Source organism: Prunus avium, chromosome 6 (assembly GCF_965620075.1).
Source record: "Prunus avium chromosome 6, drPruAviu1.hap1.1, whole genome shotgun sequence".
In the NCBI taxonomy this organism is placed as follows: domain Eukaryota; kingdom Viridiplantae; phylum Streptophyta; class Magnoliopsida; order Rosales; family Rosaceae; genus Prunus; species Prunus avium.
Genome location: NC_142289.1, coordinates 21,622,622 through 21,694,710, shown reverse-complemented (window position 1 = coordinate 21,694,710; position 72,089 = coordinate 21,622,622). Strand labels below are relative to the sequence as shown.

The 72,089-nt window shown below is 38.4% G+C and overlaps 1 protein-coding gene and 1 non-coding gene across 2 annotated transcripts; one reads left to right on the top strand and one right to left on the bottom strand.

Annotated features, from left to right (window-relative positions):
• The first annotated feature begins 22,374 nt into the window (after positions 1–22,374).
• On the top strand, positions 22,375–37,324 carry LOC148293818 (uncharacterized). The gene is made up of 6 exons (XM_088254610.1): positions 22,375–22,630; positions 22,712–23,055; positions 32,464–33,325; positions 34,241–35,801; positions 36,294–36,846; positions 37,292–37,324. The coding sequence occupies exons 1-6, from the start codon at positions 22,375–22,377 to the stop codon at positions 37,322–37,324; spliced, it is 3,609 nt and encodes a 1,202-aa protein (XP_088110736.1).
• A 12,739-nt stretch (positions 37,325–50,063) lies between these two features.
• LOC148293817 (small nucleolar RNA R71) lies at positions 50,064–50,170 on the bottom strand. Its single transcript, XR_015836872.1, has one exon. It is a non-coding gene; the product is annotated as a small nucleolar RNA R71 (small nucleolar RNA).
• Positions 50,171–72,089: the final 21,919 nt, after the last annotated feature.

Below are 72,089 nucleotides of genomic sequence, written 5' to 3'. Positions count from 1 at the left end.
TCTAGAACTACCCAAAACACCAACCACTCCAATTAGTAATGAACTGCCTTCGAACTTGAATTGTCCAATTTCTTATACCTATTGATTTCGGATCGAGCCCAAAACTGGGGCAACATCACAATATGGTGGGAAGAGTCATTTGGTTAAGTTTGAGTGAAATCCGATCTCTAGACCTACCCAAAACACCAACCACTCCAATTAGGAACGAACTGCTTTTAAACTTGAATTGTCCAATTTCTTACACCTACTGATTTCGGATTGAGCCCAAAACTTGGGCAACATCATAATATGGTGGGAGGAGTAATTTTGTTAGTTTTGAGGGAAATCCGATCGCTAGAACTGTGGAATACACCAACCACTCCGATTAGGAACGAACTGCGTTTGAACATAAATTGTCCAATTTCTTACACCTATTGATTTTGGATCGAGCCCAAAACCTGGGCAACATCATAATATGGTGGGAGGAGTCATTTGGTTAAGTTTGAGTGAAATCCGATCTCTAGAACTACCCAAAACACCACCCACTCCAATTAGGAACAAACTGCCTTTGAACTTGAATTGTACAATTTCTTACACCTATTGTTTTCGGATCGATCCCAAAACTCACTACTACAAAAAAGGCAAAAGACGACGGGAATTCACCGTCGTGAATTTGGTTTTCAAACCGTCGTAAAATCGATCGACGTCTTTTGCAAAGTAAAACCACGACGCGAAATCACCGTCGTTGTTATAACAAACAACGTCATTAACAACCAAACAACCGACGTCTGTATACTGAAAAATGAACCAAAAAATTGTCCTGGAGAAGAATAGACGACCTATTTTATACAACCTCCATCGTGTAAAAGAATACAATACGTCTTTAAATAAATAAAATATGACGTTATTAAATCATACGACGTCCAATGTATTTATATAACCGTCGTGCAATAGTAATGCCACTTCGTTTTTTACATTAATATTGACGTGGAAATAGCGGTTAGGGTAAATCACCGTCGTTGTTATAACAAATAACGTCATTTACAAAAAAAAACCGACGTCTGTACTCTGAAAAATGAACCAAAAAATTGTCATGGAGAAGAATAGACGACTTATTTTATACAACATTCGTCGTGTAAAAGAAAACACTACGTCTTTAAATAAATAAAATATGACGTTATTAAATCATACGACATCGAATATATTTATATAACCGTCGTGAAATAGTATTGTTACTTCACTTTTTCCATTAATATTGACGTGGAAATAGTGGTTAAGGTAAATCACCGTCGTTGTTATAATAAACAACGTCATTTACAAAAACAACCGACGTCTGTATACTGAAAAATGAACCAAAAAATTTTCATTTAGAAGAATAGACGACCTATTTTATACAAACGCAGTCATGTGTATGTATATACTACGTCTTTAAATAAATAAAATACGACGTTATTAATATTTACTACGTCTTATATATTTACATAACCGACGTGGAAAATATGTTAGGCTCATGACTTACGACATATTTATTTCTATAAACGACGTAGTATGTGATGTACAACGTCGTGATCATGTAAAAGACAGCCGTGTTTCTCTATTTATACGTCGTCTTTAGTAAAATAATAGTCGTCTAATCCATCCAAGACGTCGTCTTTTGTAACGTTCAGGTTCGATATCTGTCCTTTTAGACGTCGGTATTATTGTACTGAAGTCATGTTATTTGTAATTACATGTCGGCTCTTTATCCTTCTCCGACGTGATATCGTTAATAACTGTTTCACAATAACGTCGTCTTTTTTCACTTTTAGTTCGCTTTTAGACGTCGGTTAATTCAATGCCGTCGTTGAATGCTCCAAAACGTCGTTTTTGATTGACAATTTTATGGCAACAGACGTCTGTTTTTCACAGTTTTATAAGGACCGTCGTTTTATAATACTGAACCAGTATTTTATGTACTGATTGTTTTGTGTCCAAAACCTGCATAATGAAAGTGAAGAAAACACATTACAATTTATTGCAAAATTAATGTCATACAGTAGTGCTGTTTAGGGCATAAATAATTTCATAAATTACAAGAGCATCATTCAATCCATATATCTTCACACCCATCTCGAATATTTTGACTCCCAAACTCACCCACTAGTTCATCAAATGTGTCAACATTTGGCATCCCTCTAGTAAATGGCTCACACTCAATTCTCACATCACCTAAGACATCATCACCAATAACATCATCATTATATTCTCTATTAGGCGCTGATAACACTACCGACCAACCATGATGCATCGGGTCGTCAACAAAAAATACTTGTTTGACTTGAGAAGCCAAAACAAATTGGTCATTCCTATGTCCAATTTTACTCAAATCTACAAGGGTAAATCCAAGTTCGTCGACTACAAGGCCGGAAGTACTATCTATCCAATCGCACCTAAACACTGGGATTGTAAACTTTTGGTAGTCAAGGTCCCAAATTTCTTGAATGACACCATAAAAACCCATATTTGAGAGAATTGGGTTTTTATCCTTGGCACTAGCAACTTGCATGGTATGTGCAAGTAAATAAACTCCACTATTTTGAACTGTCCGCACATAATCTTGTGCCTTGATGTTAAATTTAACACCTTTAATAAGATAGCTCCTATATAATGGCACTGCCATGTTTGGACCAGCTGCTAGCCACCTTAAATTTTCTGATACCCCATGATTGCCTCCCTCATCAAGTTCACTTTGAACCTGCAAATTAATCATATCTTAATTCAATCTAACATAGAAAGAAGAAAATTAAAAGTCCAATATGTTATTGAATAACATATACCTTGAAGTGTAGCCATTGAATGAAAGTGCTATTGTGCTTATCTTGCAGCCACTTTGTTCTCTTTCTAAATTTTGGATAAGCGGCCTTGATGTGGATCATATGTTCCCTACATGACACGAAAAATTCAAGCATTACGGTCCCAAACATATAAGATAAACATAAGGAATAATTTAAAATGGAAACTTAAGGAATAAAACTCATACTCGATATAAGGTAGAACTTCCTCCGTATTCTCCAAGACATATAGATGTGCTTGGTTCAACAGGTCCCGATCAACTAAGCTCACTGTGCAACCTGATAATGGCTTTGAAACTCCTATCTTCTGACTTGATGGCACTCCAATTGTACTAATATCAGATAAATGTTCAGTGCAATATTCTACAGCTTCTTCAGCTATATAACGCTCCGCAATGCAACCTTCGGGATGAGTACGGTTCTGAACATACCCCTTTAGAACTTTCATATATCTTTCGAACGGATACATCCATCTAAAATAAACTGGCCCACATAGACGAACTTCTCTAACAAGATGTACTACTAGATGAACCATGATATCGAAGAATGAAGGTGGAAAGTATTTTTCAAGCAAACACAAAGTAACTACTACATCTTCTTCCAACTTATCTAGCTTGGAAACATCAACCATCTTTGCACATATAGCATTGAAGAAGAAGCACAAACGAGTTATTGCATACCTTGCAGGCTTCTCCAAAACAGAACGAATTGCCACAGGGAGCAATTGCTGCATTAAGGTATGACAATCATGTGATTTAAGGCCAAGAAGTCTTGAATCTTGTAAAGATACAAGATTTTTTATATTTGAAGAATAACCTTCAGGGACCTTCATACCATAGAAAGAATTGCAAACCGCTCTCTTCTCTGCTCTTGACAAATTCCAAGGCCCTGGAGGCAAACGAGTACTTCTTTCTCCATACTCGGGTTGCAAATCAGTTTTGACCCCCATGTTCAATAAATCTAACCGAGCAGCAATCCCATCTTTATTTTTTCCAGGGATCTCCAGCAATGTACCAATGATACTATCACAAACATTCTTCTCAATGTGCATAACATCGAGGACATGCCTCACTGGAAGGTATTTCCAATACTCAAGATCAAAGAATTTTGACTTCTTCTTCCAACAAATTCTGTCACCATCATTTTCACCTCCACCTCCCCCTTTTTTCGATCCCCATATGTAATTAATATCTTCAACCATATGCAGCACTTCTTCTCCCCTTAATGGCTCCAAAGGCGTGCCATATTCAGGTTTCCCATTAAAAGCTGCACGTTGCCTTCTATATGGATGATTAATTGGTAACCATTTTCTATGCCCAATGTAACAAATTTTGTGGCCATTTTTCAACCTATGACTAGGTGTATCATCGCCGCATATTGGACAAGCTTTATATCCTTTAACAACACAACCAGATAAGTTTCCATAGGCGGGAAAATCATTAATGGTCCACAGTAATGCAGCTCTGAGTGTAAAATATTCTCCTATGTGTGCATCATACACTCCTCTAATCCCATCCCACAAAGATTTTAAATCATCAATCAAAGGCTCCAAGTAGACGTCTATATCATTTCCGGGTTGTTTAGGACCGGAAATCAATAAAGTCAACATCATGAACTTTCGTTTCATGCACAGCCATGGTGGGAGATTATATGTAACTAAGATAACTGGCCAGCAACTATATCTGCTACTTAGAGAACTGTGGGGATTGAATCCATCAGATGAAAGAGCCAATCTCAAGTTTCTCGGCTCATTACCAAACTCGGGCCATTTATCATCAACAAGTTTCCAAGACGGGGAATCCGCCGGATGAGACATCTGACCGTCAATTGATTTTCTAGCAGCATGCCAAGTCAAATTCTTAGCTGTCTCATGTGATTGAAACATCCTTTTAAACCTTGGAATTGGAGGAAAATACCACAACACCTTCGCTGCCACACCCTCTTTCAAGAATCCATCTTTGGTTTCCTTCCACCTTGAGATACCACAAGTAGGACAATTAGTTGAATCTTCATACTCCTTCCTATACAAGATGCAATCATTGGGGCATGCGTGGATTTTCTCATAACTCAGCCCCAATGCAATCAAAGAGGCCGGTATTGTATTTCCTTCTGGAAGCAACTCGCCCTGAAGTATCAATAATTCTGTAAAACATACATCACTCATCCCATGTTTTGCCTTCAAATTATACAACTTCACTAATGCCGATAACTTGGTGTACTTTCTACAACCAGGGTACAATGGTTGATCTCCATCCCCAATCACATTAGCAAACTCATAAGGATCGGATCCAAAATCACCAAAATCATTATCATCCATCTCTATTTCTTCAGACACAAAACTGTACCTACTATGGTCATCATCTTCTTCAACATTTCTACTAGCATTACTAGTTGCAATTGGTTCCCAAGGTTCTCCATGAAATGTCCAATTCTTATAGCTTTGGTCAACTCCATTAAAGTATAAGTGATCCCTTATAATTCCAACCCCAAACAATTTCAAATTCGCACATTTAACACATGGACAACGGATATGCGTTGTAGTTAGAAGATTTTCTACAGAAAATTGCAAAAATGCTTCCACCCCTAACTCATATGCCTTCGATCTTCTATCCGAGTGCATCCATGACTTATCCATCTCCGACACTATATCCTATTATCTATAATAAGGTGAAAAGACAAGCAATGACTATCACTTATAGCAGATTATATAAGGTTTTAATAGCAAATAATAGAGTAAACAGACGACGGTTTTTAAACAACAACAGACGTATTACACATATATAGACGACGGGTTTGAAAAGAAACGTCGTCTAATGCTAGCAAGAAACGACGCCAGCGAACTTGAACCACGACGGTAGTTAAAAACTGCGTCGTGGTATATATTTACAAACGACGGTTTGTTAAAAAAACCATCGTCGTATGCATAAAAAGATATCGAAATCCCAGTTTATTTTCAAGAACCCAAAATATATTCAGAACACAACATATATAAGGTGAAAAGATAAGCAATGACTATCACTATAGCAGATTATATAAGGTTTTAATAGCAAATAATATAGTAAACAGACGACGGTTTTTTTAACAAAAACAGACGTTTTACACATATATAGACGACGGGTTTTAAAAAAACGTCGTCTAATGCTAGCAAGAAACAGACGCCAGCGAACTTGAACCACGACGGTAGTTAAAACAAGCGTCGTGGTATATTTTTATAGACGACGGTTTGTTAAAACAAGCGTCGTCGTATGCATAAAAAAGATTTTGAAATCCCAGTTTATTTTCAAGAACCCAGAATATATTCAGAACACAACATATACATTAATACTAAGCACGAAACCAACATATACTAAGCATGAAAACATTAAATCCATTCCCGATTCATAATAACAGAGAGTATTAAAAGATCCGACAACATTAAACCCTAAACCCGATTCATGAAAACAATAAACATTAAATCCATTAACCCATACCGTCGACAACATTAAAACATCACAAAACCCTTTACCACAGAACTGAATATCATTCAATGAATTTACAAGCATGAGATTAGGGTTTGCACTTACAGGTAGGCAGAGCTCACAGCTTATGGCCAACTTGGATTCGACGGAGTTGTAAACTTGGCCAACTTGGATTCGACGGAGAGACCAACTTTGAATTAGAGTTGAAGTGAGAGAGCGGAGCGAAATGTTTTAGGGCACAGAAATTTTGGCAACTTGTATAAGAGTTAGAGTGAAATCTGAAAATTTTAGGTCGAGGTGAAATTTTTAGAAAGCGCGCTTTTTAAAAAACATCGACGGAAACAAAAACACAATCGTCGTTAAAAGTTCAACCTAAACATGACGCTTATTTTAAAAATGACGTCGTTGTAAATATCCTTACGACGCAAAACCAAACTACCGTTGTTAAACCCTAATAGACAAATATAACCTAAACCCTAAACCCTAATAAATAAAACTACAATTATATATATATATTTTTTAAAAAAATAATTTCTCCAAAGGGATTAGGGTTTTATGTCCTAAAATATCTCGTCCATAAAACCCTAAACCCTAATCCCTTTTCTAAATTTATATAAACCCTAAACCATGAAAGTATAAGTGATGTTGTGACTCATGAAAACATTTCTCTTTTTGGTTTTAATTTTAAATTTGTATAACTCAAACTTAATTTTTTAAAGCTTAAGGGGGAAGAAAATATCTCAATGACTTCATAGGAGTTGACGTTGCATTTTTTGGATTTATTTTCAATTTATTATAAATATTTTGAATTAAATAGAATAAAATATTATTAATAAAACCCACAAACCACGTCGGCGTTAATAAATTAACGACGTTTTAAATTATAATAAACGACGTAATTTTTAAACAAACGTCGTTTAAAGTTAAAACCATGGCCATTTTTACACAGAAAACGACGTACAAACCATTTTCCACAACCTAAACGTGTATATGTAATTAATACACGTCGGTATATTACAAAAAATGACGTGTTAAATAATATACCATGACGCGAGAGATTAATTTATCGACTTATTATTTTGGAGCATACTACGACGGTACCTACAACACTACTGTCGTGTTTATTTACCACGTCCTAAGTTCAAATTACCGTCGTATTTTTTCAATTTATACGTCTGCCTTCTCTGTAAACCGCCGTCTTATTTTTATAGCTTTTTAAAATTAATTAATTTTTCTTTTATTTTGGTAATATCTTTCTTAACACAAAACAAAATTTAATTCTCAATCCTCAACAACATTTTCATCTTAAAAGGCAAATCTCTTCGTGTTAAATATTGATCAATATTTACACAATATATGTACACAAATTTGGCAAAGACATCGTGGTTTCTTTTCTGCCTTCACCCTCAGCTTGTTCAACTGTTTCTTCCTCTCATATGCAAGCTGGGCCCTCTCCTTCCTCTTGTTCTCAAGCTCCTGCACAGCCACAGATGAATATCTAATAATTTCACAAAATCAAAATCAACAAAGTGTGAAAAGCTCACTCCTCGATTCCTGGTTACATTGTAGTCCCCTTTTCCACAGTGATCAACTTCAATCCTCCTGTGTAGCAGGGGGGAACCAGCCTTAGATCCTGTTGTGGGTTGTGCGTCTGCAAACCCATGCAGGTTCTAAAGCTGGTTCCACCCTTGCTACACAGGAGGATGTAGCAAACCCATGCTTGGTCTTGTGAGGAATCATTCTGCAAACCCATTTGCTTTCAGAAAGACAATTTCTTGTGAGGAATCATTCTGCAACCCTAATTGAAAACTGAGAGTTAAAAAACGCGTGAAAAAATCATATTTAAACAAATTATATAAGTACAACGTCGGTTCTAATATACATAGCGACGTCATATTTTAATAATCAACGTCCGTTTAGATAAACAAGCGCCGTCATAACTACATCGGAAATCCAAAAGTCACTTGGCGAGTATTAAAAAGAGAACGACGTCGTTTTCAGAACCCCAAAGTAACCACGTCGGTTTATTAAAATACAGTCGTTCGGCAGTTGTGATAACTACGTCAGTTATGAATTATTTACCGTCGTTATAAATTTATAATACGACGGTTTGTAAACCCTTTTACGTCGCTTGGTAAAAACTATGACGTTGTTATGTGTGTACAACGTCATTTTAAAGAAACCAAGGTTTAGAAATGCGCTCTTCGTAAATCATCGACGGAAAACAATAAAACCGTCGTTAAATATGACATCTATACCCTAAACCCTAAACCCTAAACCCTAAACCCTAAACCATAAAATATAAACCATAAATTATATATATATTTTTAAATAATTATAGAAAAGGATTTATGGTTTTAGGGCCTAATATATATTAACCATAAACCCTAAACCCCAAAAATAAACCTTCATCCCCCTAAACCCTAAACCCTAAACCCTAAACCATTAAAGTATAAGTGATGTTGTGACTCGTGAAAACATTTTTCTTTTTGGTGGTAATTTTAAATTTGTATAACTCAAACTTAATTTTTTAAAGCTTAAGGGGGAAGAAAATATCTCAATGACTTCATAGGAGTTGACGTTGCATTTTTTGGATTTATTTTCAATTTATTATGAATATTTGAATGAAATGGAATAAAATATTATGAATAAAACCCACAAACCACGTCGGCGTTAATAAATTAACGACGTTTTAAATTATTATAAACGACTTAATTTTAAAACAAAACGTCGTTTAAATTCTAAACCATGACCATTTTTGCACATAAAACGACGTACAAAATATTTTCCACGACCACAACTCTTAACTTCTCGCCGTCTAATATCAAAAAAACAACGTCGTCTATAGAACCAAGAGCGTCGTTTGAAAAACCTCTTACGTCGCTTTTTAAAAAACTGTGACGTTGTTATGTGTATACAATGTCTTTTTGAACAAACTACGGTTTTTCACAACATGAAAACCTCAACAAATTTACAGGGACGTTGATTTCAACAAAAACTTGCGAATTCTAACCAATTTTGTACAAAAACTTGTCTAATTCTAACAAAATTTGTACATTTTATAAAAATGTTTAAGTATGCTAAAATTCCTCTACTCCATATGAACACACACAAACTCTGCCCATTCTTTCCTAACTTCTTCAATGGCAGCTTGGGGGTATGGCGCTTGATCCTTTCCTTTGGCAAACTGCAGTCCATAAACAAAGATTAATCTCACAGACGACGCTATTATTCATTCACCGACATAGTATATATATTCAACGACGGTATTTTTAATTTACCGTCGTTGATAATATAAAAACCCACATAAAAATAAATCTGAAAATTTTCTTCTTACCATCTTCTCAAATTCCAGGGAAGTATCCTTTATGATGTCTCTCATAAAGCGCATGACATAATACCCGCATTCTACACTGCTTGGTTGCTTTGGAGTGCCGGGCAGAGCTTTCCAGAGAGGTGTTTTACGGCCTACTCTGCCTATGTGTGTATTATACATTTTTAGAGCAGAGTTCACAATGTTTTTCCCGTCCTCATCCACAAACCGATTTCCAGGCAGTGGATCCAGAAAATATACGGTTTCCTTCTTTGCTCTTACAATGATCAAGACCCAATGACGGCTGCACAAAATAAATATAAAGGTTAAATAGTGTTATATGCAGAGCATCATACAAACAAAATCCTGTTTTTTGTTTTGGAGACTAACCCTGGATTGTAAGGCATCAGGAAAATCTGTTCACCATCTGTTTTTTGAAGACGATTGGCTACGAGACGTGATCTTTCAGTTAATGAACCAGCGTCAGCACTAACTAGAGCAGGGTCTATAAAGCCAACCATATTCACCATATTTGCAGCTTTCAGATGATCAAACAGGCACCTAAATATATGAATTGAAACCATGAGTGTTTTTTTTTTTCAACAAAAGGAGAGTGTCAAATGAATATTTGATAAGGACAAACCTCATATATATTGCAACGACAGTAGCCCCAATTTCTTCCATGCCATCAAATTGGGTAATATCTTCATGCAAGACGAAGGTGTTACGATCTATGCCAAACACCTCCTTCTCAATCATAAAGCTCATAGCCTTCTCCTGAGGCTTTAGTGTCGATTCAACATAACTACAAAGGGATTGTAAAGAAGATGGCAACTCCAGCTTTGTATAATCTGGTACTTCAGTACTCTGTTTGAACAAATAAAGCAACATAAGTGACGTGGTAAATAAATAACAACGACGGTTTAAATAACAAAACGTCGTCTTAAAATGAGTTACACGACGGTAACAAAATACCGTCGTAATGAATACTTTATTACGTCGTTTAAATAAAACCGACGTCTAATTCAAATGCAAAATTCATAATTAATGAATTTACCTTTTCAATTTTCTTTTCTCCAACACTGGATTGCTGTTTTAATAAATAAAGAGATATATATATAAGAAAGATTGTACAATAATTTAAACATTCAATTAAAACAAACGACGGTTGAAAGAAAATATAGACGTCTGAAAATTGAAAAAGAAATGAAAAAGGCAAAGTTAAGAGAATTTACCTTTTCATCTTTCTTTTCTTCAATCTTTTCACGATCCCCAGATTTCTGTTATAAGAAATAAACTCAATATATATAAGACATAGTACAAAAAGGGCAAAAAAAAAAAGTAAAAAAATTAAATTAAACCGTCGTGGTAATAATAACAAACGATGGTATTTAATAATTACAGACGTGTATATTTAATCACACGACGGTAAATAATAAACGTCGTGGTATTTCATATACTACGATGGTATCTAAGCTTGTACAACAATTTAAACATTCAATTAAATAATTGCAGATGTGTAACATTCATTAAACGTCGTGGTAATTCCTTTATTGAAAAAAAAAATTGAAAAAAGCAAAGTTATGAGAATTTACCTGTTCAACTATCTCAAGTATCTTTCCTTCTACTCTCTTTTCAACTTCCCCTGATTTCTGTTATAAGAAATAAAGAAATATATAAATGACATTGTAGAAAAATTAAAACAAATAAATAAACCGTCGTGGTAAACATTAACAGACGACGGTAAATATAAACAGAGAAACAGAAAATTCAAAGTTCAAAGACGTTACCATTTCCTCCTGCTGTTCCCCATTCTTGGCAGTATCCTCCTCAAATTGTAGGGCTCTAACATCAAGTGCCCCAGAACAGCTTGCTTTGTCAGACATTGGATTTTTGGGACTTTGCCCTTGGATTTGGGGCAATGTATTCAGTTTCAGCAGGCTTGGATCAAAATTGGGGATGATTTTTGAAAGCTGACTCAGCAAATTTTCCCTCTCAGCTTCTACCAATTGCTTCGTCCTAGCCTCCATCTTTAAACTCTCTTCCCTTGATCTAGCCTCCATTTTCAAAGTCTCTTCTTGAAGGACAAGTCTTACACTTTCCTTCAATTGATCAGCAACCTAACCTTCTGTTGTCTAGGTAAGTTGAAGTATTGCTTAGGGGAAACCCCAGCCCCTACACCTCTAACTCTTCCTGGATGCTCGGGACCCAAAGCCATTGTCAAAACATCATTGGATCCTGACAGAGAAATTGTGCCTTCAGAGACTTGCTTTTGCAAATCATCCTAACAAAAAGACATAATAAAAAGTCAGAATAAGGAAACAAACGACGGTTATTTATAAAAAATAGACGTAATATAATATTTCACACGACTCAATAACATAACAATCGACGTAATATAATATTTAAGACGACGCTAACTAAATACCGACGTTATTAATATATTAACACGACGTCAATAATAATACACCGACGTCTTATGATATAATTACAAAAAACAGAGCATGGATTCCAGATTCAGACCTTTAACGTCGCCTTTTAAAATATTTCGACGTAGTAAAACTTTTCACACGACGGAAAAATATAACAGCAGACGTAATAAAATTTTTAAAACAGAGTGAGTAGGCTTACAATTAATTTTGCTTTCTCTGCAGTCTTTGGATCCGGGATGTTACCATGTTTGTCTTCTCTTGCTTTTTTCCATAAGGTAGATCGATCAATATCTACCCTAGGCATGATTTCCTTCAAGTCCTCCTTAAAACCAACATATCCTTTTCGAGACAATCGATGATTGTACTCGAGTTTCTCCCTCCTCTGTGATTGTTCTTCATGCACAGCCTCAAATTCTTTAGATAACCTTGAAGCTACAAAGGCATCCCATTGAGCTTTCTCTATGAATTTGTATGTTTCAGGGGGCTGCCTTAATCTATCCTGCTCCTTGATGAATGGAAGGATATGAAACCTCGTTAGTGTGGACTTGAAATCTTTCCATTTCTTGGCGGCAGAAGATAGCACCATTTGCTTGCCCCCTTTACCAACCACAAAAGCCATGTCAACGGCTTCCCAAATCTGCTCTTTTATATCCTTGGATATTTGAACCCATTTCTTGTCCACAAGTGGGACTCTGGAGCGTGCCAACACACCAATGTAGGACTGCATCTCATTATGTGCACGGCCATAAGGTTTCCCTTCTTCATTGTACTCAACAACAGGCTTGATTTTCTGAATTTTTCTCTGCACAACACGGGGGATTGTGCTCATACCTCGACCTGACTTTGCCTCCTCAGAAATAGTTGCCGTGCTGGCTGGTTCTGTCTCAGAAGATGAAACAAACTTCATCTTCTTCGAGGCCTTGGTTTGAGGATTTACAACTCTAAGCTCCTTCTTCGAGGATTCATTTTTTTTCAAACCAGACTCCTTACTTTGGGATTGAGAAACCATGGTTACAGACAAATTAAACCTGCAAGTGAAAATATATCAGTGAAATTAAGAAAAACCACGACGATTATTTATAAACTACGACGTATTATAATATTTCAAACGACGTAAGAACAAAACAAACGGCGTAATAATAATTTTACACGACGGTAATTAATCACCGACGTGATAAAATATTACAACGACGTCAATAATAAACAACCGACGTCTTATGATATAATAAAAACAGAGTATTAAATATTACAACGACGTTAATAATAAACATTCGCCGTGGTATTGAAAATAAAACGACGTAAATATTAATATACCGTCGTCTATACTACAAAAACAAATATAGGAACAACGTAAAATATTTTCAGCAGAAAAATAATTAAAAAGATTTTCGAAACAAAAACCATTGTTCAGAGAAATCAAACATGCGATGAAAGCTTGGAAACTTAAAATGATATCCTTAAAAATCAAAAACAAAAAAAGGATATCATTTTAAAAAACAACGACGAACACTTTCACACGACGCTAGGATGACTGACGAACCGTCGTGGTCTATAAATCTAACCACGTAAATAATAAGCCACCGTCGTCTTATTTAGTTGAAGTAAAAGAACCAGAGTAGTGTTCAAACTTGGAAACTTTTCGTCTTTGTCTGCAAATTTTATCAAACTTGGAAAGAAAAAATGTAAAAAGATTTAAAAAAACGAAAATGATATGCGCATGCAAAACAGGAACAAAAATCCTTCCAGAAATGCTTACCCTTTGCTTGCGATGAAAGCTTTCTTCTGGAGTTTGGTGTTTCAGTTCAGAGATGAAGACGAAGAGGAGATAAGCTTGAAAGTTTGAAACAGTTCTTGGAGAATGAAAAATGAGAAAAGCTTGAAAGTTTTTCTCGGGTTTGGAACCAATGCAAGTATGGGTCAGGAAGGCGAAAAGTTTAAAATAATAAAAAACCTTTTCATAACAACGACGCTATTAATAGTATGCGCCCTAGTATGATACATTATACGGCGCTATTGTTAACACTGCCCTATAATATTACTTTCAACGACGGTATGTTTTAATGAAACGACGTTTTGAAATCGAATTACATGACGCATGTTTCTTCAAAAAAGATGAATCGTCATTTTCCAATTTACCAAACGACCTTATATTCAATAATAACGACGTTAAAAATTAATACCACGTCGTTTTAATTACTCATACCGACGTGTAATTTTTTTAATTACACAATAAATTAATTTTCCAAAAAATTACAACGTCGTTTTTATATAGCGTCGTTGTTAAATAATTTATACGACCTTATTTTAAATTTAAACGACGTGTATGTTATATATAAACGTCGATATTTTAAAACACCGACGTGGTATATAAGATTTGTTTATAAATAATGGGTTTTCTGGCTTTCTGTCGTCTTCATTTTTCAATTAGGGTTTCAACTTTTTCTCAATTCTCTGGAGGCACATCACCTCTCTGTCTCATCTCGCTTTCATTTTTCAGTTTGGATGTTGATGTGTGGGCGCGTTTGTGTATCTGAAAGACACAAACACGCACACATCATCTAAAAAATTGTCTTTCTGCACAGAAGGAGAACAAGGTCTGCATCAGCCCTCTTTCTCAGCTCCTCCATGATGGGGTTCTCTGGGTTGATCTCCATGGTCTTCTTGCTCGACATGTACCCAGCCGCTCTGTTATCCCTCAAGGCCTGAGCCTTCATGATTCTTTCCATGTTGGCAGTCCAGCACGGTCAGACGGTCAGACACCACAACCTTGTCCACTCTGTCACCCAAAACATCCTTCACAACCTTGCAGAGTCCCTCAAACTTCTCCTTCAACTCTTCCTTCTTCTTTGCCTCGTCTTCACTCTCATCAAGCTTGAGACCTTCCTTGGCGGCTGAGACAAGCTTCTTGCCCTCAAACTCCTTGTGAGAGTAATTGGCACATCATCCACTTCTAAAACATTGCCTTTGTTCATTCTGGTTCGATTATGATGAGGAACAGAGTTCATTCTGGTAATGATAGACGAATAATTGCATAAAATTTGTACGTCGTTAATTTAACAAACCGTCGTGGTTAGTACAATTATGCGACAGTAGAGTTATGGATACCGTCGTAGTATATTATAATTAAAAAGTCGATAAATTTATATTTACAATCGTGGTAACTTAATTTAAAGCGGCGATTTTTTTTGTAATTAACCGTTGTAGATTCCTTTGAATTTATGCGTCGCTGACTAAGAAAATTGGGTCGTGTTTATTAATTAATTAACACGGCGTCTTATTTTTATATCGTCGTCTTTACTTTCTACGGCGGTGATTTCATAGATGCAGTCGTTGTTTTTAGGTTCAGATTTTAACTCTGAAAATACCTTTGTAATAAGACGACGCTTTTTTAATTTGGTGCGTCGTGGTTTCAAAATATCTATACGTGTGCCGTTTTTTAGGTGTTTAAAGTATGTTTCTACGACGGGTTTCTATTACCGTCGTCCTTTAAAAAACAACGACGGTTTTTTGATCTACCGTCGTTGTTTACTGGTCGTCTTTTGCCCTTTTTGTAGTAGTGACTTGGGCAATATCATAATATGGTGGGTGGAGTCATTTGGTTAGTTTTGAGTGAAATCCTATCTCTAGAACTATGGAATACAACAACCACTCCGATTAGTAACGAATTGCCTTTGAACATAAATTGTCCAATTTCTTACACCTATTGATTTCGGATCGAGCCCAAAACTTGGGCAACATCATAATATGGTGGGAGGAGTCATTTGGTTAAGTTTGAGTGAAATCCAATCTCTAGAACTACCCAAAACACCAGCCACTCCAATTAGGAATGAACTGCCTTTGAACATGAATTGTCCAATTTCTTACACCTACTGATTTCGGATCGAGCCCAAAACTTGGGCAACATCATAATATGGTGGGAGGAGTCATTTGGTTAGGTTTGAGTGAAATCCGATCTCTAGAACTACCCAACACACCAACAAACCCAATTAGGAACGAACTAACTTTGAACATGAATTGTCCAATTTCTTACACCTATTAACTTCGGATCGAGCCCGAAACTTGGGCAACATCATAATATGGTGGGAGGAGTCATTTGGTTAAGTTTGAGTGAAATCCGATCTCTAGAACTACCCAATACACCAACCCACCCAATTAGGAACGAACTGCCTTTGAACATGAATTGTCAAATTTCTTACACCTATTGATTTCGGATCGAGCCCAAAACTTGGGCAACATCATAATACGGTGGGAGGAGTCATTTGGTTAGTTTTGAGTGAAATCCGATCTCTAGAACTACCCAAAACACCAACCACTCCAATTAGGAACGAACTGCCTTTGAGTTGAATTGTTCAATTTCTTACACCTATTGATTTCGGATCAAGCACAAAACTTGGGCAACATCATAATATGGTGGGAGGAGTCATTTGGTTAGTTTTGAGTGAAATCCGATCTCTAGAACTATGGAATACACCAACCACTACGATTAGGAACGAATTGCCTTCGAACATAAATTGTCCAATTTCTTACACCTACTGATTTCGGATCGAGCCCAAAACTTGGGCAACATCATAATATGGAGGGAGGAGTCATTTGGGTAAGTTTGAGTGAAATCCGATCTCTAGAACTACCCAAAACACCAACCACTCCAACTATGAACGAACTGCCTTTGAACTTGATTTGTCCAATTTCTTACACCTATTGATTTCGGATCGACGCCAAAACTTGGGCAACATCATAATATGGTGGGAGGAGTCATTTAGTTAAGTTTGAGTGAAATCCGATCTCTAGAACTACTCAATACACCAACCCACCCAATTAGGAACGAACTTCCTTTGAACATGAATTGTCCAATTTCTTCCACCTATTGATTTCGGATCGAGCCCAAAACTTGGGCAACATCATAATATGGTGGGAGGAGTCATTTGGTTAAGTTTGAGTGAAATGCAATCTCTAGAACTACCCAATACACCAACCAATCCAATTAGGAACGAATTGCCTTCGATCTTGAATTGTCCAATTTCTTACACCTATTGATTTCGGATCGAGCCCAAAACTTGGGCAACACCATCATATGGCGGGAGGAGTTATTTTGTTAATTTTGAGTGAAATCCGATCTCTAGAACTACCCAATACACCAACCACCCCAATTAGGAACGAAGTGCCTTTGAACTTGAATTGTCCAATTTTTTACACCAATTGATTTCGGATCGAGCCCAAAACTTGGGAAACATCATAAAATGGTGGGAGTAGTCATTTGGTTAAGTTTGAGTGAAATCCGATCTCAAGAACTACCCAATACACCAACCCACCCAATTAGGAACGAACTGCCTCCGAACATGAATTGTCCAATTTCTTACACCTATTGATTTCGGATCGAGCCCAAAACTTGGGCAACATCATAATACGGTGGGAGGAGTCATTTGGTTAATTTTGAGTGAAGTCCGATCTCTAGAACTACCCAATACACCAACCACCCCAATTAGGAACGAACTACCTTTGAACATGAATTACCTAGTTTCTTTCACCTATTGATTTCGGATCGAGCCCAAAACTTGGGCAACATCATAATATGGTGGGAGGAGTCATTAGGTTAAGTTTGAGTGAAATCCGATCTCTAGAACTACCTAAAACACCAACCACTCCAATTAGGAACGAACTGCCTTTGAACTTGACTTGTCCAATTTCTTACCCCTATTTATTTCGGATCGGGCCCAAAACTTGGGCAACATCATAACACGATTGGAGGAGTCATTTGGTTAATTTTGGGTGAAATCCGATCTCTAGAACTGCCCAAAACACCAACCACTCCGATTGGGAACGAACTGCCCTTGAACATAAATTGGCCAGTTTCTTGCACCTATTGATTTCGGATCGAGCCCAAAACTTGGGAAACATCATAATATGGTGGGAGGAGTCATTTGGTTAAGTTTGAGTGAAATCCAATCTCTAGAACTACCCAAAACCCCAACCACTCCAATTAGGAACGAACTGCCTTTGAACTTGAATTGTCCAATTTCTTACACCAATTGATTTCGGATCGAGCCCAAAACTTGGGCAACATCATAAAATGGTGGGAGGTGTCATTTGGTTAAGTTTGAGTGAAATCCGATCTCCAGAACTACCCAATACACCAACCCACCCAATTAGGAACGAACTGCCTTCGAACATGAATTGTCCAATTTCTTACACCTATTGATTTCGGATGCAGCCCAAAACTTGGCCAACATCATAATATGGTGGGAGGAGTCATTTGGTTAATTTTGAGTGAAATCCGATATCTAGAACTTCCTAAAACACCAACCCACCCAATTAGGAACGAACTGCCTTCGAACATGAATTGTCCAATTTCTTACACCTATTGATTTCGGATGCAGCCCAAAACTTGGCCAACATCATAATATGGTGGGAGGAGTCATTTGGTTAATTTTGAGTGAAATCCGATCTCTAGAACTTCCTAAAACACCAACCACTCCAATTAGGAACGAACTGCCTTTGAACTTGAACTGTCCAATTTCTTACACCTATTGACTTCGGATCGAGCCCAAAACATGGGCATCATCATAATATGGTGGGAGGTGATAAGTCCATAAATATACTCATTTATGTACTCTCTTTACTTATTCTTTGTAGAAGAATTAGATTTAAAAAGGGCTTATTACTTCACTTTTCCGATTTTTAGCTTTTCTGCGCTCTTAGAAGGTTTTTAAGGGAAAATCAACTTTTCGGAGGAATTTTAGTGCAAGGTCAATTGGAGATGAAAGCTAACACCTTGAAGTTCAATCTGTGATTTTTCCAGAATTTTCTACCTAGCCAATTGGTACAGTATTACAAGTAAAGTTAGCCCACGTGCAGACAGGACAGTTTCGTACATGTTACGTGAATATGAAGAAACGGAAGCCTTCCCGAATTTTCCAAGTTACGTGCTATATATGGTTGGAAAGATAAGACATTTATATTTCTAAAATATATTTTTCCTGATTTTTCTAGAAGGCCGAAGATCCCCAAATCGTGTGACAATTGGGCTGAGCTGTATTTCCCTGTGGAGTTAGGAATTGTGATCTTTACTTTCCTTTTTGGATTCCTTGTTTACCAAGACTTCTTGGACGAATTTTCAGTAAATTTTAGGGTTTAGGACTTTGATTTAAGTCATATAAAAGGCCAGCCAAGGCCCCATACAGAGGATTCACGTCCGAAGGAGATCAACCGCGCAAGAGGAAAAAGCTGCCAGCGAGTTCTTTCTTTTCCTTTCTTCTTTTAATTTTTAGTTCGTATGTATTTGTTGTTAATTATTATTTTAACTCGCAATTGTACGGGGCAATTAGTAGTATAGCAAGACAAGTACGAGGTCGTACCCACGAAGACTGAGAAGTTCAAATTAGTTATGTACGTAGATTACCGAATTCAAGAAGTTAGGAAGTTAAGTCTAAAACAGAAATTAAAGTGAGAGTGATTGTGATTGTGAAAGGAAGTGAGCAAACTGAAATTGCAAATGAAAGCAAATAAACAAGTGTAACAAAGAGTGGTTTTAAGAGTTGGAAAACAGATTTGGAGACTAGGGCATTCGAATCACCATAACAATTCAATTCTGGGTTATATGGAGTCAAGTAACAAGTCTAATTCAGATTCAAAGATTGATTCTAGCTAAAGTATGATTAGGCCATGGTGTTTGGTCCTAACCTTGTGTTCCTAATTCCCTAATTTGATCATTTGTTGTCTAACCTAAAATTAAGCATTAGGAACCCATTAAGCATAGAAGAACAATTTAAACAACCAAGCATGTATCTAATCCCTGTTGTCGAATGTCCATACACACTCTTCCTATTCATAGTTCAATTCGAATTAAAGCATGGTGTCTACTCTTAATTCAAACCAAGATAGTTAACAAACAAGTTCTAATGGTGATCAATCATTCAAACAAGCATGTTAACTTATAAGCATAATGAATAAGAACATGAATCATGAATCAAACTTGAAACTCCAAACTTATAAACCCAGAATATTCATGTTAGGTTACATCGAAGCCCTAGTTATGGATTTAGCTACTCATAATGGAAAAGAAACTAAAATAGAAATGGGAAAACATAATGAATGCCATAAGAGTAGAAAAACCCTTTTCTGAAGTTCTTGTAGTGTCCAATGCTTCTCCAAGAGCTTCTCCACGTCTAGAAGGATGTATGAAGGATATGGAGGTGATTTGAGATGAGTTTGAGTGAGTGGTGATGGCTGAGAAAGAGGAAATTCGTAGGGAAATGGAAGGGAGGTTTTCTGGAGCTGTTTTGGTGATTTTGGGGCAGTTTAGAGTGTTGGGTTGATTGCTTGAGTGTTTGGGGTTGTGGGAATGTATGAGGATGATTTCTGGATGATGGAAGTGTGGAGGATGGCTGAAGTGAATTTTGTAGCTTGAAGACTCCTCTATTTATAGGGCTAAGAGGGAGGAACATCATGATGAAATCCAACACCACCATTCCTCATTTAATACAACCCATAACTCCCACTTCATCTTGTCTATGTTAGTGTGGTTGGAATCAATCCCATCCCATACTTCTTTTGCTGCACCTCAAGCTTTCTTCACACGGGATCAAAGGTGATCAATTGTGGCTGCCGAACAGAAACTGGAATTGACTTCATTTCATTTATGCTTTACATGCATGCACATGCTTTCTCTATAATAACTCCAGCATGTACCAACTTGATCCTTTAGACTTTCATAGCTGGAATGCCTCCCCACTTCACTCATTATGTTGGATCCAAAGTCAGTTGCAGCATGGGTGAGACACATGGCTCAAAGGAGGAGACAAGGCTCAAAGCTGGCAGCTGCAAATCCTCCTGAGCATGGTTCAGTGTTGGACGGGCTAAGGACTCCACATATGTTCAATTGGGCTGAATTTTGGATATGTTATACTAGACACCCAATTGAACAACGTCTATGAAGAATGTCTCCTCATCCGAATTGTGCAGATTGCTGAAATGAGACCTGCAAGGTGACTTACGAAACTGGACTGACAAGAAGTGTGGCCCAACTTTGGTTTTGTCTTTAAGCTCTTGCTCTTATCCCAATCAGCCCTTAACATGCATGGATTGCATCAAATGTGATCTCTTGCTATCTTAACCTACAAAACACACAAACAGAGGTAAGTGACTCAAAATAAAGAGAAACTAAGCAAAATCACTAAGTATCAAAACAGAAAATGGATTAAAAGCACAAGTTTAACTCAATAACATAACCAAATCATAAGCTAGAAGGGTACAAAATGATATACAATTATGAACCGATCAGTATTTATTTTTGAGTTCATCCCAGAACATGAGTAACTAATTTCTTGTTAGTTAGGGCTTAATCTTGAAGCCCTAAACATGATTTCAATTCTATAAACAAGTTTGAATGGATTTTTCAGTTTCTACAAGCGGGATGATTTCGGTTTCTCGATGTTATGTGAATTCTGATATTTTGTTTCTTTGAGTAGCTAACTTTGAAGCATGTATCGGAATTAAATTGTTGTAGAACATAGGTCAATTGCCATATTGAATGTGTTCTTGTTTGCAACGAATAATTGGGTTAAGAACTAGTTATGAGAAATCGATTCTTGAATTCCTAATAACAAATGCCATGTTTTAGGGTTTTTGTGACACTCATATTCTCTTTGATCTTAATAGATTCTTGATTGTTAAATTGAGTAAATGCCATACTGGATTTCAATTAAGAATACACGTATTGATGTAAATTCCATACACTTTACATACACTTAAGAGAGAATCATACAACTCGAGTCAAATGCCCTGATCTTGTTGTGAGTGTCGTCATCATATGCTTGCTAGAAATTGATTATCTATTGTTGTTTATGGATTGATTGATTGTTTGGAGGTGGATAGTGAGTCCTAGCTATTGTTCTTGATTGATTTTAAACTAATTTCTCTTAAACTCTAATTTAAATTCTGTTTTGTTTTCTTTTATTTACAAAATCAAATCAAAACCCCCTTGGTGTTGGCGTGTGTGTGGAAGTCCTTGTGATTTCAATCTTTATTTTGTTTTCGTGTTTAATTGTGTTCTAGTTTTCTTTGTGTGACATTGATAAACATCTCTTTAGATTACAATCTCTGTGGGAATGACCCTTGCTTGCTTACTATACTATCATTTGATTTGTGCACTTGCAAGGTTTTAATATTGTTGTTAAAAATTACCAACAAGTTTTTGGCGCCGTTGCCGGGGATTGTTTATCTAATTAAGTTTTGTTTTCAATTTCAGGTATATGCTGGGACGTTGTTCGCAAGGTTAAAAGCTTATACCATACAACCCTGAACTAGAGAACACACTTCGTTATCTCCGTCGAGATACAAATACGCAAGCTACACTTCCAATCAAGATGGGAGACGAGTTGGCACTCAACAACCTCACCCGACCTTTGAAGGATTTCACGGTTCCTAAAGCATTGGACCAGCCGTCATGTATTGCGTATCCAGTCACTACAACCACCTTAGAGATCAAGAGTGGCACCATTCACCTTTTGCCACAATTCTATGGCAAGCCTGGGGATGATCCTCACATACATATCAAGGATTTCTTTGCCGTGTGCGCGACTATGCACAATGGAGGGATTAGTGATGAGGCAATCAGATTGCGTTTGTTTCCATTCTCACTTAAAGAATGAGCCAAGGAGTGGCTCTATTCTTTACCTAGTGCATCTATCACTACATGGACAGCATTTGCTTCCAAGTTCCTTGCAAAGTTCTTTCCAGCTCAAAAGACAAACCGTATTAGGAAGGAGATCATGGGAGTGCAGCAACTAGATGGAGAATCATTTCATGAGTATTGGGATCGGTTTCAGAGACTCCTAGCTTCATGCCCTCATCACCAAATTGAAGATTGGCTACTTATGCAATACTTTTATGAGGGATTACTCAATTCAGAGAGGATGATGGTTGATGCTACTAGTGGAGGAGGCTTGATGAACAAGAGTGCTACTGAAGCTAAGGAGATGTTTGAGAACATTGCAGCAAACTCTCAACAATTTAATTATCGGAGAGCTCCTGATCGGTTCATAATTGTATATCATTTTGTACCCTTCTAGCTTATGATTTGGTTATGTTATTGAGTTAAACTTGTGCTTTTAATCCATTTTCTGTTTTGATAAGTCCATAATTTCATACACTTGCTTGCCTTCTTTACTTAGTGTTTTTTGCTTAGTTTCTCTTTATTTTGAGTCACTTACCTCTGTTTGTGTGTTTTGTAGGTTAAGATAGCAAGAGATCACATTTGATGCAATCCATGCATGTTAAGGGCTGATTGGGATAAGAGCAAGAGCTTAAAGACAAAACCAAAGTTGGGCCACACTTCTTGTCAGTCCAGTTTCGTAAGTCACCTTGCAGGTCTCATTTCAGCAATCTGCACAACTCGGATGAGGAGACATTCTTCATAGACGTTGTTCAATTGGGTGTCTAGTAGAACATATCCAAAATTCAGCCCATTTGAACATATGTGGAGTCCTTAGCCCGTCCAACACTGAACCATGCTCAGGAGGATTTGCAGCTGCCAGCTTTGAGCCTTGTCTCCTCCTTTAAGCCATGTGCCTCACCCATGCTACAACTGACTTTGGATCCAACATAATGAGTGAAGTGGGGAGACATTCCAGCTATGAAATTCTAAAGGAGCAAGTTGGTACATGCTGGAGTTATTATAGAGAAAGCATGTGCATGCATATGAAGCAAAGAGAAAGGAGAGAGAGAAGAATGAGGAATGATGAGAGGCATTTTGCTTCAGCCTTTGAACATGGGAATTGAATTGGCAGATCACTTTGGAGCTGGAGATCAGGTTTTAATTGAAAGAGAAAGCATGTGCATGCATGTGAAGCAAAAAGAAAGCAAAGAAATGAAATGAAGTCAATTCCAGTCTCTGTTCGGCAGCCAACTTGCAAGGCCCAAAACGCACACTTCTACTGCTCCGATGTGAATACTTTCTTCATAGAAGTTGTTCCAATGGGTGTCTAGTATAACATATCCAAATTTGAGCCCATTGGATACGTTTTGAAACCTCTGGCCTTCCTACACCAAGCCTGGTTCAGAAAACTAGTTTTTCAGCAACCAAAAGGCAACCACATGGGTTGGCAACCAAAAGGAAACCACATGGGTTGGCAGCAAAGGCAGCCACAACTGATCACCTTTGAACCCATGTGAAGATGCTTGAGGTGCAGCAGCAAAAGATGAAGGATGGTGTGGGAATCCATCATGATGTTCCTCCCTCTTAGCCCTATAAATAGAGAAGCCTTCAAGCTTCAAAACACACCCCAAGGGGGGGAGCTCTCAAACACTTCTCTAGAGCTCCCTTCCCTTCTCTCCCTCAAATTCTCTTAGTTTCCTTTCAAGTTGTCAATTGTTGTAACAAAATGATTTTACTACATTTTCCTTCAAGTTTTCTTAGTTCCACTTTACTTTTATTTGTAATGTACATTCTTTCTTAAGTATTCAAGTTTAATTAGTTTCCAAGTTTCAATTATGGTTTTTGTTCTTATTCATTATGCTTATAAGTTAATATGCTAGTTTGAATGATTGATCACCATTTAGGCTTGCATGTTAGCTATCTTAGTTTGAATTAAGAGTAGACACCATGCTTTAATTCGAATTGAACTATGAATAGGAAGAGTATGTATGGACATTCGACAACAGGGATTAGATACATGCTTGGTTGTTTAAATTGTTCTTCTATGCTTAATGGGTTCCTAATGCTTAATTTTAGGTTAGACAACAAATGATCAAATTAGGGAATTAGGAACACAAGGTTATGACCAAACACCATGGCTTAATCATACTTTAGCTAGAATCAATCCGTTAATCTAATTGAACTTGGGAACTTATTTGCTTGAGTTATTTCCTTTTTTTTTCTTGTTTTATTTATTTTCTTTTTCATTTCTGTTTTGTGTAGGGGAAATGAATTGGATCATTCAATCACCAATCCTCGTGGGATCGACCTCGCACTTACATATGCTATATTACCAAATGGCTCGTGCACTTGCGAGTATCACAAGTTGAGGATGCAGCTGAATCCATTTTGATGCAGCTGAATCGAAGCAACAAGTTTTTGGCGCCGTTGCCGGGGATCGGTAACATTGCTTGATTCTATTTGGTTTTCCTACTTTTTATTTATTTTTCTTTATAATGTTTAAAGTCTATGTAGTTCTCTATTGTTCATTCCTAATCCTTTTAATTCCATTTCAAGTTTGTGTGTTGGTTTTAGCAATTTATGACAGCTTAATAAAAATGGATAGAGATGGCAACCTCAATCATAAGAATGGGAAGTGTGGAGCAGTGGGAGAAGTCACGACCTCCAAATGCATCACGCTCGACCTAATCGCTTCAAGGGGGAGTATTCCAATCCTTTCTCTTTAGTTGTTTTGTTATTATTTCAATAATTTTAATTTTCTATTTCTTTTATAAGAAAATAAAAAAGGATTTTTTATATGAGCTGACTCGTGGTAACTCCAGTGAGCATCTCCGTCAATACAGTGTCTAGGAGTTCTTTAGGCGACACCTTCGGTGTCTAAGAAGTTTGGGTTTTAAGCGGGACCATTGTGACCCCTCCAACCTTCCCGGATCCCTTGGCTGTGTTTTCTGAGGCCCTTAACTGGTCATCCGTGAGTTGCTTGTATATTCGTGTGTTTTTAAATTAAGTTTTTTTTATATTTTCTTTGTTATCTTTTCTGTTGAGTCTTTGTTTTTGTTTTTGTTTTGTTAAGTTAGTTTATGTATTTTATTTACGTGGTATGGTTAGTTAGTTTATTTCTGAGTGTTAAAACACATTTTTATTTTATTTCAAACTCTGCATTAAAAAAAAACAAAACAAAAACCACAAAAACAAAAAAAAAACAAAAAAAACTTCTTCTTCTTCTTCATCTTCTTTATCTTCATCTTCATCATCATTATGGCTTGCCTCTATTGTCTCGCACTTGTAGAATCTGCAGCAGCTCTACCTGGTCCTCATTCTTTCTCTGCAGTGCTTCCACATGCTGATTGGCACAGTAGAGCCGCTTCTGCAAGTCCGCCACCATAGCCTTCAAGGAAGCCACTTCCTCGCTCAGCGCGGCACACTCCCGTGTCCTCGCCAGTAATCGCATGCCCAAATTGGTAGCCGAGACTGCATGGAGCACAGATAAAGAGTGGGACTCATCCACCGCCATCTTGTCAGACCTGCGTGCCACATGCAGATGATCTGCCGGTGTGAGTATACTGCCAATCATGCCACCTAGCAGCACTGCTCTGTTCGGCATTGCCTCAGCAAAGTTCGGTATTGTCTCAGTAAAGTTTGAGGCCGTGCCGTGATGATATGTGGAGTTTGGGAAGACAGGAGTTGGAGGAGCCCTTATCTGGGCATTCGGTGGTGCAAGTGACAATTCAAGGTTGAGATCATCAAGGTGAGCGCATGAGGATGCCATTGTTTTGTTTCTGGATTTTTTGATGTTTTTCTTTGAGTTTGTAGGAAGAAATGCTGGGTATCATCCGCTTGTAGTGGCGTGCTTTAAATAGACATATGCTGATGAGGGTGCCAATGCCATTTTGGATTTCCCGGCCATGCTCGACCTAATCGCTTCAAGGGGGAGCACCTTTACTTTCACTTTATTTATTTATTTTTACTTCCGTGTTTTCTGGTGTTTTATGTTTTTGCCCGTTACTTTCATTTTCTCGTGCTTTGTGTTTTTGCCTTTCCCTTTCGGCTATCATCTTTGTCTTATTTTAGTTAGGGAAATGTGTTTTCTTTTCCGTTTGTCGTCTTTGTTTTATTTTAGTTGGGAAGTGTGTTTTCTTTTTCTTTTTCTTTCTGCAACCTTACTCTTTTATTTCCGAAACAAAATAATAAAAACAAAAACAACCAAATAAAAACATCAATAATGCAGTAGAAGTCATTTCTTCACAGTGCTCAGTGTCTCGACCATTGGAGCTTTGAGTTTGGCCCTCTAGCTATCCTCTTCCGGGGCACACGCACAGCCTCTTGGGGCTCACCACTTGAGCTCCCAAAGATCGCACTCTTAGCTTGAGCGTAACGTATCTCGCGATCTGCTTGCTTGCGTTTACCCGGTCGGTCTAGGTCCTCCAGCTGCTTTTGCATGTCGCGAGAATACAACTCAACCATCTTTGATAGGTTTTTATTCTCGTCCCGTAATACTTCTAGCTGGTGTCGATTCACCTCCACTATCCTTGCCCTCTCCCTTTTCAAGCTTTTTATAGCACTCTGACACTCTTCAACCATACTTCGCTCCGCCGCCAACTGACCTTTTAGCACCTCTACCTCATGGGACTTTGCAAGTAGGCGATGACCCAAACTTGCGACTGTTGCCGTACTCTGCACGCTCAGTGCTAGGGCATCGCTCACAACCCGGTTGTCATCCCTTGTCCCCAGCACACGTATATCTTTAGGAGTCACTAAATTTCTAGCCACTCCAATGGCAACATCGTTGTCCAGGAGTATTGAGTCAGTTACTGTCACAGGCTCCCGTGCGGAAGCAAAGTAGGGCATCCATACTGGTGCCGCTGCTTGGCCTCGTGTCTGAGTCGGTGGAGCTAGGTTGAGATCCAACGAAAATGGGTAGGAGGAGGCCATTTGATTTCTCACTTTCTTTTCTTCTTTCTTTCTTTTCTCTTTTGTGTGTTTGAGTTTGTGTTTTTCACCCTTTCTTCTTTTTCCTTCTTATAGACATAGTCTTTGACAAACCCTAGCCATTGCAGCGTCTGAGCATTTTCTGAATCTCCAGCATTCCTTGAGTCCCACAACCTTCTCGCTTTCCAACCATACCCAACTCATTTATCACGACGTGTCTTTTCTGAACGGACGCGTTCAGCAAAGTCATCTTCGCGCCTTTCTATGGCACCCGTAATTTGCGCTTGTGGAGTCTGCGGCGCCTCTGTGCATCGACACGTGTCTCGCCCTGTCAGTTGGTCCCTTACACTGAACCGAGACATCATGACCCATGTTCTTGTTTTTTAAATAAAAAAATAAAAAATAAAAAAATAAAATTTAACATGTGGGCTTCGGATTTCATTGTGGGTTGGGTTTTCACCGTTGTTTAGGTTTCAAAGTGGGCTAACTTTCTTTTGGGTTGAGCTTTCAATCGTTTGGGTTCTTGTTTGCGTAAGACTGTCTGTTTAGGGCTTACTGTTTTGAGTGTTTTCATTTCTTTTTATTTGTTTGTTTGTTTTGTAATTTTTATTTTGTAATTATTTTCTTTTATTTTATTTTTGTATTTTGTTATTTTTATTTACTTTAGTACCTTTCATTTCTTGTTATGACATTGCTTGTTCCTAATTTTTAAACATTGAGGACAATGTTCATTTCTAGGTTTGGGGGTATTGGAGTTTAGCAAGTAAATTTGATTTTTCTTTTAAAAAAAAAGAACAAAAAACAAAAAATAAATTTAAATTAATTTCTTGGTTGTTTTTATTTTATTATTTTATTTTGAGTCTTGTTTTGTTTTGAGTCACTTTCCGAACACTTATGATGAGATTGTGATAAATGTTTGCATGACTTAAATGAAAATTGAATTTTATTTATTTATTGTAAATTTTTTATTGTTAAAAAAACAAAAAACTTAAAAATTTTAAATAAATTTGGCATTGTTCTAGCATGATATGTTTGAAACCACCTTTGCACTTGCCATTTGTTTCATAATTTTCCAATTAAAGGATTTGCATGACCCAGAGAATTGTATCAAGCATAAATTAGACTTATATAACCATATAATGTGAGCTTTTGAGCCGTGTGCTTCATTTCATGAGTGTTATACACATACTCTTATTTTCTTGTCATCAAAGTTGTTGTTTGATCTCATTATTCATTGATTTGGTTGAACACTTAAAAGTCATTCATTCTTTTGCAATTTGATTTCATGACATTTAAGAAATGATATTAAGGCCCTCTTTGGATCGTTTGTGCCTTTCAAGCTAACCTTATGCATGCTTAAGCATGATTTTCCATTGTTAACCATTTTGAGCCTACATGTAAACCTTTTTTTTCATTTAACCAATTATATTTCCTCGCCTTAGCCCGAAAAACAAATATTTACCTTTCTAAGGAACTCATGAGCTCTAATTCGGATGTGTTTTTCATGCTAAGTTTGGGAAGGGATATTACATAAATCAAAAACAAAAAAAACAAAACAAAAACAAAAAAAACAAAAACAAAAAAAAAAAAAAAGAAAAAAAAAGAAAAGAAGAGAAAGAAAAAAAAAGAAAAGAAGAGAACTTCACTCAATTGTTGAAAAAAAAAAAAAAAAAAGTTGTGATTATGTGATGGTTGAATGAAATTTCGTTTTTGGGTTTCCTTTTTGGGCCTTCAAAAATAATTGTTGTTTGGAAAGGAGTATAAACCATTGTAAATGAAGGTATAAGGAGTTTTGATCATGTAAAAGAAAAAATCTAATCGTGATGATTCGAAGTCTTGTAAACTATTATTTTATGCTCTTACATTTTGAGTTCCTTGGACTTTGTATTATCCATACCTTTCATTTCTCACTCACCTTACACCCTTGGCCCCATTACAACCTATAATAAAGACCTAAATTGATCTTAAATGTCATATGGTTGAATTGCGTGCATTTTCTTACTTTTAAGTGTTTGGCATCCTTCTTAAGATCATATTAATGCAAGTTCTTTATCTTCCTATTTTGAGGTAAGTCCTTTATGGTTTAACTCTAATCTCATGTTTATAACTGAGTGATGCATTGTAGCCCTCTTCTGAGTGATTCATTTGTGAGAGGACAACTTTGGTGAGATTTGAAGTTGAACTTGTGCTTTGTATGATTTTTGAAATTGTGTGAAAACTAAGATTGGGGAATTTGTTGCATTTGGCTATCACACTACTACACTTTGTGCATGTTGTGTTTTGAACTTTGCCACCCTGTAAATATTGAAAAAAAAAAAAAAAACAACTGAGCTTTTGTTGTTAAAACTTTTGAGTCATGTGCATGAGTCATTTCTCTTCAGAAAATGTTCGGGAAGATTGTTTTGAGTCTTATTTTTGTTTTATTTTTATTTTTATTTTTGTTTTTGTTTTTGTTTTTGTTTTTATTTTTTGTTGTTTTGCTTAAAGGACTAACACAATTTTTTTTAAGTTTTCTAATTACTTTGTTTTACAGAGTCAGTAAAACGTTTGTGGGTATCGTTTCTGTTAAACCCTCAGGAGACACAACTCCTCCTACTAGGGATGCCTAGGTTTAAAGGCTTGTTGCATATGCTCAATGCAATCGAGTTACCTGCGGAAGTGGTTTAGTTAACTTCTTGTTTTGTTTTTATCTTTGTTTTCCTTTTGTTTTGCTCGAGGACTAGCAAAATCTAGGTTTGGGGGTATTTGATCGGTTCATAATTGTATATCATTTTGTACCCTTCTAGCTTATGATTTGGTTATGTTATTGAGTTAAACTTGTGCTTTTAATCCATTTTCTGTTTTGATAAGTCCATAATTTCATACACTTGCTTGCCTTCTTTACTTAGTGTTTTTTGCTTAGTTTCTCTTTATTTTGAGTCACTTACCTCTGTTTGTGTGTTTTGTAGGTTAAGATAGCAAGAGATCACATTTGATGCAATCCATGCATGTTAAGGGCTGATTGGGATAAGAGCAAGAGCTTAAAGACAAAACCAAAGTTGGGCCACACTTCTTGTCAGTCCAGTTTCGTAAGTCACCTTGCAGGTCTCATTTCAGCAATCTGCACAACTCGGATGAGGAGACATTCTTCATAGAAGTTGTTCAATTGGGTGTCTAGTAGAACATATCCAAAATTCAGCCCAATTGAACATATGTGGAGTCCTTAGCCCGTCCAACACTGAACCATGCTCAGGAGGATTTGCAGCTGCCAGCTTTGAGCCTTGTCTCCTCCTTTAAGCCATGTGCCTCACCCATGCTACAACTGACTTTGGATCCAACATAATGAGTGAAGTGGGGAGACATTCCAGCTATGAAATTCTAAAGGAGCAAGTTGGTACATGCTGGAGTTATTATAGAGAAAGCATGTGCATGCATGTGAAGCAAAGAGAAAGGAGAGAGAGAAGAATGAGGAATGATGAGAGGCATTTTGCTTCAGCCTTTGAACATGGGAATTGAATTGGCAGATCACTTTGGAGCTGGAGATCAGGTTTTAATTGAAAGAGAAAGCATGTGCATGCATGTGAAGCAAAAAGAAAGCAAAGAAATGAAATGAAGTCAATTCCAGTCTCTGTTCGGCAGCCAACTTGCAAGGCCCAAAACGCACACTTCTACTGCTCCGATGGGAATACTTTCTTCATAGAAGTTGTTCCAATGGGTGTCTAGTATAACATATCCAAATTTGAGCCCATTGGATACGTTTTGAAACCTCTGGCCTTCCTACACCAAGCCTGGTTCAGAAAACTAGTTTTTCAGCAACCAAAAGGCAACCACATGGGTTGGCAACCAAAAGGCAACCACATGGGTTGGCAGCAAAGGCAGCCACAACTGATCACCTTTGAACCCATGTGAAGATGCTTGAGGTGCAGCAGCAAAAGATGAAGGATGGTGTGGGAATCCATCATGATGTTCCTCCCTCTTAGCCCTATAAATAGAGAAGCCTTCAAGCTTCAAAACACACCCCAAGGGGGGGAGCTCTCAAACACTTCTCTAGAGCTCCCTTCCCTTCTCTCCCTCAAATTCTCTTAGTTTCCTTTCAAGTTGTCAATTGTTGTAACAAAATGATTTTACTACATTTTCCTTCAAGTTTTCTTAGTTCCACTTTACTTTTATTTGTAATGTACATTCTTTCTTAAGTATTCAAGTTTAATTAGTTTCCAAGTTTCAATTATGGTTTTTGTTCTTATTCATTATGCTTATAAGTTAATATGCTAGTTTGAATGATTGATCACCATTTAGGCTTGCATGTTAGCTATCTTGGTTTGAATTAAGAGTAGACACCATGCTTTAATTCGAATTGAACTATGAATAGGAAGAGTATGTATGGACATTCGACAACAGGGATTAGATACATGCTTGGTTGTTTAAATTGTTCTTCTATGCTTAATGGGTTCCTAATGCTTAATTTTAGGTTAGACAACAAATGATCAAATTAGGGAATTAGGAACACAAGGTTATGACCAAACACCATGGCTTAATCATACTTTAGCTAGAATCAATCCGTTAATCTAATTGAACTTGGGAACTTATTTGCTTGAGTTATTTCCTTTTTTTTCTTGTTTTATTTATTTTCTTTTTCATTTCTGTTTTGTGTAGGGGAAATGAATTGGATCATTCAATCACCAATCCTCGTGGGATCGACCTCGCACTTACATATGCTATATTACCAAACGGCTCGTGCACTTGCGAGTATCACAAGTTGAGGATGCAGCTGAATCCATTTTGATGCAGCTGAATCGAAGCAACAGCTCCCCCAAAGAAAGCAGGTGTTTATGAGGTAAGTGCTAGTGATATTGGTCCTCAAATAGCTAATTTGACTAACCTTGTTAAGCAGTTTATCCCTCAAGCACAAGTGTGTGCTGTATGTGCTAATCCCGGACATCCTACGGAGTCTTGTCCAAGTTTGTATGGTGATGGAGAAGAGATGGCTCAAGCACACTATATGCAGCAACAAAAGCCAAGAAACGATCCATTTTCTAACACCTATAATCCGGGATGGCGGCAACACCCTAACTTTGGATGGAAGAACAACCAAAACGTGCAAACAACCCCGGTTCAACAAAATCAGTTTGTTCCTCAACAAAACGCACCTCCACCACCTCCTAGGCAAGGTAAGTCTTTAGAAGAGTTAGTTAATTCTTTGGCATTAAGCACTCAAGGTTTTATGCAGGAAACAAGGCAAACACATACACAAATGTCTACAGCAATCAAGAGCCTTGAAAACCAAGTTGGACAAATTGCAGCCTCCTTGAGTCAAAGAGAGCCAGGACAGTTTCCAAGCCAAGTAATTCCAAATCCTAATGGAGGCCATGAAACCGCAAAGCCGATTACTCTTCGAAGTGGAAAAGAGGTGGGAAAGGATGACAATGAGGAGAGAAATTCAACCAAAACAGTGGCTGCCCCCTCTCCCAAGCTTATGGTTCCAAGTGACAACTCTAAGGTAAGTTCTCTTGTGGATCATTCGATTACTTCAAAGATTCCTTTTCCTCGTAGGTTTTTGAATTCCAAGAAGGAGCAAGTTTCAAAGGATATCCTAGAGACTTTCCGAAAAGTGCAAGTGAACATTCCCTTGCTCGATGCGATCCAACAAATTCCAAGCTATGCAAAATTCCTCAAAGATCTTTGTACAAATAAAAGGAAGTTCAAAGAGCATGAAACCGTGGCCTTAAGTGAAGAAGTTTCAGCCGTGCTATTGCGTAAATTGCCTCCTAAACTAAAGGATCCAGGGAGTTTTACTATACCTTGTCTCATTGGAAATCAAAGGTTTGAACATGCTTTATTAGACTTAGGTGCTTCAATTAATTTGATGCCTTTTTCTGTTTTTGAATCTTTAAATTTAGGTGAGCTTAAGAAGACTTCCGTGAGCATACAATTGGCTGATCGATCAATCAAGTATCCTAAGGGAGTGTTGGAAGATGTTTTGGTCAAGGTGAATGAGCTAATATTTCCAGCCGACTTTCTAGTGCTCGAGATGGAGGAAGTTCCTATTCCTGGAAAAGACCTTCCATTGATTCTAGGACGTCCATTCATGAGAACAGCAAGGACAAAAATCGATGTGTATGAAGGCACTCTCACAATGGCATTCGATGAGGAAACCGTGGAGTTTAAGGTATTTGATGCTTTAAAATATCCTAATGATGATCATGCTTGTTTTTCCATAGATGTACTTGAGCAGGTGGTACAAGAAACGTTTAATGCATCACAAGGAGAGACGCCATTGGAGAGGGCACTCATCCAAAGCCCCAAAACTGTGAATAAAGAAGGGAACACAGCTGTACTTGAAGCCGTGAATATGCTTGAGGCCTTGCCTCCCCAAAGAGGTAAGTCTAACTCTATTTTTGAGCCTCTTCCGTTATCTACTAATAAGCTTGTTCCCTCTATTGTGAAAGCACCACAGGTTGAGCAAAAACCCCTTCCAGAGAACTTGAAATATGCATATTTAGGTTATGAAAAGACGCTGCCTGTAATCATTGCTTCTAATTTGAGTGCATCTGAAGAAGACAAACTAATTAGAGTTCTAAGGGAGCACAAGACTGCCCTAGGTTGGACCATTGCAGACATCAAAGGTATAAGCCCTACAAAGTGCATGCATAGGATCCTTTTGGAAGGAGAATCTAAACCTACAAGGGAAGCCCAAAGGAGGCTGAATCCGGTGATGAAAGAAGTTGTTAAGAAGGAAGTTTTGAAGCTTTTGGACGTGGGAATTATATACCCCATTTCGGATAGCAAGTGGGTGAGTCCCGTCCAAGTTGTTCCCAAGAAATCCGGAATTACCGTTGTGAAGAATGAAGACAATGAGTTGGTGCCTCAAAGAATTCAAACGGGTTGGAGAGTATGCATAGATTATAGAAAGCTCAATACCACGACACGTAAGGATCACTTTCCGTTACCATTTATTGATCAAATGCTTGAGCGTCTTGCAGGTCATAGTCATTATTGCTTCTTGGATGGATACTCTGGATACAATCAAATTGCCATTGCTCCGGAAGATCAAGAAAAGACCACCTTCACCTGTCCATTTGGTACGTTTGCTTATAGGCGTATGCCTTTTGGTTTATGTAACGCACCTGCCACTTTTCAACGTTGCATGATGTCAATTTTTTCTGATATGGTGGAGGAGATAATCGAGGTATTTATGGATGATTTTTCTGTTTTTGGCGATTCATTTGATATTTGTCTTCACAACCTTTCTTTAGTGTTGAAAAGGTGTCAGGAATGCAATTTAGTGCTCAACTGGGAGAAGTGCCACTTCATGGTACAGCAGGGTATTGTCTTGGGTCACATTATCTCTTGTAGGGGAATTGAAGTGCACAAGGCAAAAATCGACATTGTGAGAAGCTTGCAGCCCCCCAAAACCGTAAAGGAAATTAGGTCATTCCTAGGACATGCAGGGTTCTATAAGCGTTTCATCAAGGACTTTTCAAAGATATCAAGGCCCCTATGTCGGTTGCTTGGCAAAGATGTGGAATTCGAGTTTAATGAAGAGTGCTTGGCTGCATTTAACAAGCTTAAGGAGCTTTTGACATCTGCCCCTATCATGCAGCCTCCATATTGGAATTTTCCCTTTGAGTTGTTGTGTGACGCCTCGGATTATGCAGTGGGGGCTGTGCTTGGACAAAGAGTGCACAACGTACCACATGCCATCTATTATGCTTCCCGGACTTTGAATGATGCTCAGTTGAATCATTCAACTACGGAAAAGGAGTTGCTTGCTGTTATTTTTGCTTTAGAGAAATTTAGATCATATCTTATTGGCACTAAGGTAATTGTATTCTCTGATCATGCAGCACTTAGGTACCTCCTCCACAAGAAGGACGCCAAGCCACGACTGATTAGGTGGACTCTCTTGCTTCAAGAATTCGATTTGGTGATTAGAGACAAGAAAGGGAGTGAAAATGTGGTGGCTGACCATTTGAGTAGGCTGGTGCACGGATCCAATGAAGAAGAGGACATGCTTCCTCTACGTGAAAGTTTCCCCGATGAGCAACTCTTCACCTTCGAAGCCAAGGACCCTTGGTACGCTGACATTATCAATTACAAGGCTTCAAAACTGATTCCGGAGGATCTCACTCGAGCTCAAAAGGATAAGCTTGTGAAAACAAGTAAGTATTATATTTGGGACGATCCATACTTATGGAAATATTGTCCAGATCAGATTGTTAGAAGGTGCGTGTCCGAATCTGAATTTAATTCTATACTTGCCTTTTGTCATTCATCTGCATGTGGTGGACATTTTGGTACTAAGAAAACAGCCCTTAAAGTATTTCAATGTGGTTTTTATTGGCCTAGCTTGTTCAAAGATGCATTTACTTATTGTTCCACATGTGATAGATGTCAAAGAACCGGTAACATTAGCTCTAGGAATCAAATTCCTTTAACACCTATCCTTATTGTTGAAATATTTGATGTGTGGGGCATTGATTTTATGGGACCATTCCCTTCATCTTATGGCTTTATTTACATCCTTCTTGCTGTTGACTATGTCTCTAAATGGGTGGAAGCAATTCCTACCCGAACTAATGATTCAAAAGTTGTTTTGAGCTTTGTGAAGGACCACATCTTTTCTAGGTTTGGAACACCAAGAGCCATTATCAGCGATGGAGGCAGCCACTTTTGTAATAGGTCATTTGAGGCACTTTTAAAGCGGTATGGAATTACACATAGGGTCTCAACACCTTATCATCCCCAAACAAGTGGACAAGTGGAGATTAGTAACCGAGAAATCAAGCACATCTTGGAGAAAACCGTGAGCCCTACAAGGAAGGATTGGAGCTTGAGACTTAATGATGCATTATGGGCCTATAGGACAGCCTACAAAACCCCCATTGGTATGTCTCCTTTCCGTTTGGTTTATGGTACAGCATGTCACCTTCCGGTTGAACTTGAACATAGAGCATTTTGGGCAATCAAGAAATTCAATTTCGATATGAAAGAGGCTGGAGATGCAAGGCGACTCCAATTGAATGAATTGGATGAGATGAGGAATGATGCCTATGAGAGTGCACGAATTTACAAGGAAAAGACTAAGGCCTTTCATGACAAAGCCATTCAAAGGAAGACCTTTGAAATAGGACAGAAAGTCTTGCTCTTCAATTCACGTCTCCGGCTATTTCCAGGTAAGTTACGTTCTAGATGGTACGGTCCTTTTGTTGTTACTAATGTTTTCCCTCATGGTGCAGTTGAGATTGAAAATGACAAGATGGGAAACATATTTAAAGTGAACGGACATCGCTTGAAGCCATACTATGAATCTTTTGAGTTGGGAAAAGAGAGCATGCACATGGATGCCCCACCCCCCCCCAATCTATTGTTTAATCATCTAAAGAACCACATCTGGCTGAAGACTTTAAACTTAGCGCTTCTTGGGAGGCAACCCAAGCATTCTTAACTTTTGTTTTTAGTTTATGTGTGATTTCTCGTATAATTTTCATATTTTTGTTTTTGTTAAGTTTTGCATCATCAAATAATGGATTTTGTGTTCCAAAGAAAAAAATTCACATTTTTTTAGCCCTAGAATGTTTGCAGCACATTTCAGATGTGTTACAGAAGTTTTTTTGGTCATTGGTTGAGTTTAAATGCCAGAAAATAGAAAAATAGCTTTTATGTTCTTATTTTGGTCAAAACTAGAATTTCTGCCTAAATTATTTTTTGCTGTTTTTCAGGTCAATCTGATGCCACCAACATGTTTAGAATAGTTATTCTGATGTTTTGGACCAGGTTTGGGGGTCTCCGGTGGCCTACATTATGTTTTAGGACGATTTGAAGCTCAAAAAAGGACCTAAAACACAAAAAAAGGCAGCTGCTGTTTTGCCCAGAATTTGAAGATTTTTCGTCACCAAAGAGGTTTTAGCGATGGTGTTCATCGGATGTTTCGTCACCAAAGAGCTTTTAGCAGCGGTGTTCATCAGATTTTTCGTCGCTAAAAGTCAGATTTCCAGATTTTTATGATTCCATATCCAGCTCAATTTTGTTCCAATTTCATCGTATTCCGAGACTTTTAGGAGCTATTACGGGTCCGTTGACATTCCAAGAAGCAAGTTGTGGGTGTTTAAGTTCGTCACATTGTCTATCCTCTCTCACTTCGACATATTCTATGCTTTGCTCATCCACACCCACACAAACCTGGGAAGTTCTCACACTCTCTCTCTCTCTCTTTAATTAATTTTGCATGACTTAGTTTTCTTTGTTTTAAACATTGAGAACAATGTTTGTTTTAAGTTGTGGGTGATTGAGTTCTTTGGTTTCATAACGCATGCAGCAGTCCTCTGTCTTTGTTTCCAATTCTGTTCTTGTCTGCTTTTGTTTTTGTAATTTGGCTCGCGTAGCGTTCTTTGTTTTTTCGTTCTGAATCCAACCATATAAAGAACGTGAAGTTTGGCCAAGTATTTTGTGAGATACGTGTAATTCTTTGCGCCTGGGTCAGAACTGCAGTTTGTTTATTGATTTTCAATTCCTTTCAACTTTCGGTTTTTATTTAATTAGTTTTTATTTTGTTGTTTTGTTTTGTTTGTGGTAGTCACTTCCCAATTCTATGATGAGATTGAATTTTATTTGCAATTAACTTTCAAGAAATGTTAAGCATGACAATAATTCTTTACATTATCTTTGTGTTAGCCTTATTTTTGTGATTAGACTTTGGAAATCCTTATGCACACAGCCACATTAATATGATGTTCGATTGGGGAGTTCACATGATTTAAATTCCCAAATAAGGGTGTAGACTTATATAACCCTTATCATGTGAGCTTTTGAGCCTATGCCTTTCTTTCTTGAGTGTTATATACTATTCGATAATTTTCTTGTCTACAAGTCGTTGTGATCTCATTATTCTTTGTTTTGGTCAAGTACTTGAGGATGTTTAAATTGTTTGCTAGAACTACTTTCATGATCTATTTGAGGCATACTTCGTGAACCACATGGATTCTTGGAAGTGATATAGGCCTTGTTTCTTTCGTTTGAGCCCTTCTAGCCAACCCGTATCACTTTTATCCCTAGTTAAGCCCCTTGTGCCTTTTATGTAAGCCCTTTTCGTTCTTTACCCAATTCTCCTCACCTTAATCTATCATATGTTTATCCTACACCCTTCTAAGGAGTTTTGTTGAGTATTTTCGTTGTTAAGGGAGCATTGCACAAATTGGTCAATCATGTGGAAAGTGAAGGATACTATCTAATAAAAAAATAAAAAAATTAAAATAAAATAAAAAACTAATTTCGAAGCCTTTTCAACTTGAGTTATTAAGCCCTAGGAGTGTTTTACATTTAATGCCCTAAAGCTAGCTAGCTTGGGAGTCATTGGCCTAACACTCGCTACATGGGTTGATTAGAAAGCTAATGGAGTTAGAAAAAAAAAATGTGTGAAAAAATAAAAAATAAAAAATAAAAATTCAAGACAGTATCAATTCCGTGCTCAAAGTGCAAGATGTTATAATTTTCATGGAAAGCTCTATGAATTCCTTAGAATTTGTTCATTCCTTATCTTTTTCTTGTTTCACCCGTCACCCTAAACCCCATTACAACCTTAGTGAAAGTCCTACTTGATCCAAGGAGAAGTGTGGTTCCTCATGTGGAGAATAGGTGTGGAAGTACTATGGTCGGATGGTTTAAATGTTTTCAAGTATGCGATATCTTTCCATGAGATCTTTTATATTTGTAATGTGCCTTTATTTCAATTATGTGAGTACATCCTATTGCTTTGATTCCTCTCAAATATATGAGTGACACTACCTAGTCAAATTTCGAGTGCTGTCATTGGAGTGAACATCCTTGGTGAGAATTGAAGTCAAAGCTTGTTCTTATTTGGTTATTTAACTTTTGTGAAGCATAAGTCGTAGTTATGTTAATGTTGGCTATGTCACACACGGCACTCCAAGTTGTTCAACTAAAGTTTGGTTAACCCTTTGATAATGTCTTGAGTTATTGTTGCTTATTTCTTGGAAGTTAGCTAACGGTTGGTGATTATCTCTGAGATCAATATTGGGAAGTTAGTCAATCGCTTGTTTGCGTTGAGTCTTTGTTCTTTTGTTTTTATTTTCTGTGTTGTTTTGCTCGAGGACTAGCAAAATCTAAGTTGTGGGTATTTGATAAGTCCATAAATATACTCATTTATGTACTCTCTTTACTTAGGCTTTGTAGAAGAATTAGATTTAAAAAGGGCTTATTACTTCACTTTTCTGATTTTCAGCTTTTCTACGCTCTTAGAAGGTTTTTAAGGGAAAATCAACTTTTCGGGGGAATTTTAGTGCAAGGTCAATTGGAGATGAAAGCTAACACCTTGAAGTTCAATCTGTGATTTTTCCAGAATTTTCTACCGAGCCAATTGGTACAGTATTACAAGTAAAGTTAGCCCACGTGCAGACAGGACAGTTTCGTACATGTTACGTGAATATGAAGAAACGGAAGCCTTCCCGAATTTTCCAAGTTACGTGCTATATATGGTTGGAAAGACAAGACATTTATCTTTCTAAAATATATTTTTCCTGATTTTTCTAGAAGGCCGAAGATCCCCAAATCGTGTGACAATTGGGCTGAGCTGTATTTCCCTGTGGAGTTAGGAATTGTGATCTTTACTTTCCTTTTTGGATTCCTTGTTTACCAAGACTTCTTGGACGACTTTTCAGTAAATTTTAGGGTTTAGGACTTTGATTTAAGTCATATAAAAGGCCAGCCAAGGCCCCATACAGAGGATTCACGTCCGCAGGAGATCAACCGCGCAAGAGGAAAAAGCTGCCAGCGAGTTCTTTCTTTTCCTTTCTTCTTTTAATTTTCAGTTCGTATGTATTTGTTGTTAATTATTATGTTAACTCGCAATTTTACGGGGCAATTAGTAGTATAGCAAGACAAGTACGAGGTCGTACCCACGAAGACTGAGAAGTTCAAATTAGTTATGTACGTAGATTGTCCAATTTCTTACACCTATTGATTTCGGATCGAGCCCAAAACTTGGGCAACATCCCAATATGGTGGGAGGAGTCATTTGGTTAAGTTTGAGTGAAATCCGATATCTAGAACTACCCAAAACACCAACCACTCCAATTAGGAACGAACTGCCTTTGAAATTGAATTGTCCAATTTCTTACACCTATTGATTTCGGATCGAGCCCAAAACTTGGGCAACATCATAATGTGGTGGGAGGAGTCATTTTGTCAGTTTTGAGTGAAATCCGATCTCTAGAACTATGGAATACACTAACCACTCCGATTAGGAACGAACTGCCTTTGAACATAAATTGTCCAATTTCTTACACCTATTGATTTCGGATCGAGCCCAAAACTTGGGCGACATCATAATATCGTGGGATGAGTCATTTGGTTATGGTTGAGTGAAATCCAATATCTAGAACTACCCAAAACACCTACCACTCCAATTAGGAACGAATTGCCCTTGAACTTGAATTGTCCAATTTCTTACACCTATTGATTTCGGATCGAGCCCAAAACTTGGGTAGCATCACAATATGGTGGGAGGAGTCATTTGGTTAGTTTTGAGTGAAATCCGATCTCTAGAACTATGGAATACACCAACCACTCCGATTAGGAACGAACTGCCTTTGAACTTGAATTGTCCAATTTCTTACACCTATTGATTTCGGATCGAGCCCAAGACTTGGGCAACATGATAATATGGTGGGAGGAGTCATTTGGTTAATTTTGAGTGAAATCCGATCTCTAGAACAACCCAATACCCCAACTGATCAGTTCATAATTGTATATCATTTTGTACCCCTCTAGCTTATGATTTGGTTATGTTATTGAGTTAAACTTGTGCTTTTAATCCCTTTTCTGTTTATCATTCAGTTCATTGGGCCTTAGATAGCAATGGTGGCTTTGGATAGGAAAAGATGCAAAATGGTGCAAAAACGAGGAGACTGAGTTAGCAATTTGTTTCGGCCTTAACTTCCTCCTCCCAACATGTATTGGCCCAATTAATATGTGGTTGGAAAGAAGAGATTCTGAACGGCAAGATGGACTGCTAAAACGTATCAATTTATGAAGCCAAGCCGAATCCATGGGCCCATCAAAATGCACACCATACATTCCAGTCTATTTTCGGCAGTCAACTTACAAGGCCCAAAACGTACACTTATACTACTCCGATGGGAATGCATTCTTCATCAAAGTTGTTCCAATGGGTGTCTATTATGACATATCCAAATTTGAGCCCCATTGGATACATATTGAAATATCAGGCTTTCATACACCAAGCCTGGTTCAGCAGCATCTTTTATTTCCAGCAACCAAAAGAAAACCCACATGGGTTGGCAGCAAAAGGCAGCCACAATTGAACACCCATGTGAAGAAAGCTTGAGGTGCAGCAAAAGAAGTATGGGATGGGATTGATTCCAACCACACTAACATAGACAAGATGAAGTGGGAGTTATGGGTTGTATTAAATGAGGAATGGTGGTGTTGGATTTCATCATGATGTTCCTCCCTCTTAGCCCTATAAATAGAGGAGTCTTCAAGCTACAAACTTCACTTCAGCCATCCTCCACACTTCCATCATTCCATCAACACATCCAAAAATCATCCTCATACATTCCCACAACCCCAAACACTCAAGCAATCAACCCAATACTCTAAATTGCCCCAAAATCACCAAAACATCTCCAGAAAACCTCCCTTCCATTTCCCTACGAATTTCCTTTTTCTCAACCATCACCACTCACCCAAACTCATCCCAAATCACCTACTAGCTGTCATACATCACTCTAGACGTGGGGAAGCTTTTGGAGAAGCATTAGACGTGGAGAAGCACTTGCAGAAGTCTTGGACACCACAAGAACTTCAGAAAAGGGGTTTTTCTACTCTGATTGCATTCCTTATGTTTTCTCATTTCTATCTAAGTTTATTTTTCATTATGAGCAGCTAATTTCATAACTAGGGCTTCGATGTAACCTAACATGAATATTCTGGGATTATAAGTTTGAAGGTTGGAGTTTCAAGTTTGATTCATGATTCATGTTTTTATTCATGATGCTTATCAGTTAATATACTTGTTTGAATGATTGATCATCATTAGAACTTGTATGTTAGCTATCTTGGTTTGAATCAAGAGTAGACACCATGCTTTGATTCAAATTGAACTATGAATAGGAAGAGTATGTATGGACATTCGACAACAGGGATTAGATACATACTTGGTTGTTTAAATTGTTCTTCCATGCTTAATGGGTTCCTAATGCTTAATTTAGGTTAGACAACAAATGATCAAATTAGGGAATTAGGAACCCAAGGTTAGAACCAAACACCATGGCCTAATCATACTTTAGCTAGAATCAATCTTTGAATATGAATTAGACTTGTTACTTGACTCCTTATAACCCAGAATTGAATTGTTATGGTGATTCGAATGCCCTAGTCTCCAAATCTGTTTTCCAACTCTTAAAACCACTCTTTGTTACATTTGTTTACTTGTTTTTGTTTGCAATTTCATTTTGCTTCTTTTGTTCAACAATCACAACCACTCTTGTCTTAAATTCTGTTTTAGACATAACCTCCTACATTCTTAAATTTGGTAATCTAAGTACATAACTAGTTTTAACTTCTCAGTCTTCGTGGGTACGACCTCGTACTTGTCTTGTTATACTACTAATTGCCCCGTACAATTGCGAGTTAACATAATAATTAACAACACCAACCACTCCAATTAGGAACGAACTGCCTTTGAACTTGAATTATCCAAATTCTTACACCTATGGATTTCGGATGGAGCCCAAAACTTGGGCAACATCATAATACGGTGGGAGGAGTCATTTGGTTAAGTTTGAGTGAAATCCGATCTCTAGAACTTCCCAATACACCAACCACCCCAATTAGGAACGAACTGCCTTCAAACTTGAATTGTCCAATTTCTTACACCTATTGATTTCGGATCGAGTCCAAAACTTGGGGAACAACATAATATGGTGGGAGGAGTCATTTGGTTAGTTTTGAGTGAAATCCGATCTCTAGAACTATGGAATACACCAACCACTCCAATTTGTAACGAACTGCCTTCGAACTTGAATTGTCCAATTTCTTATACCGATTGATTTCGGATAGAGCCCAAAACTTGGGCAACATCATAATATGGTGGGAGGAGTCATTTGGTTAATTTTGAGTGAAATCGAATCTCTAGAACTATGGAATACACCGACCACTTCAATTAGGAATGAACTGCCTTTGAACTTGAATTGTCCAATTTCTTACACCTATTGATTTCGGATCGAGCCCAAAACTTGGGCAACATCATAATATGGTGGGTGGACTCATTTGGTTAAGTTTGGGTGAAATCCAATCCCTAGAACTACCCAAAACACCAACCACTCCAATTCGGAACGAACTGCCTTTGAACTTGAAATGTCCAATTTCTTACACCTATTGATTTCGGATCGAGCCCAAAACTTGGGCAACATCATAATATGGTGGGAGGAGTCATTTGGTTAATTTTGAAATAAATCCGATCTCTAAAACTACCCAATACACCAACCACCCCAATTAGGAACAAACTGCTTTCGTACTTGAATTGTCCAATTTCTCACACCTATTGATTTCGGATAGAGCCCAAAACTTGGGCAACATCATAATATCGTGGGAGGAGTGATTTGGTTAATTTTGAGTGACATCCGATCTCTAGAACTATGGAATACACCAACCACTTCAATTAGGAACGTACTGCCTTTGAACTTGAATTGTCCAATTTCTTACACCTATTGATTTCGGATCGAGCCCAAAACTTGGGGAACAACATAATATGGTGGGAGGAGTCATTTGCTTAGTTTTGAGTGAAAACCGATCTCTAGAACTATGGAATACACCAACCACTCCGATTAGGAACGAACTGCCTTCGAACATAAGTTGTCCAGTTTCTTGCACCTATTGATTTCGGATCGAGCCAAAAACTTGGGCAACATCGTAATATGGTGGGAGGAGTCATTTGGTTAATATTTAGTGAAATCCGATCACTAGAACTATGGAATACACCTACCACTTCAATTTGTAACGAAACGCCTTTGAACCTGAATTGTCCAATTTCTTACACCTATTGATTTCGGATCGAGCCCAAAACTTGGGCAACATCATAATATGGTGGGAGGAGTTTTTTGGTTAATTTTGAGTGAAATCCAATCTTTAGAACTATGGAATACACCAACCACTTCAATTAGGAATGAACTGCCTTTGAACTTGAATTGTCCAATTTCTTACACCTATTGATTTCGGATCGAGCCCAAAACTAGGGCAACGTCGTAATATGGTGGGTGGAGTCATTTGGTTAAGTTTGGGTGAAATCCAATCTCTAGAACAACCGAAAACACCAACCACTCCAATTCGGAACGAACTGCCTTTGAAATTGAAATGTCCAATTTCTTACACCTATTGATTTCGGATCGAACCCAAAACATGGGCAACATCATAATATGGTGGGAGGAGTCATTTGGTTACTTTTGAGATAAATCCGATCTCTAGAACTGCCCAATACACCAACCACCCCAATTAGGAACAAACTGCTTTCGTACTTGAATTGTCCAATTTCTTACACCTATTGATTTCGGATAGAGCCCAAAACTTGGGCAACAGCATAATATGGTGGGAGGAGTCATTTGGTTAATTTTGAGTGAAATCCGATCTCTAGAACTACCAAATACACTAACCACCCCAATTCGGAACGAACTGCCTTTGAACTGGAATTGTCCAATTTCTTACACCTATTGATTTCGGATCGAGCCCAAAACTTGGCCAACATCATAATATGGTGGGAGGAGTCATTTGGTTAAGTTTGAGAGAAATCCGATCTCTTGAACTACCCAAAACACCAACCACTCGAATTAGGAACGAACTGCCTTTGAACTTGAATTGTTCAATTTATTACACCTATTGATTTCGAATCGAGCCCAAAACTTGGGCAAAATCATAATATGGTGGGAGGAGTCATTTGGTTAGTTTTGATTTAAATCCGATCTCTAGAACTTGGAATACACCAACCACTCCTATTAGGAACGAACTGCCTTTGAACATAAATTGTCCAATTTCTTACACCTATTGATTTCGGATCGAGCCCAAAACTTGGGCCACATCATAATATGGTGGGAGGAGTCATTTGGTTAAGTTTGAGTGAAATCCGATCTCTAGAACTACCCAAAACACCAACCACTCCAATTAGGAACGAACTGCCTTTGAACTAGAATTGTCCAATTTCTTACACCTATTGATTTCGGATCGAGCCCAAAACTTGGCCAACATCATAATATGGTGGGAGGAGTCATTTGTTTAAGTTTGAGAGAAATCCGATCTCTTGAACTACCCAAAACACCAACCACTCCAATTAGGAACGAACTGCCTTTGAACTTGAATTGTCCAATTTATTACACCTATTGATTTCGAATCGAGCCCAAAACATGGGCAAAATCATAATATGGTGGGAGGAGTCATTTGGTTAATTTTGAGTGCAATCGGATCCCTAGAACTACCCAATACACCAACCACCCCAATTAGGAACGAACTGCCATTGAACTTGAATTGTCCAATTTCTTACACCTATTGATTTCGAATCAACCCCGAAACTTGGGCCACTTCATAATATGGTGGGAGGATTCATTTGGTCAAGTTTCAGTGAAATCCGATCTCTAGAACTACCCAAAACACCAACCACTCCAATTAGGAACGAACTACCTTTGAACTTGAATTGTCCAATTTCTTACACCAACTGATTTCGGATCAACCCCAAAACTTGGGCAACATCATAATATGGTGGGAGGAGTCATTTGGTTAGTTTTCAGGGGAATCCGATCTCTAGAACTATGGAATACACCAACCACTCCGATTAGGAACGAACCGCCTTAGAAGATAAATTGTACAATTTCTTACACCTATTGATTTCGGATCAAGCACAAAACTTGGGCAACATCATAATACGGTGGGAGGTGTCATTTGGTTAAGTTTGAGTGAAATCCGATCACTAGAACTACCCAAAATACCAACCACTCCAATTAGGAACGAATTGCCTTTGAACTTGAATTGTCCAATTTCTTCCTCCTATTGATTTCGGATCGAGACCAAAACATGGGCAACAGCATAATATGGTGGGAGGAGTCATTTCGTTAAGTTTGAGTGAAATCCGATCTCTAGAACTACCCAAAACACCAACCACTCCAATTAGGAACGAACTGCCTATGAACTTGAATTGTCCAATGTCTTACACCTATTGATTTCGGATCGAGCCCAAAACTTAGGCAACATCATAATACGGTGGGAGGAGTCATTTGGTTAAGTTTGAGTGAAATCCGATCTCTAGAACTACCCAAGACACCAACCACTCCAATTAGGAACGAACTACCTTTGAACTTGAATTGTCCAATTTCTTACACCTATTGATTTCGGATAGATCCCAAAATATGGGCAACATCATGATATGGTGGGAGGAGTCATGTGTTTAGTTTTGAGTGAAATCCAATATCTAGAACTATGGAATACACCAACCACTCCGATTAGGAACGAACTGCCTTTGAACATAAATTGTCCAATTTCTTACACTTATTGATTTCGGATCGAGCCCAAAACTTGGGCAACATCATAATATGGTGGGCGGAGTCATTTGGTTAAGTTTGAGTGAAATCCGATATGTAGAACTACCCAAAACACCAACCACTCCAATTAGGAACAAACCGCCTTCGAACTTGAATTGTCCAATTTCTTACACCTATTGATTTCGGATCGAACCCAAAACTTGGGCAACAACATAATGTGGTGGGAGGAGTCATTTGGTTAATTTTGAGTGAAATCCGATCTATAGAACTACCCAATACACCAACCATCTGATCAGTTCATAATTGTATATCATTTTGTACCCCTCTAGCTTATGATTTGGTTATGTTATTGAGTTAAACTTGTGCTTTTAATCCCTTTTCTGTTTATCATTCAGTTCATTGGGCCTTAGATAGCAATGGTGGCTTTGGATAGGAAAAGATGCAAAATGGTGCAAAAACGAGGAGACTGAGTTAGCAATTTGTTTCGGCCTTAAGTTCCTCCTCCCAACATGTATTGGCCCAATTAATATCTGGTTCGAAAGAAGAGATTCTGAACGGCAAGATGGACTGCTAAAACGTATCAATTGATGAAGCCAAGCCGAATCCATGGGCCCATCAAAATGCACACCATACATTCCAGTCTATTTTCGGCAGTCAACTTACAAGTCCCAAAACGTACAATTATACTGCTCAGATGGGAATGCATTCTTCATCAAAGTTATTCCAATGGGTGTCTATTATGACATATTAAAATTTGAGCCCCGTTGGATACATATTGAAATCTCAGGCCTTCATACACCAAGCCTGGTTCAGCAGCATCTTTTATTTCCACCAACCAAAAGAAAACCCACATGGGTTGGCAGCAAAAGGCAGCCACAATTGAACACCCATGTGAAGAAAGCTTGAGGTGCAGCAAAAGAAGTATGAGATGGGATTGATTCCAACCACACTAACATAGACAAGATGAAGTGGGAGTTATGGGTTGTATTAAATGAGGAATGGTGGTGTTGGATTTCGTCATGATGTTCCTCCCTCTTAGCCCTATAAATAGAGGAGTCTTCAAGCTACAAACTCACTTCAGCCATCCTCCACACTTCCATCATTCCATCAACACATCCAGAAATCATCCTCATACATTCCCACAACCCCAAACACTCAAGCAATCAACCCAATACTCTAAACTGCCCCAAAATCACCAAAACAGCTCCAGAAAACCTCCCTTCCATTTCCCTACGAATTTCCTCTTTCTCAGCCATCACCACTCACTCAAACTCATCCCAAATCACCTCCATATCCTTCATACGTCCTTCTAGACGTGGAGAAGCTCTTGGAGAAGCGTTGGACACCACAAGAACTTCATAAAAGGGTTTTTCTACTCTTATGGCATTCATTATGTTTTCCCATTTCTGTTTTAGTTTCTTTTCCATTATGAGTAGCTAAATCCATAACTAGGGCTTCGATATAACCTAACATGAATATTATGGGTTTATAAGTTTGAAGTTTGGAGTTTCAAGTTTGATTCATGATTCATGTTCTTATTCATTATGCTTATAAGTTAACATGCTTGTTTGAATGATTGATCACCATTAGTACTTGTTTGTTAACTATCTTGGTTTGAATTAAGAGTAGACACCATGCTTTAATTCGAATTGAACTATGAATAGGAAGAGTATGTATGGACATTCGACAACAGGGATTAGATACATGCTTGGTTGTTGAAATTGTTCTTCTATGCTTAATGGGTTCCTAATGCTTAATTTTAGGTTAGACAACAAATGATCAAATTAGGGAATTAGGAACACGAGGTTAGGACCAAACACCATGGCCTAATCATACTTTAGCTAGAATCAATCTTTGAATCTGAATTAGACTTGTTACTTGACTCCTTATAACCCAGAATTGAATTGTTACGGTGATTCGAATGCCCTAGTCTCCAAATCTGTTTTCCATCTCTTAAAACCACTCTTTGTTACATTTGTTTACTTGTTTTTGTTTGCAATTTCATTTTTCTTATTTTGTTCAACAATCACAACCACTCTTGCTTTAAATTCTGTTTTAGACATAACCTCCTACTTTCTTGAATTTGGTAAGCTAAGTACATAACTAGTTTTAACTTCTCAGTCTTCGTGGGTACGACCTCGTACTTGTCTTGCTATACTACTAATTGCCCCGTACAATTGTGAGTTAACATAATAATTAACAACAAATTTTGGCGCCGTTGCCGGGGACTGAACGAAAGTTCTTCCCTAGTTATGTGCCCAAGGTTAACCTATTCTTTTTAGTGTTTCTAATTAATCTAATTTTCTGTTTCAGGTAGTTTATGTCTAAAAAGCCATTACTTGAACAAGTGAGGTCTTCATTCCAACGTTCTAGATCTTTGAACGCAGGACCATCGTTGCAACCCAGACGAGTGACCTCTGAAATTCAGAGTCGTCTAGAAAGAGAGTTGTCAACTGCAAAAGAGCAAGCTCTGGCCACATTTTCAAGTCTTGCTCTCCACACTGAACTTCCTGGTTCTTCACTTTCAAATTCGGAAGCAAGTTCAGACCAAGAAGAAGAAGAAGAGATGGCTGCCAATGAGTTCATGGGAGAACTTGATATTCCAACAATTCCAGCATCTCCTTCAAGCATTTTGCTGCCCACTGTAGCTCGAAATTATGAGCTTAAATCTTCTCATCTTAATATGCTGCCTTCCTTTTATGGTTTACCTAATGAAGATCCATTAACTCATATAAAGGATATTTTTAATGTTGTGAGTTCTTTTCCCTTGACAGGTGTGATAGAAGATCAACTTCGAATGAGAGTGTTTCCATACACATTGAAGGATAAGGTGAAATATTGGTTGAATTCTTTGAAGCCTGGTTCACTCACTACATGGGCTGCCATTCAAAAGAAGTACTTGGAGAAATACTTCTCCACGCAAAAGACCGACATGCTTAGGGATAAGATCTTGTTATTTGCACAGCAAGATGACGAGTCGTTTTGTGAAGCATGGGAGAGGTTCAATGGGCTGCTCAATCAATGTCCTCATCATGGGATTCCATTGAAGCTTCAAATGCGTTTGTTTTATAAAGGACTAACCCCTTATAGTCATAATATTGTCACGAATTTTGCAGGTGGTTCTTATAAAACCAAAACTCCAGAAGAAATGTACGAACTCTTTGAGGAGATAGCAATGGAGACCCAACATACAGATACAAGAGGTAAACGTGTTGTTAGTGGTTCTAATGATGCTTCTAGTGTGCAGATTTCAAAACTGGAACAAAAGCTAGATGCTCTTCTTGCATTAAACTCAAGAAGCCCTCCGAAGGAAGTGTGTAGTATTTGCGAAACTCCTGACCATGCTACCATAGCTTGTCCACTTGGGGCTGGATATCCAGAATTTGTGCAAGAGCAAGCTAAGTTGGTAAATTCCTACAACCAAGGTCCAAAAAATGATCCATACTCTCAAAGTTATAATCCAGGTTGGAGGAATCATCCAAACTTTTCATGGAGGAATACTCAGAATCAAGCCAATCCCCCTTCATTCCAAAAGCCACAACAAACATCATCATTGGAGGATATAGTTAAGCAGATGGCAATCAACCAATCCAATTTCCAGCAAACTACACAAGCTGCCATTGCCAAATTGGAAGTTCAAATAGGCCAATTAGCTGTTGAAATAACTCAAAGAGCACCTGGGAAATGGCCAAGCCAAACCGAGATCAATCCAAAGAACCAAGAAGCCAAGGCCATTCATGTGCTCAGATCAGGTAAGATCATTGATAATAAAGTTGATTCTAATCTTTCAAATGATGTTGTGATTGTAGAAGATGAAGAGGAGGAGACCACGGCTACAGAAGGGAAACATCTCAAAACTTCTCAATCTGCTCCTAATGCCAAATCAGATTCTCAGGAATCCAAACAATTCCAATTGCATAAGAGAGATGACAAATTTGTGCCACCACATCTTCAAGAAGATAGATACGTGCCACCCGCTCCATATGTTCCACCGATTCAATTTCCAGGCCGTCTTAAGAAAGCAAAGCAAGATAAGGCTTTTAAAGAGATTTATGATATTTTGAGTAAAGTTAATATCAATTTGCCTTTGCTTGATGTTATTGAACAGATTCCTGCATATGGAAAGTTCATCAAGGACTTGAAAACTCACAAGCTCAATTTCGCTCCAAATGAAGATGTAAAGCTTGACCAGAATGTAAGTGCTGTGTTGCAAAGGAAGCTTCCACCAAAACTAGTTGATCCTGGCAGCTTTGACATTCCCATTAACATTGGAGGCAAGAAGGTTGGAAGAGCCATGTTGGACTTGGGAGCAAGTGTCAACCTAATGCCATATTCATTGTATCAAAAGCTTGGCTTAGAAGGGATGAAGAAGACTTCAGTACGACTTGAACTAGTTGATCATTCTATAAAATATCCAAAAGGTATTGTAGAAGATATTTTAGTTCAAGTTAATACACTAATTCTCCCTGCTGATTTTGTAGTGATGGACATGGAAGACAATCCAAATGGAGATCATGTTGATCGCATTCTCCTAGGCAGGCCATTCATGGCCACTGCAGACACAGTTATCAAAGTGAAAGATAGCACCCTTTCCATGACTGTTCTGGGTGAAACTGTTGAATTTAAAATGCTTAATGCTCTATCTCAACCTTCTATCTCTCTTGATTCTTGCTTTTCAATTGATGTTGTGGATCATGAGGTTTCTTCCAAAATTTTGCAGAGAAAGTCTAATGATGCTCTAAAAGCTGTCTTAACACAAGAAGAGGAAGATCTTTGTGAACCGGAGTTCCAAGAAGTGGTGGCTGCCTTAGAAGTGTTTCAACCATACCCACCATCCTTTAGGCCACCACTCGAGCCTCTTGGACCATCATCCACGAAATTGGAGCCATCCATTATCACCCCACCAAAGCTAGAACTTAAACCACTGCCCAATCATCTTAAATATACTTATTTGGGTGCTAACAAAACTCTCCCTGTTATAATTGCTGCAGGTCTCACCTCATATGAAGAAGAGAGCTTAATTAAGGTTCTAAAAGAGCATAAAACAACCATTGGGTGGACCATAGCAGACATCAAAGGAATTAGTCCAAGCATGTGCATGCACCGGATTCTAATGGAAGAAGACAGCAAGCCATCCCGTGATGCCCAAAGGAGGCTAAATCCCAACATGAAAGAGGTGGTTAGAGCTGAAGTTTTAAAGCTACTCGATGTAGGAATCATCTGCCCAATTTCAGATTCTAAGTGGGTGAGCCCTGTACAAGTTGTTCCGAAGAAGTCCGGAATCACCGTTGTGAAGAATGAGAAGAATGAGATAGTTCCTACACGAACTATCACTGGTTGGAGAGTTTGCATTGATTACAGGAAGTTGAACACATCTACTAGAAAAGATCTTTTCCCCTTGCCTTGTATTGATCAAATGCTTGAACGTTTATCTGGCCATGCTTACTATTGTTTTCTTGATGGTTTTTCAGGTTATAATCAAATTCCCATTGCTCCGGAAGACCAAGAGAAAACCACATTCACATGCCCATTTGGTACGTTTGCTTATAGAAGGATGCCATTCGGTTTGTGCAATGCCCCAGCAACTTTCCAAAGATGCATGATGGCAATCTTTTCAGATATGGTGGAACGATTCATTGAGGTATTTATGGATGATTTTTCAGTTTTTGGTTCCTCTTTTGATGATTGTCTTCACCACTTGTCTCTAGTGCTTAAAAGATGCCAGGAAACAAATCTGATTTTGAATTGGGAAAAGTGTCACTTCATGGTGAGGCAAGGCATTGTGCTAGGCCATGTGATTTCAAGCAAGGGAATTGAAGTGGATAAAGCCAAGATCGATCTCATCTCAAATCCACCACCCCCTACCTCTGTGAAAGGAGTTAGAAGCTTTCTGGGTCATGCTGGATTCTATAGAAGGTTCATCAAAAATTTCTCAAGCATTACAAGGCCATTGTGTAATCTCCTTGCTAAGGATGCTGTTTTTGAGTTTAATGAAGCTTGCATGGAAGCCTTTACTACCTTGAAGAGGGAGCTAACTTCAGCCCATATTATCATAGCTCCAGATTGGTCTTTACCATTTGAAATAATGTGTGATGCCTCTGACTTTGCTATTGGTGCAGTTTTAGGTCAAAATAAGAACAAGCTCCCCCATGTGATTCATTATGCTAGCCGGACCTTGAATGATGCTCAAATCAACTACTCCACAACAGAGAAGGAGTTCCTTGTTGTGGTTTTTGCTTTAGAAAAATTTCGTTCTTATCTTGTTGGTTCTAAAGTAATTGTTTATTCTGACCATGCAGCTCTTAGATACTTGCTCACTAAGAAGGACGCCAAACCGCGCTTGATTAGATGGATTCTCTTGCTGCAAGAGTTCGATTTGGAAATTCGAGATAAGAAGGGATGTGAGAATGTGGTAGCTGATCATTTGAGCAGAATTGTGGTTGAAGAAAAAGGAGAAGCTGTGCTACCCTTGAATGAGACTTTCCCTGATGAACAACTATATGCTGCCCAAGTCAAAGAACCATGGTATGCTGATTTTGTTAATTATCTTGCTTGTGGTGTTCTTAGAAATGATCTAACTTCTCAGGACAAGAAGAAGTTCTTTTCCATGGTGAAACATTATGTCTGGGATGAACCTTTCTTATTCAAGCATTGCCCGGATCAACTCATCAGAAGATGTGTTCCAGAAGAAGAGCAAGAAAGCATACTTAGGCATAGCCACGAATTGGCTTGTGGAGGTCACTTTGGAGCTAAGAAAACAGCACTTAAAATTCTCCAATCTGGTTTCTTTTGGCCCACTCTATTCAAAGATGCGTTTAATTTTTGTGTTAAGTGTGATAGGTGTCAAAGGATGGGGAACATAAGTCGCAGGAACGAAATGCCATTGAATAGCATACTTGTTGTGGAGCTCTTCGATGTGTGGGGTATTGATTTCATGGGACCATTCCCATCTTCTTTTGGTTGTACTTACATACTTGTTGCTGTTGATTATGTGTCTAAATGGGTGGAAGCCATAGCCACCAAAACCAATGATCATAAGGTGGTGCTCAAGTTCTTGAAGGATAATATTTTCACAAGGTTTGGTACTCCAAGGGCTGTCATTAGTGATGGAGGCAGCCACTTCTGTAACAAGCCATTCGAAGCACTCATGAAGAAGTACAACATCACCCATTGAGTCTCTACACCATATCATCCGCAAACTTCTGGTCAAGTGGAAATAAGCAATAGAAAAATTAAGCACATCCTGGAGAAGGTGGTGAACAATACAAGGAAAGATTGGGCAGCCAAGCTCAATGATTCATTATGGGCTTATAGGACTGCATATAAGACTCCCATTGGAATGAGCCCTTATCGTCTTGTGTTTGGGAAAGCTTGTCACCTGCCAATGGAGCTTGAACACAATGCTTTTTGGGCCATCAAGAAGTTAAATTTTGATCTAGACAAGGCAGGCCATGGAAGAAAGTTTCAGCTCAATGAATTGGAAGAAATTAGACATGAGTCTTATGAGAATGCAAAGCTTTACAAAGAACGAACCAAGAGTTACCATGACAGAAACATTCAACGGAAAGAGTTATCCAAAGGTATGTCAGTTCTTTTGTTTAACTCACGATTGCGTCTCTTTCCAGGAAAATTGAAGTCTAGATGGCAAGGCCCATTCACCGTGGTCAATGTTTCTCCCTATGGAGTTGTGGAGATTCAAAACCCTAAAGATGGCTCGACTTTCAAAGTAAATGGACAACGTTTAAAGCCATTCTATGAGGGAGTTTCAGCTGGCATCCAAACTGGCCATGTGGTAGATCAACTTCCCTTCGTACCATCAACTTAGCTGATTGCACAATGTCTTGCCAAGACAGTAACTAAGGCGCTTCTTGGGAGGCAACCCATGTGTTCAAGAAGAAGGTGCTTGGTAGCAATCGACCTAATCGCATCAAGGGGGAGCATTTCTATCCTTTCTCTTTACTTGTTTTGTTTTTATTTTAGTCATTTTAAGTTTCTGTTTCTTTAAATAAAATTTTTATAAAAAAAAAAAAGAAGAATTTTTTTTTTTTTTTTTTTTTTTTCATATGAGCTAACTTTTGGTAACCCCAGTGAGCACCTCCATCAATACAGTGTCTAGGAGTTCTTTAGGCGACACCTTCGGTGTCTAAGAAGTTTGGGTTTTAAGCGGGACCATTGTGACCCCTCCAACCTTCCCGGATCCCCTGGCTGTGTTTTCTGAGGCCCTTAACTGGTCATCCGTGAGTTGCTTGTATATTTTTTTATTTTTTATTTTTTATTTTTCTAAACCTTTTTCTTAACTTTTCCCTTTATCATTTACTTGTTCTCAATAATCTTTACTTTGATTTAACATTGAGGACAATGTTCAATTTAGGTCTGGGGGGAAGGTTTTCAAATTTCATTCATTTGTGTTTTCAATTTTCGTTCATTTGTCACTAATTTTTTTTTAATGTCATACAATCGATGCTATGGAGCTGCCATTGAGGTTTCATATCAGAATTTTGCACTTCACAAAGCTTTGGCTCTTAGAATTCTGGTGGCTAAAGTACCATGCTCAAATTCTTGAAGGAGAATAGTGGAGACTACCCTAGTGAGCTATATTGAGCCTAATTGCTTTCTTGAGAGGGTTTAAAGTGTTTTTATTTCTCATCCCAATTTATTTTCTTCATTTCACTCTAAATGATCTCATTATTCCATTTTGATTGAATACTAAGGATGATTCTCTTTTACAGATATCATGTGCTTGCTCTCATTCATGAATGAACTCATTGAAGTGATGCTAGGCTATGTGTGCATAACCATTCGATGTGCTTTCTTTTCACCCTACCTATATGTGTGTTCCATCAACCCTCTTAAAGCCAAACACTTAAAGCCTTTTCTTCTATCACCCTCATCATTTCCCTACCTTTGTATCTCAATCTGAGATACTTGACCTATTGTAGCCATACCCTATAGCTTAGAAATATACCAAGGTGTGCCAAGATAAAGTTTGAAGCAAGGAAGTTGCTGTCATGTGCCTAAATGAAAGATGGTGTGAATCTGTGCAATGAAGTTAATGAAGATGCAGATCAAATCAACGAAGATGAAAGTGTTTCGATTTGATCTAAGTGTAAAAATAAATAAATAAATAAATAAATAAATAAATAAATTCTATGCCAGGTGGTACCATGAAGTTTGCAGCCATGCCATTATAAGTCAATGATACCTTGCAGATCAATGAAGAATGCAACCTTGGTATGTTCTTAAGTTACTTGTTTTTCCTTCCAATTCTTCCATTTCCCATAACCTTAGCCTTTCTTTACAACCTTGTGAAAGACCTAGCTGATCTTTGAGGATGTATTCATGGGTGCTGGTAAGTATGTGTGTATCTCTATTCTTAGTATTTGATTCCCTTCTTGAGATCTAACCAAAACTTGTGTTTCTACTTCATACACTCACTTATGCTTTCTTGAGAAAATTAAACCTTAGGTTCTGAACGATTGAGTGTTATCTGTGAGAATTAGAGTCGAAGCATGCTCTTTCCTCAAGGCTTGAGTGTGCTTGCTTTGAAACCATGTGCCTTTGAGCTATAGCTTCCACATTACACACTGATTGATCACCTATATTGGCAACCCTATGGTGTTGGAGGTATGACTAAAGTTTTCTTTCGTTCTCATTAGTTGATTTCATGTTTTACTAACCACTTTGTTTTGTAGAGTTAGTAAAGCGTTTGTGGGTATCGTCTCTGTTAAACCCTCAGGAGACACAACTCCTCCTACTAGGGATGCCTAGAGGTTTAAAGGCTTGTTGCATGCGCTCAATGCAATCGAGTTACCTGCGGAAGTGGTTTAGTTAACTTCTTGTTTTGTTTTTAACTTTATTTTGTGTTGTTTTGCTCGAGGACTAGCAAAATCTAGGTATGGGGGTATTTCATCAGTTCATAATTGTATATCATTTTGTACCCCTCTAGCTTATGATTTGGTTATGTTATTGAGTTAAACTTGTGCTTTTAATCCCTTTTCTGTTTATCATTCAGTTCATTGGGCCTTAGATAGCAATGGTGGCTTTGGATAGGAAAAGATGCAAAATGGTGCAAAAACGAGGAGACTGAGTTAGCAATTTGTTTCGGCCTTCACTTCCTCCTCCCAACATGTATTGGCCCAATTAATATGTGGTTAGAAAGAAGAGATTCTGAACTGCAAGATGGACTGCTAAAACGTATCAATTGATGAATCCAAGCCCAATCCATGGGCCCATCAAAATGAACACCATACATTCCAGTCTATTTTCGGCAGTCAACTTGCAAGGCATACACTTATACTGCTAAGATGGGAATGCATTCTTCATCAAAGTTGTTCCAAAGGGTGTCTTTTATGACATATTAAAATTTGAGCCCCATTGGATACATATTGAAATCTCAGGCCTTCATACACCAAGCCTGGTTCAGCAGCATCTTTTATTTCCACCAACCAAAAGAAAACCCACATGGGTTGGCAGCAAAAGGCAGCCACAATTGAACACCCATGTGAAGAAAGCTTGAGGTGCAGCAAAAGAAGTATGGGATGGGATTGATTCCAACCACACTAACATAGACAAGATGAAGTGGGAGTTATGGGTTGTATTAAATGAGGAATGGTGGTGTTGGATTTCATCATGATGTTCCTCCCTCTTAGCCCTATAAATAGAGGAGTCTTCAAGCTACAAACTCACTTCAGCCATCCTCCACACTTCCATCATTCCATCAACACATCCAGAAATCATCCTCATACATTCCCACAACCCCAAACACTCAAGCAATCAACCCAATACTCTAAACTGCCCCAAAATCACCAAAACAGCTCCAGAAAACCTCCCTTCCATTTCCCTATGAATTTCCTCTTTCTCAGCCATCACCACTCACTCAAACTCATCCCAAATCACCTCCATATCCTTCATACATCCTTCTAGACGTGGAGAAGCTCTTGGAGAAGCATTGGACACCACAAGAACTTCATAAAAGGGTTTTTCTACTCTTATGGCATTCATTATGTTTTCCCATTTCTGTTTTAGTTTCTTTTCCATTATGAGTAGCTAAATCCATAACTAGGGCTTCGATGTAACCTAACATGAATATTCTGGGTTTATAAGTTTGAAGTTTGGAGTTTCAAGTTTGATTCATGATTCATGTTCTTATTCATTATGCTTATAAGTTAACATGCTTGTTTGAATGATTGATCACAATTAGAACTTGTTTGTTAACTATCTTGGTTTGAATTAAGAGTAGACACCATGCTTTAATTCGAATTGAACTATGAATAGGAAGAGTATGTATGGACATTCGACAACAGGGATTAGATACATGCTTGGTTCTTTAAATTGTTCTTCTATGCTTAATGGGTTCCTAATGCTTAATTTTAGGTTAGACAACAAATGATCAAATTAGGGAATTAGGAACACAAGGTTAGGACCAAACACCATGGCCTAATCATACTTTAGCTAGAATCAATCTTTGAATCTGAATTAGACTTGTTACTTGACTCCTTATAACCCAGAATTGAATTGTTATGGTGGTTCGAATGCCCTTGTCTCCAAATCTGTTTTCCATCTCTTAAAACCACTCTTTGTTACATTTGTTTACTTGTTTTTGTTTGCAATTTCAGTTTGCTTATTTTGTTCAACAATCACAACCACTCTTGCTTTAAATTCTGTTTTAGACACAACCTCCTACTTTCTTGAATTTGGTAAGCTAAGTACATAACTAGTTTTAACTTCTCAGTATTCATGGGTACGACCTAGTACTTGTCTTGCTATACTACTAATTGCCCCGTACAATTGCGAGTTAACATAATAATTAACAACACCACCCCAATTAGGAACGAACGCCCTTTCAAAACCAACCATTCGAATTAGGAACGAACTGCCTTTCAACTTGAATTGTCCAATTTCTTACACCTATTGATTTTGGATCGAGACCAAAACTTGGGCAACATCATAATACGGTGGGAGGAGTCATTTGGTTAAGTTTGAGTGAAATCCGATCTCTAGAACTACCCAATACACCAACCAGCACAATTAGGAACGAACTGCCTATGAACTTGAATTGTCCAATTTCTTACACCTATTGAATTCGGATCGAGCCCAAAACTTGGGCAACATGATAATATGGTGGGAGGAGTCATTTGGTTAAGTTTGAGTGAAATCCAATCTCTAGAACTACCCACAACACCAACCACTCCAATTAGGAAGGAACTGCCTTTGAACTTGAATTGTCCAATTTCTTACACCTATTCATTTCGGATCGAGCCCAAAACTTGGGCAACATCATAATACGGTGGGAGGAGTCATTTGGTTAAGATTGAGTGAAATACGATCTCTAGAACTACAGAATACACCAACCAATCCAATTAGGAAGGAACTGCCTTTGAACTTGAATTGTCCAATTTCTTATACCGATTGATTTCGGATCGAGCCCAAAACTCGGGCAACATCATAATACGGTGGGAGGAGTCATTTGGCTAAGTTTGAGGGAAATCCGATCTCTAGAACTACCCAATACACCAACCAGCACAATTAGGAACGAACTGCCTATGAACTTGAATTGTCCAATTTCTTACACCTATTGATTTCGGATCGAGCCCAAAACTTGGGCAACATGATAATATGGTGGGAGGAGTCATTTGGTTAAGTTTGAGTGAAATCCAATCTCTAGAACTACCCAAAACACCAACCACTCCAATTAGGAAGGAACTGCCTTTGAACTTGAATTGTCCAATTTCTTACACCTATTCATTTCGGATCGAGCCCAAAACTTGGGCAACATCATAATACGGTGGGAGGAGTCATTTGGTTAAGTTTGAGTGAAATACGATCTCTAGAACTACAGAATACACCAACCCCCCAATTAGGAACGAACTGCCTTTGAACTTGAATTGTCCAATTTCTTACACCTGTTGATTTCGGATCGAGCCCAAAACTTGGGCAACATCATAATATGTTGGGAGGAGTCATTTGGTTCGGTTTGAGTGAAATCCAATCTCTAGAACTATGGAATACACCAACCACTCCGATTAGAAATGAACTGCGTTTCAACATAAGTTGTCCAATTTCTTACACCTATTGATTTCGGATCGAGCCCAAAACTTGGGCAACATCATAATATGGTGGGAGGAGTCATTTGGTTAAGTTTGAGTGAAATCCGATCCCTAGAACTACCCAAAACACCAACCACTCCAATTAGGAACGAACTGCCTTTGAACTTGAATTGTCCAATTTCTTATACCTATTGATTTCGGATCGAGCCCAAAACTTGGGCAACGTCATAATACGGTGGGAGGAGTCATTTGGTTAAGTTTGAGTGAAATCCAATGTCTAGAACTACCAAAAACACCAACCACTCCAATTAGGAAAGAACTGCCTCCGAACTGAATTGTCCAATTTCTTACACCTATTGATTTCGGATCGAGCCCAAAACTTGGGCAACATCATAATATGGCGGGAGGAGTCATTTGGTTAATTTTGAGTGAAATCCGATCTCTAGAACTATGGAATACAACAACCACTTCAATTAGGAACGAACTGCCATCGAACTTGAATTGTCCAATTTCTTACACCTATTGATTTTGGATCGAGCCCAAAACTTGGGCAACATCAAAATATGGCGGGGGGAGTCATTTGGTTAATTTTGAGTGCAATCCGAACTGTAGAACTACCCAATACCCCAACCACCCCAATTAGGAACAAACTGCTTTCGAAGTTGAATTGTCCAATTTCTTACACCTATTGATTTCGGATCAAGCCCAAAACTTGGGCAACATCATAATTTGGCGGGAGGAGTCATTTGGTTAATTTTGAGTGAAATCCGATCTCTAGAACTACCCAATACAACAACCACCCCAATTAGGAAAGAACTGCCTTTGAACTTAAATTGTCCAATTTCTTAGACCTATTGATTTCGGATCGAGCCCAAAAGTTGGGCAACATCATAATATGGTGGGAGGAGTCATTTGGTTTAGTTTGAGTGAAATCCGATCTCTAGAGGTATGGAATACAACAACCACTTCAATTAGGAACGAACTGCCTTTGAACTTGAATTGTCCAATTTCTTACACCTATTGATTTCGGATCGAGCCCAAAACTTGGGCAACATCATAATATGGTGGGAGGAGTCATTTGGTTAAGTTTGAGTGAAATCCAATCTCTAGAACTACCCGAAACACCAACCACTCCAATTAGGAACGAACTGCCTTTGAACTTGAATTGTCCAATTTCTTCCACCTATTGATTTTGGATCGAGCCCAAAACTTGGGCAACATCATAATATGGTGGGAGGAGTCATTTGGTATGGTTTGAGTGAAATCCGATCTCTAGAACTATGGAATACACCAACCACTCCGTTTGGAAATGAACAGCCTTTCAACATAAGTTGTCCAATTTCTTACACCTAGTGATTTCGGATCGAGCCCAAAACTTGTGCAACAACGTAATACGGTGGGAGGAGTCATTTGGTTACGTTTGAGTGAAATCCGATCCCTAGAACTACAGAATACACCAACCACCCCAATTAGGAACGAACTGCCGTTGAACTTGAATTGTCCAATTTCTTACACCTGTTGATTTCGGATCGAGCCCAAAACTTGGGAAACAACATAATATGGTGGGAGGAGTCATTTGGTTAAGTTTGAGTGAAATCCGATCTCTAGAACTACCCAAAACACCAACCAATCCAATTAGGAACGCACTGCCTTTCAACATAAGTTGTCCAATTTCTTACACCTATTGATTTCGGATCGAGCCCAAACCTTGGACAACATCATAATATGGTGGGAGGAGTCGTTTGGTTAAGTTTGAGGGAAATCCAATCTCTAGAACTAACCAAAACACCAACCACTCCAATTAGGAACGAACTGCCTTTGAACTTGAATTGTCCAATTTCTCACACCTATTGATTTCGGATAAAGCCCAAAACTTGGGCAACATTATAATATGGTGGGAGGAGCCATTTGGTTAAGTTTGAGTGAAATCCGATCTCTAGAACTACCCAAATGACCAACCACTCCAGTTAGGAATGAACTGCCTTTGAACTTGAATTGTCCAATTTCATACACCTATTGATTTCGGATCGAGTCCAAAATTTGGGCAACATCATAATATGGTGGGAGGAGTCATTTGGTTAAGTTTGAGTGAAATCCAATCTCTAGAACTACCCAAAACACCAACCACTCCAATTAGGAAGGAACTGCCTCCGAACTTGAATTGTCCAATTTCTTACACCTATTGATTTCGGATCGAGCCCAAAACTTGGGCAACATCATAATATGGTGGGAGGAGTCATTTGGTTAATTTTGAGTGAAATCCGATCTCTAGAACTGCCCAATACACCAACCACCCCAATTGGGAACAAACTGCCTTTGAACTTGAATTGTCCAATTTCTTACACCTATTGATTTCGGATAGAGCCCATATCTTGGGAAACATCATAATATGGTGGGAGGAGTGATTTGGTTAATTTTGAGTGCAATCGGATCTCTAGAACTATACAAAACACCAAGCCCCCCCTATTAGGAACGAACTGTCGTTGAACATGAATTGTCCAATTTCTTACACCTATTGATTTCGGATTGAGCCCAACACTTTGGCAACATCATAATGTGGTCGGAGGAGTCAGTTGGTTAAGTTTGAGTGAAATCGGGTCTCTAGAACTACCCAATACACCAACCATCCCAATTAGGAACGAACTACCTTTGAACTTGAATTGTCCAATTTCCCACACCTATTGATTTCGGATAAAGCCCAAAACGTGGGCAACATCATAATATGGTGGGAGGAGTCATTTGGTTAATTTTGAGTGAAATCCGATCTCTAGAACTATGGAATACAACAACCACTTCAATTTGGAACGAACTGCCTTTGAACTTGAATTGTCCTATTTCTTACACCTATTGAATTCGGATCGAGCCCAAAACTTGGGCAACATCATAATATGGTGGGTGGAGTCATTTGGTTAAGTTTGGGTGAAATCTAATCTCTAGAACTACCCAAAACACCAACCACTCCAATTAGTAACGAACTGCCTTTGAACTTGAATTGTCCAATTTCTTACACCTGTTCATTTCGGATAAAGCCCAAAACTTGGGCAACATCATAATATGGTGGGAGGAATCATTTGGTTATTTTTGAGTGAAATCCGATCTCTAGAACTACGGAATACACCAACCACTTCAACTGGGAACGAACTGCCTTTGAACTTGAATTGTCCAATTTCTTACCCCTATTAATTTTGAAGGCTTCTCTATTTACAGGGCTAAGAGGGAGGAACATCATGATGAATTCGCACACCATCCTTCATCTTTTGCTGCTGCACCTTAAGCTTTCTTCACATGGGTTCAAAGGTGATCAGTTGTGGCTGCTTTTGCTGCCAACCCATGTGGTCTTCTTTTGCTGCCAACCCATGTGATTGCTTTTTGGTTGCTGAAAAAACGAGGTTTCTGAACCAGGCTTGGTGTAGGAAGGCCAGAGGTTTCAAAACGTATCCAATGGGGCTCAAATTTGGATATGTTATACTAGACACCCATTGGAACAACTTCGATAGAGAAAGTATTCCCATCGGAGCAGTAGAAGTGTTCGTTTTGGGCCTTGCAAGTTGGCTGCCGAACAGAGACTGGATTTGACTTCATTTTATTTCTTTTCTTTCTTTTTGCTTCACATGCATGCACATGCTTTCTCTTTCAATTAAAACCTGATCTCCAGCTCCAAAGTGATCTGCCAATTCAATTCCCATGTTCAAAGGCTGAAGTAAAATGCCTCTCATCATTCCTCATTCTTCTCTCTCTCCTTTCTCTTTGCTTCACATGCATGCACATGCTTTCTCTATAATAACTCCAGCATGTACCAACTTGATCCTTTAGACTTTCATAGCTGGAATGCCTCCCCACTTCACTCATTATTTTGGATCCAAATTCAGTTGCAGCATGGGTGAGGCACATGGCTTAAAGGAGGAGACAAGGCTCAAAGCTGGCAGCTGCAAATCCTCCTGAGCATGGTTCAGTGTTGGACGGTCTAAGGACTCCACATATGTTTAATTGGGCTGAAGTTTGGATATGTTATACTAGACACCCAATTGAACAACTGCTATGAAGAATGTCTCCTCATCCGAGTTGTGCAGATTGCTGAAATGAGACCTACAAGGTGACTTACGAAACTGAACTGACAAGAAGTGTGGCCCAACTTTGGTTTTGTCTTTAAGCTCTTGCTCTTATCCCAATCAGCCCTTAACATGCATGGATTGCATCAAATGTGATCTCTTGCTATCTTAACCTACAAAACACACAAACAGAGGTAAGTGACTCAAAATAAAGAGAAACTAAACAAAAATCACTAAGTAAAGAAGGCAAGCAAGTGTACGAAATTATGGACTTATCAAAACAGAAAATGGATTAAAAGCACAAGTTTAACTCAATAACATAACCAAATCATAAGCTAGAAGGGTACAAAATGATATACAATTATAAACCGATCAAATATGGTGGGAGGAGTCATTTGGTTAGTTTTGAGTGAAATCCGATCCCTAGAACTATGGAATACACCAACCACTCCGATTAGGAACGAACTGCCTTTGAACATAAATTTGACAATTTCTTAAACCTATTGATTTCAGATCGAGCCCAAAACTTGGGCAACATCATCATATGGTGGGAGGAGTCATTTGGTTAAGTTTGGGAGAAATCCTATCTCTAGAACTATGGAATACACCAACCACTCCAATTAGGAACGAACTGCCTTTGAACATAGATTGTCCAATTTCTTAAACCTATTGCTTTCGGATCGAGCCCAAAACTTGGGCAACATCATAATATGGTGGGAGGAGTCGTTTGGTTAAGTTTGAGTGAAATTCGATCTCTAGAACTTCCAAAAACACCAACCACTCCGATCAGGAACGAATTGCCTCTGAACATAAATTGTCCAATTTCTAACACCTATTGATTTCGGATCGAGCCCAAAACTTGGGAAACATCATAATATGGTGGGAGGAGTCATTTGGTTAAGTTTGAGTGAAATCGGATCTCTAGAACTACCCAAAACACCAACCAATCCAATTAGGAACGCACTGCCTTTGCACTTGAATTGTCCAATTTCATACACCTATTGATTTCGGATCGAGCCCAAAACTTGGGCAACATCATAATATGGTGGGAGGAGTCATTTAGTTAGTTTTGATTCAAATCCGATCTCTAGAACTATGGAATACACCAACCACTCTGATTAGGAACGAACTGCCTTTGAACTTGAATTGTCCAATTTCTTAAACCTATTGATTTCAGATCGAGCCCAAAACTTGGGCAACATCATAATATGGTAGGAGGAGTCATTGGGTTAAGTTTGAGAGAAATCCGATATCTAGAACTACACAAAACACCAACCACTCCAATTAGGAACGAACTACCTTTGAACTTGAATTGTCCAATTTCTAACACCTATTGATTTCGGATCGAGCCCAAAGCTTGGGCAACATCATCATATGATGGGAGGAGTCATTTGGTTAAGTTTGAGTGAAATCCGACCTCTGGAACAACCCAAAACACCAACCACTCCAATTAGGAACAAACTGCCATTGAACTTGAATTGTCCAATTTCTTACACCTATTGAATTCGGATCGAGCCCAAAACTTGGGAAACATCATAATATGGTGGGAGGAGTCATTTAGTTAGTTTTGATTTAAATCCGATCTCTAGAACTATGGAATACACCAACCACTCCGATTAGGAACGAACTGCCTTTGAACATAAATTGTCCAATTTCTTACACCTATTGATTTCGGATCGAGCCCAAAACTTGGGCAACGCCATAATATGGTGGGAGGAGTCATTTAGTTAAGTTTGAGTGAAATCCGATCCCTAGAACTACCCAAAACACCAACCACTAAAATTAGGAACGAACTGTCTTTGAACTTGAATTGTCCAATTTCTTTCAGCTATTGATTTCGGATCTAGCCCAAAACTTGGGCAACATCATAATATGGTGGGAGGAGTCATTTGGTTAAGTTTGAGTGAAATCCGATCTCTAGAACTACCCAAAACACCAACCACTCCAATTAGGAACGAACTGCCTTTGAGCTGGAATTGTCCAATTTCTTAAACCTATTGATTTCGGATCGAGCCCAAAACTTGGGCAACATTATAATATGGTGGGAGGAGTCATTTAGTTAAGTTTGAGTGAAATCCGATCCCTAGAACTACCCAAAACACCAACCACTAAAATTTGGAACGAACTGCCTTTGAACTTGAATTGTCCAATTTCTTAAACCAATTGATTTAGGATCGAGCCCAAAACTTGGGCAACATCATAATATGATGGGAGAAGTTATTTGGTTAAGTTTGAGTGAAATCCGACCTCTACAACAACCCAAAACACCAACCACTCCAATTTGGAACGAACTGCCATTGAACTTGAATTGTCCAATTTCTTACACCTGTTGATTTCGGATCGAGCCCAAATCATAATATAGTGGGCGGAGTCATTTGGTTAAGTTTGAGTGAAATCCGATCTCTAGAACTTCCCAAAACATCAACCACTCCAATTGGGAACGAACTGCCTTTGAACTTGAATTGTCCAATTTCTTAAACCTATTGATTTCGGATCGAGCCCAAAACTTGGGCAACATCATAATATGGTGGGAGGAGTCATTTGGTTAAGTTTGAGTGAAATCCGACCAATAGAACAACCGAAAACACCAACCACTCCAATTAGGAACGAACTGCCATTGAAATTGAATTGTCCAATTTCTTACACCTATTGATTTCAGATCGAGCCCAAAACTTGTGCAACATCATAATATGGTGGGAGGAGTCATTTGGTTAGTTTTGAGTGAAATCCGATCTCTAGAACTATGAAATACCCAAACCACTCTGATTAGGAACGAACAGCCTTTGAACTTGAATTGTCCAATTTCTTACACCTATTGATTTCAGATCGTGCCCAAAACTTGGGCAACATCATAATATGGTGGGAGGAGTCATTTGGTTAAGTTTGAGTGAAATCCAATGTCTAGAACTACCCAAAACACCAACCACTCCAATTAGGAACGAACTGCCTTTCAACTTGAATTGTCCAATTTCTTACACGTATTGATTTCGGATCGAGCCCAAAACTTGGGCAACATCATAATTCGGTGGGAGGAGTCATTTGGTTAGTTTTGAGTGAAATCCGATCTCTAGAACTATGGAATACACCGACCACTCCGATTAGGAACGAACTTCATTTGTACAAAGATTGTCCAATTTCTTAAACCTATTGATTTCTGATCGAGCCCAAAACTTGGGCAACATCATAATATGGTGGGAGGAGTCATTTGGTTAAGTTTGAGGGAAATCCGATATCTAGAACTATGGAATAGACCAACCACTCCGATTAGGAACGAACTGCCATTGAACTTGAATTGTCCAATTTCTTACACCTATTGATTTCGGATCGAGCCCAAAACTTGGGCAACAACATAATATGCTGGGAGTTGTCGTTTGGTTAAGTTTGAGTGAAATCCGATGTCTAGAACTACCCAAAATTCCAACCACTCCAATTAGGAACGAACTGCCTTTGAACTTGAATTGTCCAATTTCAAACACCTATTTATTTCGGATCGAGCCCAACACTTGGGCAACATCATAATGTGGTGGGAGGAGTCATTTGGTTAGTTTTGAGTGAAATCCGATCTCTAGAACTATGGAATACACCAACCACTACGATTAGGAACGAACTGCTTTCGAACATAAATAGTCCAATTTCTTACACCTATTGATTTCGGATCAAGCCTAAAACTTGGGCAACAACATAATATGGTGGGAGAAGTCATTTGAGTGAAATACGATCTCTAGAACTACCCAAAACACCAACCACTCTAATTTGGAACGAACTGTGTTTGAACTTGAATTGTCCAATTTCTTACACCTATTGATTTCGGATCGAGCCCAAAACTTGGGCAACATCATAATATAGTGGGAGGAGTCACTTGGGTAAGTTTGAGTGAAATCCGATCTCTAGAACTACCCAAAACACCAACCACTCCAATTAGAAACGAACTGCCTTCGAACTTGAATTGTCCAATTTCTTACACTTATTGATTTCGGATCGAGCCCAAAACTTGGGCAACATCATAATATGATGGGAGGAGTCATTTGGTTAAGTTTGAGTCAAATCCGACCTCTAGAACAACCAAAAACACCAAAACTTCGGCAACATCGTAATATGGTGGGAGGAGTCATTTAGTTAGTTTTGATTCAAATCTGATCTCTAGAACTGTGGAATACACCAACCACTCCGATTAGGAACGAACTGCCTTTGAACATAAATTGTACAATTTCTTACATCTATTGATTTCGGATCGAGCCCAAAACTTGGGCAACATAATAATATGGTGGGAGGAGTCATTTAGTTAAGTTTGAGTGAAATCCGATCCCTAGAACTACCCAAAACACCAACCACTAAAATTAGGAACGAACTGCCTTTGAACTTGAATTGTCCAATTTCTTACAGCTATTGATTTCGGATCTAGCCCAAAACGTGGGCAACATCATAATATGGTGGGAGGAGTCATTTCGTTAGTTTTGAGTGAAATCCGTTCTCTAGAACTATGGAATACACCAACCACTCCTATTAGGAATGAACTACCTTTGAACTTGAATTGTCCAATTTCTTACACCTATTGATTTCGCATCGAGTCCAAAACTTGGGCAACATCATAATATGGTGGGAGGAGTCATTTGGTTAAGTTTGAGTGAAATCCGATCTCTAGAACTACCCAAAACACCAACCACTCCAATTAGGAACGAACTGCCTTTGAACTTGAATTGTCCAATTTCTTACAGGTATTGATTTCGGATCTAGCCCAAAACTTGGGCAACATCATAATACGGTGGGAGGACTCATTTGGTTAGTTTTGAGTGAAATCCGATCTCTAGAACTATGGAATACACCAACCACTCCGATTAGGAACGAACTGCCTTTCAACAAAAATGGTCCAATTTCTTACACCTACTGATTTCGGATCGAGCCCAAAACTTGGGCAACAGCATAATAGGGTGGGAGGAGTCATTTGGTTAAGTTTGAGTGAAATCCAATCACTTGAACTACCCAAAACACCAACCACTCCTATTAGGAACGAACTGCCTTGAACTTGAATTGTCCAATTTCTTACACCTATTGATTTCGGATCGAGCCCAAAACTTCGGCAACATCATAATATGGTGGGAGGAGTCAGTTAGTAAAGTTTGAGTGAAATCCGATCCCTAGAACTACCCAAAACACCAACCACTAAAATTAGGAACGAACTGCCTTTGAACTTGAATTGTCCAATTTCTTACAGCTATTGATTTCGGATCTAGCCCAACACTTGGGCAACATCATAATATGGTGGGAGGAGTCATTTGGTTAAGTTTGAGTGAAATCCGATCTCTAGAACTACCCAAAACACCAACCACTCCAATTTGGAACGAACTGCCTTCGAACTTGAATTGTCCAATTTCTTAAACCTATTGATTTCGGATCGAGCCCAAAACTTGGGCAACATCATAATAGGGTGGGAGGAGTCATTTGGTTAAGTTTGAGTGAAATCTGATATCTAGAACTACACAAAACACCAACCACTCCAATTAGGAACGAACTGCCTTTGAACTTGAATTGTCCAATTTCTAACACCTATTGATTTCGGATCGAGCCCAAAACTTCGGCAACATCATAATATGATGGGAGGAGTCATTTGGTTAAGTTTGAGTGAAATCCGACCTCTAGAACAACCCAAAACACCAACCACTCCAATTAGGAACGAACTGCCATTGAACTTGAATTGTCCAATTTCTTACACCTATTGATTTCGGATCGAGCCCAAAACTTGGGCAACATCATAATGTGGTGGGAGGAGTCATTTGGTTAGTTTTGATTCAAATCCGATCTCTAGAACTATGGAATACACCAACCACTCCGATTAGGAACGAACTGCCTTTGAACATAAATTGTACAATTTCTTACATCTATTGATTTCGGATCGAGCCCAAAACTTGGGCAACATCATAATATGGTGGGAGGAGTCATTTAGTTAAGTTTGAGCGAAATCTGATCCCTAGAACTACCCAAAACACCAACCACTAAAATTAGGAACGAACTGCCTTTGAACTTGAATTGTCCAATTTCTTACTGCTATTGATTTCGGATCTAGCCCAAAACTTGGGCAACATCATAATTTGGTGGGAGGAGTCATTTCGTTAGTTTTGAGTGAAATCCGTTCTCTAGAACTATGGAATACACCAACCACTCCTATTAGGAACGAACTACCTTTGAACTTGAATTGTTCAATTTCTTACACCTATTGATTTCGCATCGAGCCCAAAACTTGGGCAACAGCATCATAGGGTGGGAGGAGTCATTTGGTTAAGTTTGAGTGAAATCCAATCACTAGAACTACCCAAAACACCAACCACTCCAATTAGGAACGAACTGCCTTGAACTTGAATTGTCCAATTTCTTACACCTATTGATTTCGGATCGATACTAAACCTTGGGCAACATCATAATATTGTGGGAGGAGTCATTTGGTTAGTTTTGAGTGAAATCCGATCTCTAGAACTATGAAATACCCAAACCACTCTGATTAGGAACGAACAGCCTTTGAACTTGAATTGTCCAATTTCTTACACCTATTGATTTCGGATCGTGCCCAAAACTTGGGCAACATCATAATATGGTGGGAGGAGTCATTTGGTTAAGTTTGAGTGAAATCCAATGTCTAGAACAACCCAAAACACCAACCACTCCAATTAGGAACGAACTGCCTTTCAACTTGAATTGTCCAATTTCTTACACGTATTGATTTCGGATCGAGCCCAAAACTTGGGCAACATCATAATACGGTGGGAGGAGTCATTTGGTTAGTTTTGAGTGAAATCCGATCTCTTGAACTATGGAATACACCGACCACTCCGATTAGGAACGAACTTCCTTTGAACAAAGATTGTCCAATTTCTTAAACATATTGATTTCAGATCGAGCCCAAAACTTGGGCAACATCATAATATGGTGGGAGGAGTCATTTGGTTAAGTTTGAGGGAAATCCGATATCTAGAACTATGGAATAGACCAACCACTCCGATTAGGAACGAACTGCCATTGAACTTGAATTGTCCAATTTCTTACACCTATTGATTTCGGATCGAGCCCAAAACTTGGGCAACAACATAATATGCTGGGAGTTGTCGTTTGGTTAAGTTTGAGTGAAATCCGATGTCTAGAACTACCCAAAACTCCAACCATTCCAATTAGGAACGAACTGCCTTTGAACTTGAATTGTCCAATTTCAAACACCTATTTATTTCGGATCGAGCCCAACACTTGGGCAACATCATAATGTGGTGGGAGGAGTCATTTGGTTAGTTTTGAGTGAAATCCGATCTCTAGAACCATGGAATACACCAACCACTACGATTAGGAACGAACTGCTTTCGAACATAAATAGTCCAATTTCTTACACCTATTGATTTCGGATCAAGCCTAAAACTTGGGCAACAACATAATATGGTGGGAGAAGTCATTTGGTTAAGTTTGAGTGAAATACGATCTCTAGAACTATGGAATACACCAACCACTCCGATTAGGGACGAAGTGCCTTTAAAAATAAATTGTCCAATTTCTTACACCAATTAATTTAGGATCGAGCCCAAAACTTGGGCAACATCATAACATCGTGGGAGGAGTCATTTGGTTCGATTTGAGTGAAATCCGATATCTAGAACTGCCCAAAACACCAAGCACTCCAATTAGGAACGTACTGCCTTTGAACTTGAATTGTCCAATTTCTTACACCTATTGATTTCGGATCGAGCCCAAAATTGGGCAACATCATAATATGGTGGGAGGAGTCTTTTGGTTAGTTTTGAGTGAAATCCGATCTCTAGAACTATGGAATACACCAACCACTCCGATTAGGAACGCACTGCCTTTGAACTTGAAGTGTCCAATTTCTTA

Bases quoted from the DNA above. Each gene is read 5' to 3' on its own strand.
- LOC148293818 (XM_088254610.1), top strand. From the start codon at position 22,375: ATGGGAGACGAGTTGGCACTCAACAACCTCACCCGACCTTTGAAGGAT. The intron at 35,802-36,293 runs GTCCGAATCTGA...AATTACACATAG, and splicing joins CAGATTGTTAGAAGGTGCGT to GGTCTCAACACCTTATCATC. The intron at 36,847-37,291 runs GTGAACGGACAT...GCTGTTTTTCAG, and splicing joins AGATGGGAAACATATTTAAA to GTCAATCTGATGCCACCAAC.